Consider the following 72089-nt stretch of genomic DNA (forward strand, 5'->3'; position numbering starts at 1 on the left):
CAGGAAAAACCCAGATTATTCTCACAGATATGTAGCAACACCACAATGGTCCCAGGAGATTGGCCCCAGTAAAACACATATGCCGGAGGGTTGCATGCGTTCCCAAAACACCATAAAGTTAGATGCCACATAAAGTTAGGAACACTCAGCCAATCATTGCACAGCACGCACAGTATACACAGGGATTACACGCTCCTCGTGCCAGTCATCTGGACAATTCACCCACTGTCCCTCATTGTGTCCACACAAAGTCAAGACCCACCTGCATTCATTATTAGGTGACCTGATTTACTGCTCCATGATTAGACCCACATTCCTTTTTCTAAGTTAAGATCCAAATAGTTTTATGGTGCTCCAAATACTGCATATAATGGCACTCAGCACGAATGTGTATAAAACAGTCCTCAGATCTGTTTCGGTAACTGTTTCCCGGCTGCAGCGTTTAATTAAACCTACTCTTCCTGTTTTGCAACAAGTCACTTATCTTTAGTTTTTTCAAGGTAAATTCACATTAAAGCAACACTAGCATGGAAGGTGTTCCCATAGTCTAAGTTGCTGGTGGTCAGGGCTTGAGTGACAATTTTTCTAGTATTGGTTGGGAGCCATTTGAAGATCTTTCTTAGCATATTCAGGGTATAAAAGCAGGGTTAAGTGATGGTGCTGATTTGTGCGGTCGTGTCCAGTTTGCTGTTGATTATTATTCTGAAGTCCTTGGCATGGCTTATGCATATGGGTCCGAGTTCAGCCAGTCACCAGCTGGAGTTCCATGGTGAGGTCTTATTGCTGAAGATCACTACTTCTGTCTTGTCAGCGTTGATCATCAGAGAGTTGGCTTTTATCTAGTTAGTCTGTAGTATGGTTCTCTTCACCCACTCAGTCACCTCTTAGTACCTCACTCCTTTATTTTTCACTAAGGTCTTCTTTCCCAGCCTACCGAAAACAGTTTTTGCTGGTGGCACACTTTATGGCCATGTGAAGTGATTCCAAAATATATTTCATGGTTTCCCATAACAAATTTATTTTATGCATGTTCAAATTTTTCCCATTCCACTCGTGCAAATTAGAATTTGATTGTGATTGCGCACAGAAAATTTAAACAAAACATCCTAAATATAAAAGATGAAAATAAAAGATTTTTTTTTAAACAGGTTGTCAATAAGCTTTTAACTGATTAAGTGTGTTAGTAAAAGGGAACATTGATTAGATAAACATATCTGAGATATATAAAAAGGACTGCAATATCCACATTTCAGTAATGACTTTGCAGGCACAAACGATTACTCTTCATTTTCCATATAGTTAAGAACAAAAGACTTAACCTAAAAAGAAATGGACTGAAAAGTACCACAGCAAGATAAAAATCTTGTCACTTCATTATGTACCAGAGAGGTATGTAAATTCAGCTTTGTACACTTCCACTGCTCTCAGTTTGAAAAAATAAATAGACATGATATATGAACTGTTTGGTAACAGTCCTCAGGCTAAAGTTGTTGGTATTAGGATATGTTTTCTGACAGGATAACCATACTGAGTAGACAACATCTGGCTCATGCCCATCATATTAGAAAGCTCTGTTGTCATTTGAATGAATATCGGTTGATTTTAAGGTTTTTATTAAATTTGTGGTCTGTCTCATTTACACAATTGAAACATATAGAGTGAGTGAGAGCACTCACTGTGGTTATTTTTGTGTTGCTTCACAGGATTGACAAATGAGAAATAAACTTGTATGATAGATGACTTCTCTGGGAGTATGTCTGTCAAAGATAGAAGATAGTTCAGTTCAGTTCAGTTCATTTTATTTGTTTCGAAGGTTAAAAACCATCATGAAAATACATAATAATCATAATATGTAATCACAAAAAGAACATTCTGAGCAACGTAACAATTGTTAAAAAGTAGACAGAGAAAAAGTTATCCAAATAAAAAAGTTAGGTTTTTGTAAAAGATAAAAATCTATGAGCAACAGTGATACAAGACCCCGTATTATAATAATATTTCCCGTACCTCCCTAACCCACCCTTCATCATTCCCTTGTGTTTCTCAATTTAAAAGCAATTTTGAGGAAACTTATAACAGCGAGTAAGGTTCGCGTTTCAGCGGCTCTTTGCAAGAACAATAAGGCAGGTTTAGCATGGATAATATTTGAGTCCTTTAAGACATCCACTAAAAATCTTTGGCGCGGTGTTTTATAAAAAGGACACAATAATACAAAATGAAGGGTGTCCTGCGGAGACCTATTGTCGCAGCCGCAGGCACCCTTCTGCTCAATTGTTTGAGTGAAACCTGATGGATAAGCTAAAATATGATGCAACAAATTGAGCCTAAAACGAGTCATTAAAAACCTCTCGTGCTGACTGTACAATAAAAAGAGGTATGGTTCCATGCCAGCTTGATTAGAGACAAGGGAGTGGGCAACTGCCGAGGATTTAGCTAAATCCAACTCCTTCCTCCTGCCATTAAATTTGTCCAACAATAAGCTTTGAACGTAGTGTCTGGAATATATGTCCACCCTGGAGGGGTCCAGGAATAGCATTTGTTCATCAATATCCCCCAAAGTGTCTTTAACATATTTCAGCCATGGGATTTGAAGGCATTTCTCTTTCGACAAGCAATCCTGGATGATCTGTCTGGATAGTCCTGCATTTGGATTTGTCCAAATTTTGAGCCAGGCCAGTATAGGTCTCAGTCTGATAATGTCAGCAATATATGTGATTCCCAGCTCTTCATGAGTAATTGCTGCAGTGATGCTTGGCGGAAGTTTTAACAGTTTTTTAAAAAATTTGTCTTCCTCACTTTGAATTAGTTGTGCCTCTCTGCAGCCCCACACTTCTGCTCCGTAGATGGTCTTGGAAATACTAACTGATCTATACAAAGTCATCACCTGTTCTGGTGACCAACGACCCATTCGACGTGCAAAGCTCAGTATAGCCCCATTAGCTGACACTAGTCTCCTTGCCCTCTCCTCAATCAGCGGGACAAAGTTTAACTTATCGTCAAATAAAAGGCCCAGGTATGGGAATGTTTTAACAGTGTCCAGGACCTGATCCCCCAGTTTGAATACAAATTTCTTTCGTGGTTTCTTCCCCGCTATCATAATGAATGATTTTTTCATGTTGACGGAGAGATCCAAATTCCTCATGAAATCCGCGAAACCCTTGATTAAAAGTTGCAGACCAACAGCTGTTCGGGCTAGGAGCACCGCGTCATCGGCGTACAAAAGTACTGGCAGATGACGCGTGCCCACCTTAGGGCAGTCAGTTCCCAGTGCAACGAGGTCATTCTCCAGGCCATTTATGTAGAGGGAGAACAAGAATGGCGCCAGGATACACCCCTGCCTCACCCCGCCCGAGCACGGGAAGGGATCAGTGCTCACCCCCCCCGCACTGTAGCGGACCTTGGCAGTGGTGTTCCAATGTAGCTCCCTTAAGATGTTAATGAGATCCGGGTCAATGCCTAGGTTAGACATAAGTATCCAGAGTTTGGCTCTGTTGACATTGTCAAAAGCTGCTGCTAAGTCCATAAACCCCATATACATGGTGCCTTCAGACGTCTTGGTATACTTAGCAGTGATCAGGTATAGGTTAAGGCATTGGTCGGTGGTTGACCTGCCTGTTCTGAACCCATACTGGGTGTCCACCAGGGTGTTATTGGTGTCAGTCCAATCTATTAGTCGATTGAGGAGTGCCCTTCCTAGTACCTTGGCGGAGACGTCAATGAGCGAGATTGGTCGATAACACTGCGGGCTGTCCCTACAGCCTTTTTTGTAAATAGGGACAATCACCGCAGTGGACCATGATCTCGGCAGACCCGTTTTAATTGCTGCATTCAAAACTCTTGTTACCATTGGGACCCATAGCTCAGTGTTGCTAAGAAAAAGATCCGGGGGGGTCCCGTCCGGGCCCGGGGCTTTGTTGCGTGTTAGACCTAAAATTGCTTTGCGAACTTCATCCAAAGATAGTTCAAATTTATCTGCCCTTGGACCCCTCCATATTCCATCACCAGTGTCTATCTCCTGTTGATTATACAGGGATTTGAAATGAGCAATCCAGTGTTCTGGTAAGATGTTAGAGCTGATGACTGGAGAGTTTGAGTCGTGGAAGCAAGGTCTATTTATAATTTTCCAGAACTGGGCATAGTCTTTGTTCTCACCAGCCTCCCTTAGGTCTGCCCATACTTCTTTTTGAAGGGTCCCTTTCCTGATCTTTAATTGATTTTTGTAGTTTTTTCTGCAGCGAGCAATTTCTACCTTGTCCCTTGGGGTTTTTTTCAGGCTCAGTTTTAGATCTCTTAGCGCTTTGGAACAGGTAGAATCAAACCATCTTGGCGTAGATGACTGCATTGCGGGCTTCTTGATTGTTAGGAGTCTCTCGATTATTTTAGTCAAGTTCTCAAACGCCTCTACTACTCCTTTGTCCTCTGAGGTGTGTTCTAAACAGGTCTCTATGTGGGCTTTCCCTTCATCCACTAATTTGACATAAAATTCCTGGGGGTTGATCACTGACCACCTTAAGCGTCTTCCTTGGTCTACTGGTTGAATTTCAGATTGGTGAATCAACCCTGGGTCTTTTTTAGTTAAATCATTCCCTTTGAGTTCTATTATAATGGGATTATGATCACTGAAGGGGCTCCACTCTGTCCAGGTATTTAAGATCTGATCTCTTGCGCTAGCTGAGATCGTTATGTAATCTATTATAGACCCCCCCCCTCTGCCCTTAAATGTTGGTGTTAGGGATTCGCCTACATTGAGAGCAGCTAAGTCCATGACATGACTGAGGGCAAAGTCTTCTAATAACTTCATCAAAGTTGTTCCCTCTTTGCAATGAGAAAAGTGGGGGCCCTTTTCTAATGGGCAAGCTGACCAGTCAGGGGTTGGAGGGAGTAATTTGGGGCATAAATGACAATTAAAATCACCCATTAACAGAACAGTTGGTTCTGGCCCCTTCGTCCTTTGCTCTAGTTCCTCATTTAGTCTACCTTCCAGCTCCGCTAATATTGGGAATTTCCCTTCCACTGGGCCGGAGTTATAAAAGTTTACTAACAGTAGACTCTCCCCCTTGTGGAGAAGTCTAACTGTTTGTATGTTGTCTGAGGAACAATCTGGGTAAGACCAGGTACCTTTCAGGTCTAAGTCCACATAGACTACTAGGCCTCCTTTTGCCCTACCCGAGATTGTTCCTTGTGCGGGTCTAAAAAAAAACACTTGTAGCCCTCCAATTGACATGGGCCTGAATCCTTTGCCCAAGTTTCTTGGAGTGCTATGACATGGAAGGATTTTATAAATTCTACCCATTCCTTACTTTTAAATTTGACTTCCAACCCTGCAATATTCCAAGAAAGGATGGTCAAACCCTCCATCTTGTCTTTGCCTTTTGTTGTGGGAGTCAAAGTTAAACTGTCCTCCCCAGCTATAGGTAGATCGATATTGGGTGAATTGGTTCCCCTCTGCCTCCGAGGTAAGTCCAATCTCCTAGATTGGGTACTTTCCTCAGTCCCACATGTGCCCCATAAGTCTAGGCCAGAGCAACCACTGGTAGCCAGGCTTACTACACTAGTGATTTCTGTGGGTGTGAGTCAATCAATATCTTCTACTGATTGAAATGGGGCAAATCTATTTGTCCATTGTGCGCGATCTCTGGGGGGATAGGGCTGTTCAGGGCGGCTTGCTAGTCTCGGTCTATGTGGGCGCTGCGCTCTAACCCGCGTCCACCCTCCCTCGTCACCCCCATAATTATTATTCCTGTATCTAGGGTAAAAATACCCGAGTGGGAGTGCACAAATGGTACTTGTTTGGTTCCTATTGGAGTTCTTCAGAATGTACTCAGCCAGACTAGTGTCCGTGAAGTGTGCAACTATGCAATCACCTCTAATGTCTTTATTCCTTCCCCCAATCCAGCTTGCCCTTCTTACACTTGCTATCTCTCCTCTCTCCCCCATGCTTAAGGGTCTATGGATATTCAGCCACTTGGAAATTTTGGTGAGCAGTTGATAATGGGTTTCTCTCTCATTAGGCCTAATTTCCGGGACCCCTGCAAAAATAACTACAAAAGGACACTCCTCGGGGGGGAGATCTATGTGTGGAGCGTTGTTGTTATAAAAGGGATCAGGGTCTGTATAACAGTTATTATAATTCCCTTCCCTCTGGGTACGATCGTCCTGTCTCCATTGCATTAAAGGTTGAGGGATCGGTTTCTCTCTTTGTGTATTACTTACACCTTGATTGTGTCTTCCTCTGGAGTTATCGTTAGTACCCCCTTTGGGGTTTTGGGCAATTTTGGGGGCCTCATGGACCTGGACTATTTCTTGGTGGGAGTGACTAACACAATTGTTATTTTGTGCTCTCTTTGAGTCTGCCTTATCATTTGTGGTTACCTCAGTTGATTGGGGTAGAGCAAGTGGAGTTTTAGTAAGTGTGTGCTCTAGGGCTTTAGATAGTTTGGTGAGCTCACACATTATTTTATCCACCTTACTTATAATAGGCTTTAATTGTGTCGTGATGAAAGATTCTAGCTGTATTTTCAAATCCAAAACTACCGTGTCAATCCACCCTGGTGGTGCGGGTTCTACTTGAGAGTCATTTGCTGCTATTGTGTGCTCTTGGGTACATGATAGAGAATTGTCTCTTGGTAGTTCTTTCCACTGTCTCTGATGTCCCTTATTTCTCCCCAATCGCTTCCTTTTTTTCCTAATGGTCATGTCATTAAGCTCAGAGGTTTCTAAGCCTGCGGTTTGTGCACTGGGGACATCCTCTATATCATTGGTTGTTTGGGATACACTACCCTGAGTATTTGGGCTATCTACTATTAAGACATCTCTAGAGGGTGTTTGAATGATGGCGTTAAGGTTAGGCGAGGAGGATAAACTCCTTTCCATGCGTTCAATTTCGCCAGTCACTTTCTTTAGCATTAAGTCGATTGCAGTTGGTTTCTTCCCACTTGCAAGGGCGCCCTCCTTTGTAGTTTCCCCCCGAGTTGGTTTAGGGGTGGGTTTTTTGTTTGATTTATTCCCAGCAGAGCGAGTGTTGGGGTGAGTAGACATAATTCCCCTGAGGTCAAGGGTAAAACTGCTGTTTTTCAAAGGGATTCAGTACACTGTCCAACTTCCCTGCGCAAACAGGTAATGCAATACCTGGGTCTCTTCTCCGATGCAAGCGCTGGGGCCAAGGGGGGTTGCCCGTCCCGTCCCTCGTCGTCCCCGGATGGCCACAGACGGCCCGCCCTCTGCCCGGGCTCCGCCCGGCGCCGTCCGCGCGCGTCCGCGACGCGGAGGGATCTGTCTATTTTTAAGCGCCTCCGTTCGCGCCAAGCAGGAAGTGGGCGGCGATCTCCCAGGGCAGGCTGGGAGCTGTAGTCTCGACCCCGCTCCGCGGCCGAGCGATGTCAGCTGCTCGCCGTCGGGGGAGACCACAGCGTCAGGAGCCCAGCCGCGCCCGAATGCCCAGTGAAGTCGGTGGAGCAAGGAGAGGCAAGAAGATCAGGTAGACTGCGAGCCCCCTCGCAGCGCGTCCCCACCGGTCTGGTCTTTCAGTGCCAGTCAGAGAGAAGAAAAACACTCACAACTGAATAGCGATGCGTAAGTAAGGTTTTTATTAAATTTGTGGTCTGTCTCATTTACACAATTGAAACATATAGAGTGAGTGAGAGCACTCACTGTGGTTATTTTTGTGTTGCTTCACAGGATTGACAAATGAGAAATAAACTTGTATGATAGATGACTTCTCTGGGAGTATGTCTGTCAAAGATAGAAGATAGTCACACATTGGTTAGATGGTAAGTGAATGGAAATTATCAGCTAGGCTGTACATTTTATAGGAAATACACTTTTGGGTGTGAGTCTCTTTGGTCTGTGGCATATCTGGGTCTGGATGAGAAAATGTCCTATTTCCCTAATCGGAGTCTTGGACAAGACTGGTTGACACCTCAATTCAATTCAATTCAATTCAATTTATTTATTTTGTTTTGGAAATCCAACAGAGGTCCACAAAAACATATCAACAGATTGAAAAAGACAAATTTTACATACAATACAAAATTCTTCCTTCATACATCGCTGCCTCCTAAGGGGAATTTTTATATCAAGCGTGCTGTATAATGTTCAAATACTGCAATAAATACATACAACAATCAAATATCCAACCAACACACATATTATGACAAAGGATAGAAATTACTATTTAAAATGTCCTAATAACTAGACAGAAATGTTTTAAAAAATGTATGTATCTTATGACAAACAATTTCATTGAACCCGAGATCGGGCCTCCTGGGCAGAGTTAATATTAAATTTGATAAAAAATGGTTGACACCTCGTGTACAGTGATGTGGGGGTGACGATATTTGTATCTGTTCTAAAAAGAACACAACATCATGTTGGGAACAAAATGGCCATTTTTGGAATCTTGTAATAAATCCTGTAACAATTGGAGGATAAAAATTCTGACCATTTTTGATGTTGAAATTATTGTATTAACATGTTACAAGATGATGGTTTGGATGATGATTATGCATTTTATTTCTGCTGATGTTTCATATATACCCTCCTCTTTTTAAAGATTAGTGAAGTATAAATGTTTTTATATCAAATCAACAAAAAAGAAAAATGCAAAGAAAAGTGAAATTAATGGACTAAAAATTAGGGGTGGGCGGAATTTGCGAAATGAACTTTCGCAAATTATCGCGAAAATGCTGAAAATCTCCGCAAACACACCGGAAATATCGCGAAGACGCGGACGTTTTTTTCCCGCCTGTTCGCGGTATTTTTTGCGTGATCGCGGGTCGCCAACTTACCTATGCGGTTGCTCACGGGCGCGGCCATCTTGTTTTCACTTGTCCCGCCCTCTCGCGATGCTTACTTCCTGTTCCGGGTCACGCAATGCATGTTCGCGCCCGTTCGCGGTCGATATTTCCTGTTCGCGACCGCTTTCACTTGATCGCGTTGCTTTTTGCTTGCTCGGGGAGAAAATATCGCGCGAACTTGCACACGTGGTCGCAATGGGCGCGGCCATCTTGTTTTTCACTCTATTGCATGGTTCTGGGGCCTGATTTTTGAATCCTCCCAAAATCTTTTCAATCCTTTGTTTATAGCCACTTTTTTTGGGTCTTTATTACTTATTATTTCTCTAACTATTTTCCTGCTTCTATATTTTTTGTTTTTGTCTACTTTTTTTTTTGTTTTTTAGCTACTTTTTCTCTTTCTATTGCCTGCTATGTATTTCCTTTACTCCTTTATTTATTTACCTTTTCTTTCCTGCCCCGTCCCCAGAACCATGTCCAAAGGTAAGGCTGTTCACCGGTGCAGCCAGAGCCCGCAAGGGGTGCAGGCACGGGCCTTATTTGGGGAGGTGGAGTTGGCTGCACTAATTTTCTTTGTGCAGCGCCACCTCCCCTCAACCCTGGCAGCAGGTGGCAGGCATGGGTCCGGGTACGGCCTCCGGGAGCGTCGGCAGTGGTGGGGGAAGGTGCGCCGGGCAGTGTCACGCATCTCTGGTGTCCGGCGCACCCAGGCGCAGCTGACGCACCGGTGGTCCGACATCTTGGACCGTGAGCAGGACCTGCTGGACCTGCTGGGAGTGGAGGTCCCGGGGCTTGGTGAGTACCTATTTAATTATTGCTACTTTGTGTCTGTTCTTCTGCTCTGTGTTATATATTGCGAATATCTTTTTTTTCTTCCAACCAGCTAAAATGTTGCTGCTTACATTCCAGGTTAATTACATTTAAAAGGCTGTGATTTTTTTTGACACAGCTGGTCTTCTGCGCTACTACTAATCTTACTTGTTTGCAGCTTTGCGTTTGCTTAGCGTGGTTCTTTACGAGTTTATTTTAGAGAAATTAAGTTACGTAATGCTACAGTGACTCTAGTCCACTCCTTACTTTGTCCTGTCACTAATAGATAGGGGCAGATTGATACTTAGGTTTAGGTACTTTGTATGAGCTTCTAATTTGTTAGTGGTATGCGTGATGCCCCCTCACTCAGTTACGTGACGTGCTGCTAGTACGGCAGTCTTTATTAGAACCTTTTCTAGTTTGTTCAATGAGTGGTGGTAGGCTTAGCAGTTACTTAGCACTAGCAGATCAGCATCAATCAATCAAACCCAAATTTGGTGTATACAAAAAATGTAGTCGTGTTCATGTGTCCTCCATGATTTGACCATATGCATTATTGAGGAATACAGTGGAAATGCATACTTAATGTACAATTGTCATGCCTGGAATAGGTGGGCTACGTTGGGTGGTACGTTGTACTTAGGCTTAGTTGTAACTTAGTATTCTGGAATCAGAATGGAAGACTGGATTACTGTTGATAAATAGGAACTTAAGTAGTCGAACCGCGAATCCCCCGATATTACTTGTTGACCAGATGAGATCGGTCAATTTAGTTATTGCAATTGTTGTTTACATAAGTGTTTTTTGACCGTTGTTGAAAAATATTGTATTTGTTTGACACCATCCATCAATGTTTGTCTCTTTCTTATATCTTTCCTGTTCATCAGCACCCAGGGGCAGACCGACAGGGACTGGGTAGTCGGCGGGACACTCAGAACACCACTAGGAGGACACCGCTGAGGGCTCCTCTGCTGGCCCCAGTAAGTCTTCTTGTTTTTAATAATATTTCTTATTCCATAACTTTTACTGCCCCATATTTTTCCCGAACTATTGTTTGTTTCCAAATGCTATTTTTTTACCACCAATTATCCTTCGATCTGTACGGTTTCAAAAATCTTATCCCTGCCTCCGCTATGATGACTCTGAGTACTACTACTACTACATACTATCAGTCTGTCTGTACTGTAGTAGCTAGTCTTGCCCAGTTGGCCAGTGCCACTCTTTGTGAAAGGTTGTAATATAAAACTCATATTCACCTGTAGCTCGAGCCATTGAGTCCAATCCGTTGGGTCGTTGTCTTGTACTACTTTTACTCTTATTGATCTTGAGGCTTTGAAAATTCACAGCAACAACAGCCCTACCAGATTTATTACTATTTTGATATGATACCCTATAGGACATACTACTGTTGTAGGGATCTTGCACACACACAGACATTTGCACCAGAAAATAGGATGTTGGTGATGGTAGGTTGGACCTTCCTTGCACACCTCAATCAGAAATTCTGCACCCACCACAATTCCACTGCTTGACTATAGTACTGTCTTGTCATAACTATTAGGTCTCGGAACCCTCCCCCCAAGATACCCAACAAGTAGACAACCCAGAACATAGCACACCCAACCTCTCAGTCGTGGAAGCAATTCACATGCACACCCTTACTTTAATTTGCTCACTCGTGTAAGTTAGTCCACACCAAATACCACCAAGTCTATGTAAGTTCAAAATGTTTATTTCAATTTGAGAAGGTCTGTACACTGTTTTCTTATAAATGCAGCACCAACCGGAACATCAATAACATTAAAACAATATACATTGTTACACTTATACAGTTGGGAATTAAATCATGATAACTGAACAGTGGTGGAAGGCAGCACAACCATCCCCTAGGAATTTAGTTTATATAAATTTATAAATGAAGATGTGAGTGAAGGGACCCCTCACCTTAGAAGAACCTAGTACTGGTAGTTGTTGCATCATTCAGAAGCTCCGATGTCGTAAGTAAGTATGAGTTGTTGGGGACGTTTGAAGAGTGAACTAGAAGACTAGAATTCCCTTTAATTGGCATAGGAGCGGGAGTATTGAGTAACCAATGGCCTCATCTATCTGATTTCAACTCCGCTTTGAAAGTTTTATGGAGAAGAGCACCTGGTGCACTGTTCAACTAAAAAGTGAAAGACGGGTGGAAGGAAGAAGGACGGGCGACATTTAAAATGTTATGTACTACTGTGCTTTATTTTATAGTGCTACTCTACCATGCCACTATGTGTATAAATAATTAACTTGTCCTACTGTTTTTCTAAAAGTATATTTTACAATTGCCTTGTTTTTTTCTTTTTGATACACAGCTACTCCGAAACAAAATCGGAAGGAGTTGGCCGCCAAGGCACAGCGCCGGAAGCTGGAGGCAATCCAGCAAGAATACCGGCGGCTGGTGGTCTTAGCCGAGGAGGAGGAGGAGACTGCGGCTGCAATTGTTGAAGCCTCCTCCAGTGGCCCGGGCCCCAGCCACCGCCCTCCAGCAGTACGGCGCCACCGTCTGGCGGCTGCCCGCCGCCACGTGCCATCTCCGGTGCCCCCCCCACTGTGGCTGCAACTGCCGCGCCCTTAGACGCCACGTCGACCGTTTAGAGGGCGAGATGCGCCATATGCGTGTCCTCCTTGAGTCCCGCCCCACCACTTAGTCCCTGTCATCCTGTTCTGCCCCTTTTTAAATTCTTTTTTGGGTGGGTGGGTGGGAACTTGTTTGGGCGTTACGGACTTCTATGGACATTGGTTGGGGTTAGGGAGGGGGGTGGGTCAGCTTTTGTGGGTTTAGTTTATTTTTGTTAGGGTAAATTAAATATATTTTTCTATGTTACATGCAATGTTGTTAATGTTTTGTAGGTGGGGTAACTGTTTTACATCACACTGTTTCCTTGCTGGTGCATGGCCGCCCATAGCCTGTGTTTGATTTCAATAATTGGCTGACTGTATAAGACACAAACAGATAGATGCGACACACCTCACTCATTGACTGGTCCTTCTAGTACTTTCAGTCTGTCCTCTAGTCTATGCATTCTTTGTACTGGTGTGTGAAAATGAAATCATTGACAATATGTCCATTATTAATTCTGCCTCCCCCAAACTTCTCTCTTACCGGTGCTTGATGTTTATGTCCAACTGTGGCACAGCACTGGCTGCATGGTGAAGATGGTTTCCTTTTTCATACATGCCATGATTGGGGTGGTGGTGTTGGTAGCATAGTAGTAGTAGTAGTAGGCACTGGCAGGGCGGCAGCATTTGCAAAAAAAGAAAAGGAGACAGTCAATCACCTTTGAGAGACTGTTAGAGGAGTAGTTGAATGAAGTACAGTACAGAACTTACAGAGCAACAATAATATGCTCAAATATTTGACAAAAAAACAGAATGGTGGTTAGGATAGCCTACTAGACAGAGTTACAAACTATAGTTGTGTCGAGTCACTTGACTAGGCCTACAGCCTAACAGTTAGTGCTGTATATGAGGAATGACAACAAACAAATCCAATCAATGCCGGCAATTCATGCTGAGGTATATGTTCCTTTGTTAAATAAAATAACCTCTGAAATATCCTACTCATGGGTGGCCAAGCAGAAGAAGATCATCGCTCTGCCTTGAAATTGAAGTAGTGTTGCTTTCACCACATCCGCCCCAGCAAGTGTGTGATTAAGTATTGGTGTACATTTAATTTAGTTACACCTCGACAATAAGTCACACAGCCCAGGGGAAGAGGGTTAGGGTTTATTGAATGGATGGGAAGGGGTTTTTTGGGAAAGGTTTGACATAGAAAAACAGTATGCATACATAGACAAACAAACGACAATCATTGAAGACTACCATATCCATATGTTAAGGGAGAAAAAGGCAATGCATGCATGATGATGAGAGACCCGGATTACATACACTTCTAGTTCTTGTTCTGTTGTTCCGGCCTTAATACTTTTACAGATAGCAAATAGAAATTTTAAATATTGGTAGGGAAGAATCGTAAACACAGAGCAAACCTATTGATGATAATAACAACTCCAAGAACACACTGTTGTAAAGATTATATACAAAATATTAATCAAATTATTTAAAAGAAGATTAAAGTGGATACTGTTACTCTGTTATCCTGATAAAAAATGTGGACTGGATTTGCATCTCGGCATTCCTCTTGCTCCTCTCATCCATCAATCTTGGGTGTGTCGCCTCACCACTCGCCACTGCCCGGCTGGAAAATAAATGTTGATTTATTGGTAAGGTAAGTATGCATTGTAATGTTTTCCAAAGTATAGGGCAAGGCCCGGCCTGTAATTGTAGATGGGAAAACCAAAGGGGATATTGAGAAACAAAGTTGAAACAAATGCACAAGTTATGGTGTAGTGCAACAAGAACACTTTCCGAGGTGGCATGTATGCATCATCTCTACTCTAGTCTGTTTCCAGCATTGACCTTCAACAGTAACAGGAGAGAGCAGGCCCACAGTGCTTAGCAGTAGCACATCCTACGTTAACACTTTAGAGTCCTTTTTTTTTCTCTCAAAGAGTTGGACAAACGCAAAGCACGTTATCCATTTCAAACATAGCATTTTACAGTTTAAGTTAGTAAAATCAATGCACTGCAGTCATCCCACCGCTACACTCTATTCAACTTCTACACAGACATTTGGGTTAACGTGTTTACCTTTAGGCTTTTCCGTAACATTTTTATGACACAACAAGAGTAGAAATATAAATATTACTGACTTGAGTCATTCTTTATTGTGTACAGAAAGATAGATTACTAGTACACTTTGACATCACTTTGTGCACAACAAACAAACAACGGAAACACAAAGACCAATCGATCAGAGTCAGGTGTCCAATGCATGCCATTAATTGTCATCATTACCTGTTACTTCTCATCTTAAGTTAATGGGCCGTCTATTTCGCCATAATCATGATGGACGGTGCTGTTGTGTCAATCATACTCATTGCGCAGATTGAGTGAGTCCCCTTCCTGTATTGAATTAAAAGCAATGTATCACCAAGCTGCAGGAGAAGTACACATTTCTTATTTGCAAGAAAGGGAAAATTGAATTCACCTTGAGTTAAGTTTAGTGTGTTCTGTAGAAAGTTGATTAGTGGCAGTGCACAATTACATAAATTCATGCACAACAAACACAACAACATCTAAATCATTCAGTCTGCGACTCTGCGTCCAATGCATGGCATCAATCATTACCTGTTCCATCTTATTTTCAGTTAATGGCCAGTCTCTCTCGGCTCTGAAAGGAGGATAGCTATAGTAGTCATCTGATTCATGCTCCACTTCTTTTGGAAGGACTAGGAAAGTTTGAATTTGTTGTTACCATCATCCAATCATCATTCATGAGGGAAATGGAATTGAGCAGGAGATTCAGTATGATGGAGCGGAGGAGCTGGATTCGGAGGACTGTACTGTCAAATAGCAGACACCTGAAACTTGTATATTAAATTAGAAGAGTAGAAGACGGTGGTAATGGATTTGTTGTGATTCACAAGTTTATAACCGGAACGACAGACACATAAACAAAGGGGGAAAAAATGGAGGAAGACAGTAAGTGCGAGCCTAATTGTCAGGGAAGTATAGCTCGTCCTCAAACTCTGGGGGTTCAGCCAGTAGTAGGTAATCATCTGACACAATACTTCCATCACCTGAGCCGCTGTCCTCATCTTCCTCCGTTGATTCATGTATTATGTAATTCGGTGGAATGAAGTGCTGATTCATTTTGATCATTGTTAACCTCTCCACGTTTTTTGGAGATAGACTGGTCCTTCTCAATGTTACAATGGAGCCAGCAGCACTGAAAACATGTTCGGAAGAGACACTTGCGACAGGGCAAGCCAGATAGCTTATCGCCAGCCTGCTGAGCTGTGGCCATTCAGACCTTTTCCTATACCAATACTGCAATGGGTTTTGATCAACGTACACCTCTGTTGGGTCGTCCAGATAGACCTGGACCATCCGCTCAATGTTCAGGGTTGCTGCAGTTCTTTCCTATCTCAATATGCGGAACTAAGTACCAATTAACGAAAAATGCGAATAAAAACATTAAAAAAAACCATACCATTTTCCAATTAAGTAAAAAATCAATGCACCGCTGTCAGTCACACCACACTTGCTGCCCACCTCCACTACAGAGACATGTAGGCATGTAGACATGTGGACATGTAGACATGTAGATATGTAGACATGTAGAGACATGTCTGTGTTGCTGTTGACATTTAGGTAACTTCAAAGTCATCATCAATCATCCAAATCGGTTGGATTAATTGAATTTGATTAATTCCATCTTCTTCTGGTGGCATTTCTCTAAGTAGTCACGCTCATGCCCTGAGTTATTCCATCAATCATTTCTGATCCTCCTGACCTGACTCTGACTGTGAGTATGGTCATGGTGTCCGTGTCCATACCAACAGTGTCTGACTCCCAAGTGAGTCCTCCAAACTCGTCCACTCCTGACTCAAAATTCAATGGATCAGCCTGTAGTAGTATAATTTCGTTATTGAACAACAAGAAGGGAAAGATTGACCTGTGTCACTTTGTAGAATAGACATTCACAACAAACAACAATCAATCCTCATGCAATGCATGCCATCATTTACCTGTTCTTCCGGGGGAGTACCTCTAGGTTAGGAAAGGATAGATAGATAGTCAAGGCCCAGGTTTGGAGGCAGGCTCACATTTGTTTGAATTCTCGATCCATTGTCAGGCTTAAGGGAAATGGGTTTTGGGTAAATCAGGAGTGTAACTATGATCCAGCAATAAAAAGAGTAAGACGGTGGGGATACATTTGTGAACCAGAAAGACAGTGACACACCAAATAATAAAGTAAATAACGTTCCTTTGTGATATCTTCTTTGGGGGGGGGGGGAGTATCAAAGAAAGAAAGAAAGTAACTGGAAATTGAAAGAGCCTAGTTGTCAGAGAAGTAGAGCTCGTCCTCAAACTCTGGTAGTTCACCCAGAAGTAGGTCACCTAACACACTACTTTCATGATCTGAGTCGCTGTCATCATCTTCCTGCTGTGCTACTTCAAGTATGATGTAATCCGGTGGTATAAAGTGCTGATTCATTTTGATCATGGTTAACCTCTCTACGTTTTAGGGTGAGAGACTGGTCCTTCTCACTGTCAGAACGGTCAGAGTGGAGAAGTGTGGCTCAATGGTTAGAGCGGCAGACCCTGATGCAGAGGTCTGGCCCGAGACCAGGGTTCAATTCCCCGCCCCGGCGGGTCTTGGGCTCAAAATTCCACGGACCTGATAATTCTCGCCTCGGTGCCTATTCCAATCATGGAGTCCCACTCTGCAACTCTGGGCAATAGCTTGCTTAATCTCCACAACGGCCCCCACAACGCTAAAGGATGCCTGGCCTCCACCTTGGGGGTGCCCAGGAGTGGACGCCTCACAGGGAAAGCCAGGATGGGTTCCACAGCGGTATTCGTACAAGCGCCTTGCGGGTGAGTAGTGCGCTGTACAAGTATCAATTTACATTTTACGTTTACATTTAACGGTACAAGCAGCACTGAAAACACGCTCAACAGAGACACTTGCAACAGGGCAGGCCGAATAGTTTATCGCCAGCCTGCTGAGCACTGACCAATGGCGCATTTTCCTATAATAATACAGCAATGGGTTTTGATCAAAGTAGACCTCTGTTGGGTCATCCAGATAGGCCTGGACCATCCGCTCAATGCTCATGGATGTTCCACTGTGCTCGGCCTCTTTTGCCTTTGCCTCAGCATTGTGCTTAAGCTCTGCCTGTAAAAACCATTCCCGTGCCAATTTTGGGGCTGATGCTCCTGTTCTTGATGTTTTTCTTGTTGTTGTTGGTGGTTTTGGCTGCTGTGAGCCAACTGCACTGCCCTTAGGCTCTGAATTTGAACTTAAAGGCTGACCTGCAGTACTTGTTGTGTCCTGGTTGAGCGGGCCTCTAATTCCCCGCCATTCTCTTTCTAGCAGACTGGCATGCACAGCTATCCAAGTTTTGTAGCTGGCAACAACCCGGTCTGAAAAAGAAATTAAAGTGTGCAGTAATGGTTTGTACAGTGGATCAAGAATTGTGGCACAAATGTAATGGTTGGCTGACACAATGCCTCTTTGCACCCTTGCACTTTCAGATAAGCGAAGCGTTAAGCTCTCCACCAACTCATATGCTTCTTTTTTTTCCCTCCACACCTGCATACATTGCAGACACCGCCTTCAGCTGTTTCCTAAGCCTGTGCAACAACGGAATAGCTTAGCACATAGTACAGTCCTCCTTGCTGACTTCACATGTGAAGACCTCGAAAGGAAGTAGCATCTCTGTCAAGCATTTAACTAGGCCCCATTGGTCCATCTCAATGATCATGCCTTTAACAGTAGCATCCCCTCTTTGCATGACATATTCATTGATTGGTCTGTACTACTCAAACAGACGTTCAAGCATGTAATAAGTTGAGCTCCAACGTGCTGGCACCTCCTGGATGAGTGCTGTAACTGGCATTCTATTATCATGTTGAATGATTCTCAGCTGCTTCCGGGCTTTAAAAGAATGGCTGAAATGTGTGAAGATTCTTCTGCAGGTGGTCAGTATGTTGCTGACTCTGTCTTCTTTTTTCGGAAGTCTTGAAGAATGATGTTAATGCAGTGCGTCAAATACAGGACCCTGAAATAGCATTGGCCATTGTCTTATCCATATTACTGCCATTATCCGTGGCAACAAAATCAATGTTAAGCCTCTTGGTCGCAGCCATTCAAAGACCTTCCTGTCAAAGTGTTTCAAACTGTTTGCAGCAGCCTGAGATTTCTCCATGGCGAACATGGGTACAGTTGTATGTTTCCGAGCGACATTACAAATCTCAGCTTTGTCAACACCTGCAGATATCTTTTCTCTAACCCCCACAAAAGAGATCCAGTGTGCAGTAATGTGCATGTCATCAGTGGCTTGGCAACTGGTCCACATGTCTGTTGTCAGGTGGATAGTGTGAATAGCACTCTGCTGCAAAGCTTGTCCAAGCAATTCCAGCACGTCGTGATGTAGTGCTGGAACAGCAACTCTGGCAAAATAGGACCAGATGGGAACCTTCAATTTTGGCCAGATGGCTGCCACAAATTCAAGAAAACCCATCCCTTCCACAAAAGAAAAAGGGAGGAGGTCTAGCGCAAAAATTTTAGCCAACTTCACGGTGTATAAACGTGCCATTGGGTGGTTGCGTTCGTACTGCCCCTCCGACCTAAACATGCAGAGAATGATAACCTGGATTTTTTTCTTTTCTGGTGCCACTGATGCAGGTGACTTCTTGACGCCAGATGTTAGGTTCAATGCACGTTTCTTCATTGCAGTACTCTCTTGCCTTGGAACCCGTGGTGTCTCAGCCTGACTCTGATGATGTAGGCGATACCACTGCACTGCTGGGGACAGGGCTGCTTTGTGTAACAGAGAAAATGTCTCCCTCTTGTTCACCTTCCACCATGATCGGATCTTCTTCTGCTTCATCCCCTTCACCAACAACACATGTAGTTTTATGGCCACTAAAGTGTCCCTCCCACTGGATCAAGTGGTGTTTTCTCAGATGGGTTGTTTGGCCTCCGATACAATAGTATGTACCAGGCTTACCCCAACTAACACCTTGTCCACAAATGGAGCATATAGCAATGTTCACCTCCTTCTTGCTAACCAAAAAAAGTCCCAAACTGGGGAGGTCAATTTTCTGGCTTGTCATCATCCTCCTCTTCTACATCTACCTCCATAACTCTAAGGCATTCTGGAACGTTCCTTTTCCCTAGCCTTGTTTCATGGCATGTCTCACTCTTGGGCATTTGTTGCCCACTTATCTGAGTTTTCTGCATTGATTGGGTACTACTTTACAATAACGATAAGTCACTTTCAACATCACTGCTTGACTGTGTTTGGCCAAGGTTGGTGGGCTGGGTCCCCTGATTCAGGGGGGCTGCTCCCAGCTTGCTACCCGGACACCGCTGCTGCTGGCACAATTTTTTGTTTCCCTAAAAAGGTCTTGGGAGAAATACCGGTCTTGGTAAGTTCTTCTCACTGGCAACGTTCTTGGTACTGGACCTGGTACCTTTCTTTGGGGCCATCTTGAAGATGTCAGCAGCATGCAGTGGCACAAGTTGAAGAGATGTTTGTGGTCACACGTTACGTGACGTCATGCGCAGCAGGACTTCTGTCTGGCAGTACAAAGGGTGATGTTGTCTCCTCTTCTTTTGTGCACCTAAAAGCAAAGAAGCAAGAAGAACATCAGTGAAACATGGCACTCATTGTTGTGGTTCAATTAGTACTAGTACAAACAAAAAAATATAATATATAACTTAGTGTGTGGTCACACTTGCTAATGTTATTAATATCATTAAATGTATTACCTCAGTTATTAAAAAAACATAACAATACAGTGTAGCCATTTGTAAGACTTTGACAACAACAAGGGTTTTCATGGTATACTGTACAGTACACTCAGGAAGGATTTGAAAGAAGAACAACATCAAAAATACAAATGTAACAGACCCAGTTTGGCATTGTGCATCACGTGGGATGCAGCATTCAGGGAGCTGCAGCTGACAATGGATGGAAGCAATAAGCTAAGAGTAACAAAGGAAAGACATGCAGGCCTACGGCAAAAGCAGTAAAGCACACTAACTGCCACCACAAAATGTCCATCAGCCACATGGTCACTCACAAGTCACAACAATAACAAGCAGGAGGCCTGGAAAACAATGAACTCAAGCAAGCAGGCCTATATATGGATTTGGACACAGACTTTACAAAATAAATTACCCCAGGCCACATGGGGATGCTCAGACTAGGCAAATGCTGGCCCACTATTATAAACACACTCACACACTGGCCAGACAAAGGAGGTATGCTATACACCACAACTTTAATTCAACAATGCCAAAAATGAAAATCCACAGGGCTAAAAAAGATTTGCAAGTTACAACAACCACAGTACCACACACATCCAACAAAGGGATTTATTTAATGCACATGAAAAATGTAAAATACCCCAAAAAACATTTTGTATTTCAATCCAATGCCACCCATGACCTAAATGATGTTTAAATTCAGCAGACACCACAGAAACAGTTGTTTCACGCACCCATGAGTAGCTCTGGGCCTATTGGTTGGAAAACCCATTGGCAGACTAGGCTACATAGTAAATCAATTCAAATCAATAATATTGCAAATTCATTAGAAAATGTAGTGAACTGTGCTGCATTTTTTGCTGGATAGAAAAGAAACAATTGTATGCAAATTAACAACCAGCAAGAAGGCATGGCCATCACAAAGATGGCTTGCAGGCCTAATGCAGAAGCACACTTGCTGCCCCTTCACAAAATGGTCACCAGCCACATGGCCAGGCCACAACAACAAGAAAGGAAAGACAGACAATGCAGGCCTATGGCAAATGCACACTGGTTGCCTTTCCAAAATGGCCTCCAGCCACATGGCCAGGTCACAACAACAAGAAAGGGAAGACAGACAATGCAGGCATATGGCAAAAGCACACTGGCTGCCTTCACAAACTGTCTGACAGCCACATGGCCAGGCCACAACAACAAGAAAGGGAAGACTGACAATGCAGCCCTATGGTAAAAGCACACTGGCTGCCTTCACAAAATGTCCGCCAGCCACATGGCCAGGCTACCACAACAAGGAACAATAAGTCAGGAGGAACAAAGAAAAGATATGCAGGCCTAAGGCAAAAGCATACTAACTACCACCACAAAATGGCCACCAGCCACATGGTCACTCACAACAACAAAAAGCAGGAGGCCTGGAAAACAATGAACTCAAGCAGGCCTGTATGGAGTTGGACCCAGACTTTACAAAATGGCCCCTGGCCACATGGGGAGGCTCAGCCAAGGCAAATGCTGGCCCACTGTTACAAACAGACTCTCACACTGGCCAGACAAAGGAGGCATGCTACACAAGTAAAAACAAAGATTCCCTTGGTTACTACACAACAAATTAGAGGCAGAAGTCAACTAGTGTCTCACCACTCACAACCACACTAGAGTAGAAATGTTTATAGTAGCCCCACAGTCAACAATGCAATATAAAAAACTATAAAAACAAAAACAAAAAGATTTTTTACACAATTATTATACACATTTTATGAAAAAGATTTTTTTAGGCTACAGTATAAATTCAAAAGAATATTAAAATCCAATCGCAGAAGGATTGTTGTTGCTAATTCAGAAAATAATCCAAAGACATTTTATACACTCTAAGAACCCTTACCTAGTAAGGAAAACACATATGTCAATATTAAGAGAGAGAAACAAGACAGACAATGTACTTTGTCATTCAATTATACACATTTGTTTGGACAGGGGTGTCACTGAGACCTCGTACATTTAATCGTATTCTTGTATCAACAGATTCAGTCACTTTTACGAATTATGCAAACCATGTGTCAACTCGTGTCGATGGTGTTATTGTTTATATCCCATATTTTTCAAGACAAACATTCATAACTCTCTATATTGCACTGTATAGTTGCATCAAGAATGGATCCTTATTTTATAATATAAACTGTTTTATGGTGTGTCCTACTTCATCGGATTAGCACAATTAAATCAAAACTCTCAGTCTTCCAGATCGCGGTAACTGGAGTCTTCTCTAGACTTTAAATGTCAGCATGCGACTCCGGGATAAAATACCCGACTGTTCGCAAAAGAGTTACTTGAGGTGGTGTTTATTGTTCCAAGGGTCGGGCCTATCGGTAATGTGTTCTTTTTCAGTAGAGTAGCGTCTCCTAAAATTGAATATTTTGCTCTCGGTTTAAAGATGTACACATCGTAATCCAGAGAACGGAGGCCTTACGGTTAGCGAGTACTCTCTAGTATTGTCTCATTCAGGTGTTCTGCTGGATCCTCACTGATTTTACGTGCTGACACGCATGCTAAACAACACAGCTTTATTGCAACATTGCCAAAAACGAAAATCAACAGGGCTAAAAATGCAAGTTACAACAACCACACACATTCAACAAAGGCATTTATTTAATGCACATGAAAAAAAGTAAAATACCCCAAAAAAACATTTTGCATTTCAATCCAATGCCATCCATACCCTAAATGATGTTTAAATTCAACAGACACATTGAAACAGTTGCTTCATGCACCAATGAGTAGCTCTGGGCCTACTGGCTGAAAGGCCTATTGGCAGACTACTGGGCTAGTGAATTAAATAAATATTGCAAATTGATTTAAAAAGTTGGAGAAAATGTAGTGAACTGTGCAACATGTTTCTTTTATTAAAGAAGAAACATTGCTTACAAAGAAACAACTAGACCCCTCCTGAAACTACAGGCCACCCACCACAATACATAAAAAAAAACCGATGAAAAGTACAAAGAAATCTAGGTGCATGACCCCAATCAATCAAACAACACCAATTTTCCAACTTACTTGTGAAGTTTCACATTCAAAAGTCCTAAAATCCAATAATATATGATGCAGCAGACACAGTGTGATCCTTCCAGCTCCAAATCCAAATGGAAAGTGAACAGGAGATGGACAAAGCAATGGGAGGACACTGCTGGACAGGAACAGGAAGTTGGAGAATCTGGGGCACTTCCTTCCTCTTAAGAAGAAAGTTAAAAAAACCAATAAGGACTCCTTGAACCAAAAAGTACAGCCAAATGTCAATCTGAAGAGTTTTTTTTAATCCAAATTGTCATTTCGAGAAGGTTTTGAAACTGCTCGGGAGAGAACCTTCTGCAGATTGCAGATTCTGCGTGTTCGGGATTGCGTTCTTCACAAAACACCCGCCAGAAGTCCGATGGGGCGCGCAAATTACGTGTTCGGGATTGCAAACACTTGCGAGACAGTGCGGCCAGCTAGCAAATCCTGTGGCACTCGCAAACGGATGGGAAATCTCGTTGGCGATTGCAGGCACCCTGTAAGTCGCTCCCGCATGCGCAAATACACATTTTGGGCACACAAACACAAAAAAACTTCACTCCGTTGCAGAGTGTAGAGTTTTCCGGCAACTCCGCGTTCTACGTGGAATGCGGAGTTGCCAAAAAATCCAGTGCTGCGGAATTTTACGACCAAGGTTAATTTTGATCCACAGAGACTTCTTTTGGATTATCAAGACACTCCTGGAACATCCTCTGGATGGTCATTGTTGCTGCCACTTCTTCAACCTCTTTTGCCATCGCCTGGGCAGTAGACTTAAGCTCTGCCAATTTAAACCAATACCATGCAGAGGTTGGGCCTCATACTTCTTTCGCTGTTGTTGCTGGTGTTCTGGTTGTTGGTGTTGTCTGCTTCAGTGAGACAAGACTGCCCTTTCTAGAGAGTGAAGGCAGCACCCCAGAGCTGTGGGGTGGGACTCTAAATTCCAGTTGTTCTTCTTCCAGGTCTCCAGCTTGCTCAACAATCCTCCTCTTGTATTCTGAAGTACCCTCTTCAGAAAAAGGAGTGATAGTGGAAATAATTATTTGTACCATGGATCAAGTAGTGTGACACAGATGTACTGTTTGGACAAGATGATGTTGTCTTGCAGCCTTCCATTTGAAGCCAATTGAAAGGGTAAGTTCTCAACCAAGGCATGCATTTCTGTGTTTTCGCTCATACCTTCGGGGTACAAATCTTTCAGACACCTTCTTTGGCTGGTCATGTAGCAGATGCAACAATGGGACAGTTTGACCCATCGTACTGTTCTCCTTGCTAACTTTACATGTGAAAATCTCAAAAGGGAGTAGAATCTCTGTCAGATATTTGACAAGGCCCCATTTCCCTGAATCCATGCTCATAGCTTTCTCAACTGCATCACATCCCCTTTGTATGAGATAGTCATTTATCTGTTTGTACTGCTCAAAAATGACATTGCAACACTTAATAGGTCGAGTTCTAATGTGTTGGCACCTCCTATATCAGGGCTTTGACAGGTACCCTATTAGCACATAGAATAATCAGTTTTAAAAGAATGGCTGAAATCAGTGCAGATTCTTCTGCAAGTGGTCAGTATGTTGCTCACTACGTCTTCTGTTTTGAATAAAGTCTTGCACCACCAGGTTGATGCAATGGGAAAAACAGAAGACCCTGAAATAGCCACCATCTGCCATGGCCTTGACTAATTTGATGTTTACAGCTGTATTTGATTTCTCCATGGTGAACATGGCCACTGTTGCATGCCACTGAACACTCTTAAAACCTTCTTTAGGGCTAAGACCTGTAGATATATGTTGCCCTTACCCCGACAAAAGAGATCCAGTGTGCAGTAATGCACATGTAATCAGTCACCTGACAACTGTTCCACATGTCTGTCATCAGGCAGATAGTGTGAATAACACTCTGGTGCAAAGCTTGTCCAAATAAAATGCTGCACATCATGACACAGTGCTGGAACAGCAACTATGGCAAAATAGCTCCAACTTGGATCCTTCGATCTAAGGCATATGGCTGCCACAAATTCTGAGAATCCCACTCTTTCCACAAAGCAAAAAGGATTGAGGTCCAGCGCTTATATTTTTGTCAGCTTCCCATTATACAAATGTGCTGTTGGGTGGTTGAGATCATAGAGTCCCTCTCATAAGAGTAGCCTGTATGTTTTTCTTCTTTCTGGGGAAGTAGGTGGTGGTATACTCAGTTCACGTCCTGGTAGTACAGTCACTGCATGGTGTGGTATCGCTATCTGACTCCAAATCTTGTGCCATTGTGAAGTTGCTTAGGCAGATGAATCTGCTGGCACACTCATGGGGACAGGGCTGCTTTGCATGAGGATGTCACCCTCTTCCTCATCAGCAATTTTTTAAGGTGCTCCCCCCACCGGATTGCGTGGAGCTTTTTCAAATGGGTTGATGGCCTCCAGTACCATAATTTGTACCAGGCTTACCTCGACCAACATTCATGTGGTAAATGGTGCATATTGCAATGTGCTCCCCCTCTTTGCTAACCATAAAATAGTCACAAACTGGGTAGGAGTCTGTTTTTTACTGTGCCACTGCCAAAGCCTGAAGAAGAATTGGAGGCAGGCGGGTGTGTCGTCAATTGCTTCTCTGCAGTGCACAATTCTACTGAAGTAATGCTTAGTACAGGTCTCAAATGTGGCTTTGCAAATATGGGAGCTGGTGATACTACCTGTACCGCATCTTTTGGAGCAGGTTAGTTCAGCTAACTATAACTCGCGCCCCGCAATGCACTGCTGATGACGTCACATATTACTTTACTCATGTCATGGTCAGTGACATCACTGATGACATCTCAAATGACATCACTGATGACATCATCCAGTGAGTATGCGTTTCTGTACAGTTTTAATATGTTTAATATATATAGGGAAAGGTCTGTTGAAGAATGAGTGGGTGTACAAGTGTGTGAATGGATGATTTTCTAGGTGCGTAACTGACTCTATAAGTGAGTCATTAAATGTATCTTACTGCAGACTAGGGACTAAACTGTGTGAATGTCTGTATGTGTCTGTGTGTAGGTGTATAAGTGGCTGCATAGTTTTGTGAATAGCTATATGAGTCTCTATATGGGTTATTGATTGGTTGTCTGAGTATCTCTATGGGTACCTGAGTGTTTGTGTGGGTAGGGTGTGTGTGACTCTATGCATAGATGTGTGAGTGGGTGATTCTATGGGTGCATGGGTTTAAGAGTGCATCTGTGATGGACTGTATGGTTGGATGAGTGTATGTATGGGTGTGTTAGGGATTGAATGTATATCTCAGTGGTACATGTGTGACTAACTACATATGTGAAAGGCAGTATATATGTGTGTAAGAGTATATAAGCAGGTATATGTGAGAGTGTTTGATTGTGAGAGTGGCTGTATGGATTAGTGTGTGCTTGTATCAATGATTGTATAAGAGCGTAAGAATGTGGTACTATTTTTATGATTAAGTGAACTTCAGTGTGTTTAACTGTATAGGTGAGTAAATTGGACTGTGTTTAATTACTTGCACGACTGACTAGGTGTGTCAGTACCTCAATGGATAATTGGCGGTGTGTGAGTGTCTATATAGGTGTATAAATGCATTTGATAGTCTTGTACGGAGTGACTGTAAGTATGAGTGACTGTACAGGTGAGTGAGTGGAGGTGTATGTAGACCTAAGAGTTAATGAGTGGGTATGTAGTTATTGGTATTGGAGTATCTATGGGTTTCAAAATGGCCGTCTGAAATTTTGAGTCGGTGTATCAAAGGTTATATTAGGGTGTGAGACGATGCACTATACATGGATGATGTCATCAGTGATGTCATCAGTGATGTCATTTGAGATGTCATCAGTGATGTCATCAGTGATGTCACTGGCCATGTCATGAGTGATGTAATATGTGACATCATCAGCAGTGCATTGAGGGGGCGCGAGTTATAGTTAGCTGAACTAACTATAACGGGGGAATTTCTAGGGTTTTGTACGAGGGAAATGTCCAGCTAACTATAACGCCCCTAAAACCTATGGTTTTTTCAGTGAATTTCTAAGGTTTTTTAAATGCCAAAACCTAACTATAACGCCCCTGAAACCTATGGTTTTTTCAGTGAATTTCAAAGGTTTTTTAAATGCCAATTCCTAACTATATCGTGCATGAAACCTATTTTTTTTTTCAGTGAATTTCAAAGGTTTTGTAAATACTAATTCCTATCTATAACTTATCTCTAAAGATATCATGTTTAATGATTTTCATTGGATTTCTATATTTTTCAATTTCAGTGTGTCAATTTCATTAATTATGTTTTTTGGAAATACTATTTTATCACTTATTTTTTCAATTAATTCTTTTAAAAATTTAAAATATTATTTGTTTTTATTGGGTTTTTTAAAAATATTTAAATATCCTTCTGGGACCCCCTAAGCACCTCTAGAGGGTCAGAGTATTTCCACTCTGCCCCCTTTATATGTTTTACACACTTATCCCCCTTGCTTCTTCAGCCTCGCCTCTACCGAGGCAGAAAATGGCCACCAACAGTTTCTGGTTTCGAATGTAGAAAGACACTCGACAGCCAATTAGCATTCAGCGCGCGATCGGGAGGGTGCAAGCTAGGTGCGGGGGGGGTGCGCATATGGTGCGGGTAGGGTACGCGGATCCTCCCCGGCCATAGATATATATGTACTTTGTACTTTTAACTCTAATTTTCTCAGGAACTACTGAACGGATTCACACCATTTATGCAAAAGGCACGAGTCTGAACTGAGGACTACCTCTTTGCTAGATTTGGTGTAATTCCGTTCAGCGGTTCAGGCTGTAGCTGCGACAACAGATCCTATGGGAAATTGCATGGGGAAAATGCGTATTGGGACCCCCCTTTTTTCTCATCCCCCGCTTGACGAATCACCACGAAACTTTCAGGGTAGGAGAGGAGCGGAGCTGGACAAAAGTTTGGCAAATTTTGTGAAGATTCGTCAACCGGCGCCAGACTTATTGGGAATAGAATGTTGCGGATTTCCTATGGAAAATAGGTCCTAACTATAACTATCTACTGGTGACCGCCAGTAGATAATATATATATAACAATGACATATATGTATATAAGTAAAAACTGAAGTAGGACCAATGTAATAATCTACCGTGATCAGGAACTACGGTTCGAAACGCGTAGGAAGGATTACAACTTGAAATAAAACATCATTTTTTGCCAAGAGGAGTGCCGCGTTATCATTACTTTGAGGTGAAATATATATGCAGGAATATGTACAAGGACTACCTTCCTATCTTAAAGACACTAGTGACTTCCTCCAAAAAATTAATGATTTTGTTTGGCAAGAACATTATATACTTATGACTATGGACATCACGTCATTATATACCAGCATCAGTCACCAGGATGGGCTGAGAGCCATTCAATTCTATTTAAACAAAAGACCCCCTGAACAAGATCGACACAGTAAAATGCGTGTCCAAATGATCGATTTTTGTTTGCATAACAATATTTTTCTCTTTCAGAGTTCTCTATTTCAACAGATCCGCGGAGTAGCTATGGGGGCCAGCTTCTCACCCAGGTATGCTTGCTTGCATATGGGCTGGTGGGAGGAGCTGGTCCTCAAGAGTAAACATGAATCTATTCTCCGTAACAATGTAATACTCTGGCTGAGATACATAGATGATTTGTTTGTTGTATGGGATGGGACAATAACAGAAGCTAACGATTTCATCAAGAACTTAAACACCAATGATCTGAACCTTGAATTTACTGCTGACATAAATCCTGAAAGAGTCATTTTCCTTGATGTGGAAGTCTACATCAAAGGTGGGTCACTGACAACAAGAGTACACAGAAAACCGACAGCGGGAAACTCTGTGTTGCATGCTTCTAGTGCCCACCCCCAACACCTGATTCAGAGTATCCCATATGGTGAGATGGTTAGGTTGCGGAGAATCTGCAGCAATCCAATTGATTTAGCTGCAGCACAACAAGCCAGTAAAGACAGATTCTTAGAGAGGGGCTACTCACAGAATTGCATTAAAAAGGCCATTCTGACGAGTATGAAATATACGAGGGGCCCATCTGCTCCAGACCAAACCATATCTTACTGAAATAGACCCTGTAACCCCCAACGCCATTTTCCAAAGGGGCAACTTCAGGGTGATTCTGGGCTTCAGTAACCAAGAAAAAGAGATTTACCAGATCATTAGGAGGAATTGGCCTATCCTACTTAATGATCCAGTGATAGGCCATTTGCCGCCCAAAAAAACAACTATTACGTACAGTATCAGTGAAGGACACATTAGTTCAGAACAACCCCATTGACAAACCACCACCCAACTGGCTTTCCAGTAGAAAAGGTTTTACTAAATGTAAAACTTGTAAGGCATGCCAAAATGGTGTTAATGTCACATCTTACACCACACCTTTCAGCACACGGGAAATCAAAATTGACAAAGCCCTTACATGTAAAACAGACCATGTGATTTATGTTCTTGGATGTCCCTGTGGTTTGAAATATGTGGGCAGCACGAAACTTCAGGGACACAAAAGAATACTACAGCACATTCGGGCAATCAAAAACGCTGACCCATCATATCCAGTCGCCCGTCACTTCAAGGATAAGCATCAGTCAGATTCTAAGCTTTTAACTTTTTATTTAATTGATGCCATCCCTATTTCTAAAAGAGGTGGTGATAGAGAAAAAACACTGCGCAGACTTGAAACCAGATACATTTTGGAACTAGATTCTAAACATCCGGGAGGTCTGAACATGACAGAAGACCTCCACACTTTCCTCTAGTTCCAACAATGGCTCGACTAAATTAGTCATAGGGGTATCTGTACCTACTATAACCAGATAAATGGCCAAGACATCAGATCCTCTTGGCAGCTGAACTCCATGATCACAATTTATTAAAACCACTATGGTATATATTTAATCATGACATGTTTTTTTTAAAAATCCATTTTTTAGCTAACTATTCATACAACAATGAATAGCTGCTTTGCACTTACACGTTATTATATAATTTTATTATTTTTTTAACACTTTTTACTGGGTGAAAAACAATGCCTTTTTAATTCTACATCTACCTCGACAATGTACCAGTATAACAACAGGTGGACAAATAACCCCAATACTATGTCCTCTGAGCCAATAATTCTCTCAAGTGTAATGAAGTATCTCTTTTAAAAAATTAGTTTTAAAAGTATCTGTTTTAAATTGAAAATCTTTTTAACAAATGGATAATATACTCTTGATATTTAACACTGAATTTATTGGAAACCCTATTAGGTTATTTTACGCGGCATTTAAGCCATGATTTTAAGTGAAATAACTATTTAAGGTTAACCTGTTTTATTTGCATCTTTGCACAGCTCATTCGAATGCTATTTGCACTATGTTTTCTTTCTGCTTGCACTGATCTAATAATATAAATCTTGTTGGCATAAATGGACGTGATTGTCCCTGGAAAGGTAATTGACAGCTACCTCACGAACATTTGTGTTATCCAAATACTGTTTTCTTGGCTAGTCTCTGTTAAAAAGGAAGCACATTGTTGTTAATGTAACAATTTGGTTTAAAGCACTGGCACTTTGAAAGACACTTGCACTTTAAAAACAAAAAAAAGCAAGTAAAAAAATGGTTTAAAAGTCATGTGATTCGAGCGCGTCATGTGATCAAGGCCCTCCGGGGCTGAAACGCGTAATGGCTGCTACATCGCTGTACTGAGGGGGAAATAAACAAAACTTTACCGATGATTCTTTGTGGTCTACGCTCCTTTTGTCAAAGGGATTGAAGGAACTTAAAAGGAGTTTGGGTGATATATATATATATATAGATATATATATATATATATTCACTGAAAAAACCATAGGTTTCACACACGTTATAGTTACGAATTAGCATTTAAAAAATCTTGCAAATTCCCCCGTTATAGTTAGTGCAGGCAACTATAACTCACGCGACCGCAATCCTCTGCTGATGACGTCAGATATTACATCACTGTATTTAGACACTTATTTACCCATGTCTTCTTCCATTAATCTTTAGCTATACATATATTACAAATATTTATTTTTCATAAAGACACATATGTCATCAGTGATGTAATATCTGACGTCATCAGCGGAGGATTGCGGTCGCGTGAGTTATAGTTGCTTGCACTAACTATAACTGGGGAATTTCATTGGTTTTTTACGAGTGAAATGTCCAGCTAACTATAACATGTGTGAAACCTATGGTTTTTTAAGTGAATTTGCAAGGTTTTTTAAATGCTAATTTGTAACTATAACGTGTGTGAAACCTATGGTTTTTTCAGTGAATTTGTACGGTTTTTTAAATGCTAAGTTATTTATTTATTATTTTTTTTTTAAAAATCGCGAGGTGTGCGCTGTGGGGGCACCGAGACCCCACAATCCGCAGTGCGTGCCGTGCGCGTGCCGTGCACGTGCCGTGCGCGCACCTTGCGATTTAAAAAAAATAATATATTTTTTTTTCTTCCCTTGGGGGTCCTTCTGTGACCCCTTGACCAAGGCTACGGGGTCAGGAACTGTCCACTCTGCCCCCTTTTCACGTTCTCCACCTTTTTTTTTCACCCCCTCAGCCTGCGCGAGACAAAATGGCGGCCGACACTTCCTGGTTTCGACCGATTCGAATGTTTACCGACATCTAACAACCAATCAGAATTCCCCCCAGCATGGCAGGGTGCGCGCACAGTGCGAGCACGGTTCGCGTGTATAGATATTGATATGCTTTTAAATGCTATTTTCTCAGGAAATACTGAGCAGATTTACACCAGACCTGCAAAAGGCACTTACTTGACCTTATGGCTACCTCTCTGCCAAATTTTACGTAATTCTGTTCAGCCGTTCGGGCTGTAGCTGCGACTAAAGGTCCTATGGAAAAATGCATTGGGAAAACGCGTTTTGGGACCCCCCCTTTTTCTCGGCCCCCGCTTGACGAATCACCCCGAGACTTTCAGGGTAGGAGCTGAGCCCCATTAGTTTTGAAAATTTCACGAGGATTCGTCCACCGGCAACAACGTTATTCAAAATAGAATTTTGAGATTTCCTATGGAAACTAGGTTGTAACTATAACTATCTACTGGTGACCGCCAGTAGATAATATATATATATTTTTTTTCTACTTTTCAATATGCACCACAGAGAACAAAATGGACCAGCAGGAATCCAGGTCACCTCCCCCCCCCCCTCACCCGGTCAAAATGATCCAACGATAAAAGCGTACAATCCATTTTACATAATACTAGATAAATCATATTAAGCCATCATACGCATAAGATGCAATACGTGCATAAAGGGCAGGATTGAAGTTAATCAGTTTTTAAATATACATAAACAAATATAAGATAAACGGCCCTGTCCAAAATTACAAGGTGCATGGAGAGAGTGCAAAGGAAGCATAATAACTAGCATGGCGGGCAAAGCCCTTCCTCTGGTCTATGATGAAGTAGACTACCGCTCATCTAATAGTACGCCAGGGAAGCTCAGGAAATGGACAGCATTACCCCCTTTCCTAAATTTATTAAGGGTTTGTCTGACAGAGCCAGCTAGACAAGGGTTCCCAGATTACCAAACCTTTCATTTTGGCCCGGATTCCTTTCTTAGCGTAGATAGCGTTCTCAAGATTATGGTATTGACTATAGCCAGGCCAACCACTGTGCAAACGAGGCGGGGTTGGGGTCTACTCAAGCAGATGTTATACACAGCCTATAAATTGCCATTGTGATAAAGAGTAGTGCCCCGCCACTCCGCCACTATTCCGCCACTATTCCTGTCTAGCGAGTCTTCTACAACCAGTAGAACCGTCATGGGAGTGAGTAGGATATCTCGGGATATAACAGTCCCAAGGAAGCCGTGAATCTCAGTTAACAAGTGACCAAGTTTCTTGCATGTGGCAAACATATTAACAGAGTCTGCACTATATTCAGAACACCGGGGGCAGTTGGTGCCTCTGCCAGTTCCCCATTTAGCAAATCTTCTTGGTGTATAATAAATAAAAAAACAAGTTTTGTAGAACTGGGCTTGTAAATGAGCTGATAGTAAGTCACTTTGAACAAGTTGAAAGGCTAAATGGAAGGAGTTATTGGTGATATCTAATTTCCATTAGATCAAAAAGAAAATATGCTGTTCCTTATGGTTCGGAATTTAAACAGTCACAGGAGACACAGATCCCATAATTCCAATGATGTGGAAATATACTGGGAATCCAAGATTTTGGATAATAATGCCCTCACACACCCTTGCAGGTGTCATGCTTCATCATCTGGGCTGCTCCTCGTCGGGTCAGCGGTGCAATACCCGACGGGCTCCCTAAAATTAGGGGCTCTTTGGCGGAGATCTTTTTATCCAATAGCCGTATGATGATGTGCAGGTATGGGGCCAATACTGTGTAGATGAAGTGAGATAAAATAGGGTTGGGAGTGCCGCGGTAAGCAGTTTTATTCTGGGGGTCTCCTATCCTAATTAAAAATATAAGAGCAAGGCACTAGTCTGAGTGTGATGTCTCATATAGTGTGTACCCTTGTTCTAACAAGTGTGGGTCGACATGTTTCTCGCTGGTGGAAAAGTATCCGAGCGATTCTTCAGGACCAGATAATAGATGATTGTCTACACATGATTTACGTGGTAATGTTATTTACTCACTGTTAAAATGCTTATAGGCTAATGTGTCTGGATCTACCTATATGGGGAGAATTTTTTTCTTTGATGAAATTCCTTTTCTTTAAGACAACAGTATATAATCAACCTAGGTACGATCTCAGAGTGACTCCAATTCCTCATTAATAGCACACGTGTCGTGATAATTATGGTGCTAGAATCGACATTAAAAGTGAACAGGTGGTAAAATTCCACGGTGAGCTAAAGTGACTCTAAGCCCCTGTGTGGCAGCAGGAATAATAAAGGGTACTCACCCTAATCAGTAAAATCCCCAGGCATCATCAGTACCCGGTGGTTTATGCATAATGCAATGCTCCTAAAGCAATGAGGCTAAAAAAGCAGATAGAACCACTGACTAACGTTTAAAACACCGATGTAGTCAACACAATTAGTCTTTGGAGATGTGAAGGAAATTTAAAGTTATAATATTCTCACTTGTCATGTCAGTTGTCTCTCGTGAATACCAGCAGAAAAGGTATAATGTATAGGCTATCTGAAAGAAGTATAGCGTGGAGGAGCAGCAATGGTTGGTGGTACCTTATGTCACGACGTCAGCAGCTCATGAAATATTGTAGCCACTAACCTCGGTAGAACATCAGCAGGAACGATGGTAGGCTGAAAGATCCCCCAATTCCCCCAGGGCGCAGCCCCACACAGGGCTAAGATAACACCGCTATGCAGTACTGCACTCAAGGGAAGAAAAGGAAAGGGACAAAGTAAACACCACTGCTGCACTCTGGTACTTCGATCTCCAAATCAGTCAGGCCAGGCTAGTCGGGGTAACTGTACAACAAGGGAGACAAGATGTCCAAGGTCAGCAAAGAACAATGACTCTCCCTTATATGACTCCCACCCCGATAGGTCCACAATGGCTCTCTAACTGAGAATGCACGACTGAAAGGGGGAAGCTGGAATGTGAAGATCGTGTGCAAGGTCTGTGGTTTGTCAAACAAGGGTGTCTTCCTGGCTTGTGTTACGAATCCAAAGGCATGTGTTCAATAATAGAATTGTCCAGGATAGAACCAAAATCAGCAAAGGGTCGGTAGGAAGTACCACACGTAGCGATTAGCACGTGCGTACCATTAAAACAAAAACAAACAAACAAAACTAATAAAACAAAATCAGCAAGGAGGAACGCGCACAGCTTCCAAGACAATCCCCTTGTCTTGGCTCTATGCGAGAGCCGACAGTTATACAAGCCTAAATACCTGACTGAAGTCCTTGCTGCTCCGAGTATAATCGCGTTGCTCTCTACCTTCGGTTACATCACCGGAGTTTAGCGATCTTCTGTCTCGGTGGAAAAGCGCTCCGTTTGCGCTCGCCAGGAAGCTGAGGTATCGGAAGTTCCGAGACTCGGTCGTCCTGCGGGGAAACACCTTCCGCCAGCCGAGTCTCGACAAAGAGGAGAGGTGTGGCTTGGGAGCGAAAGATACCAGGGCTCGGGGGAAATGCCGCACAGAGGATTTGCCGCCCGGCTGGATTCGGGACACCCTGATAGGAATCCTGCGAAATAGGCTTCTCATTCTCTGGACGCGATGAAATTGTCAAGCCCCACGCAATGGGAGTGGCGAGGCTTTGTAGGTCTTCCGGAGGTCATGGGGTCGCATCCTGCTTCCGGGCTGTCTCCACGTGGGACTCCTGGGTAATGTAGTCCAGGTGTCTTCTGTTGCCCCCTAGTGGCCACCCGCCGGTGATTCAGGCATTGGACACCTTGTTATGTCGGCGGACGGTTCTAGGGAGACTGCTCACTGCCCTATTCCTGGGCCTATGGCCCGTGATTGCGACAGAACCTCCCCTTAAGGACCGCCGTCTCGGCGGTTGTCCTGGTTTACCGGGATATCTAGCATGGAAACGTTCCAACAAACGGGGGCAGTGTAGGTTGTTGGACGTTTCCCATGTCCTATCCTCAACCCCATATCCTTCCCAGTCTACTAGATACTGCACCCTGCCTCGAATTAACCGGGAATCCAGTATTTCTCTGACTTCGTACTCTTCCTGTCCGTCTATGTCTAACGGAGCTGGTTTGGCGGGCAACTTCATGTTAACCGGGCACGGTCGAAGCAAGGATACATGGAATACCGGATGGATACGCCATTCAATGGGTAAAGTGAGCCGCACAGCCACGGGGTTAATGATTTCCTCTATCCCATAGGGCCCGATGTATTTAGGTGCCAATTTTCCCACCCCTCTTAAGTGTAGGTATTTCGTTGACAGCCATACTTTGTCACCCACCTGATATGCAGGTTCTGGATCCCTTTTCGTATCTGCTGCCTTTTTCTGTGTGGCCTGAGCTAGGGCTAAATGATGTTTGGCGTCTGTGAGTAATGCTCTCAAGTGAGCGTGATGTTCCTGTATAGAAGGGTGTTTGGACTCTACGGGCCAGTCAAAAGGTAGTGTGTTTGGATGGAACCCATGTAAACAAAAGAAGGGTGAGCACCCTAGTGTGGAGTGCCCTGCGTTGTTATACGCGAATTCAGCCGTCCATATCAAAGAATACCAATCAGAGTTGTTTTGGAGGGTGAAACACCGTAGGTACTGCTCTAACGTTTGGTTGAGCCGCTCGGTTTTCCCATCAGTTTGGGGATGGTAGCTTGTAGATAACCGGGCGTCGAGGTTCATGGCGGTGCACAGCTCCCTCCAAAACCGTGAAGTGAACTGTGAGCCTCGGTCTGTGATGAGGATCCGGGGAATCCCATGAGCTCGTACTACATGTTGGAGGAATACCAATGCCAACTCGGCTGAGGTAGGCAGTCTCTTTAGTGGAATGAAATGCCCCATTTTTGTTAGATGGTCTATGACAACGAGAATTGTAGTGTACCCTTCACAGGGGGGCATTTCGACTATAAAATCCATGGATACCGTGTGCCAGGGAACTGGAGGTATAGGTATGGGCCGTAGCAATCCCACGGGTTTGGAATTGCTGGTTTTTCGCTGAGCACACACAGCACAGTTCTTTAGATACTCCCTAGTATCCTTACGCAGCGTAGGCCACCAGAACGACCTTTCGATGTTAGCTATGGTTTGATATTCCCCTAAATGTCCTCCCAATTTGGAGTCATGAGCCCAGGTTAACACTTGTTGCTGTAGCGCTGCGTGAGGTATATACAGGGCATGTTGGTGGTACAATAGGTCCCCTGTGGTTTTTCTGTGTTCCGGTGATTCTTGTAGCCATGCTTGGCTATCCACGTTGGCGAGAGCCACTTTGACATCCTCGATGAAGTCCTGTGAGATCACGAAGGCGAGAGTTTTGTCCTGGAACACTGAAGCCGGAAGTATGGGAGGAGGGTCTTGGTTTTCGGTCACGGGAGGAAATGCATCGTCTTCCTGTCAGGACAAGGCATCTGCCTTTGCGTTCTGGGGTCCAGGTTTATACTTAATCAAAAAATCATAAGCTGAGAAGAATAAGGACCATCATAGCTGGCGTGGGGTCAGGGCTCGAGCTGTTTTCAGGAATAGGAGGTTTCGGTGGTCCGTGTAAATTTCAACCGTATGGCTTGCACCAAGCAGGTAATGCCTCCACTTCTCACAGGCTCGTTTGATGGCAAGCAGTTCCTTATCCGACACAGAATAATTGATTTCACTTGGGGTAAGCTTTTTGGAGAAATATGCGACAAGATGGAGCTGTCCTGTATCAGGGTGCCGCTGGGATAACACTCCCCCTAGTGCGTATTGCGACGCATCCGTTTCCACCACAAACGGCAAGGTCGTATCAGGATGTCGCAGGATGGGGGCCTGGGTGAAACGACCTTTCACTGTCTCAAAGGCCTGGTTGGCTTCAGCACTCCAATTGAACAGAGTATTTTTTCTCAGGAGGCTGGAGATGGGGTGTATCATTTTTGAGAAGTCCTTGATGAAACGCCTATAATAATTAGCAAACCCCAAAAAACTCTGTACTGCCTTCACGTTTTGAGGTGGCTTCCATCCTGTTATGGCCTCTACTTTTCCCGTATCCATCTGAAAGCCACGAGTGTAAATTACGTACCCCAGAAAGGCAACCTCCTCAACATGGAACAAACACTTTTCCAGCTTGGCATACAATGAATGTGCTCGGAGTCTGTCTAGTACAGCTTTGACGTGGCGTATGTGTTCTGGAAGGGTGTCCGAATATACCAAGATGTCGTCGATATAGACGATACAGTGAGTGTCCAACAATCCGCGTAATACCTCATCCATGAAGTATTGGAAGGCTGCGGGGGCGTTACACAACCCGAAGGGCATCACCTGGTACTCGTAAAGTCCGTATTTGGTTCGGAAAGCGGTTTTCCATTCATCACCGGACTTTACTCGTACCAGATGATAGGCCCCTTGCAGATCCAGCTTGGTAAAGATACGTGCTCCTCGCAGTTGATCCAGCAAAACAGGAATCAGAGGTAACGGGTATCTATTTTTTATCGTTACCTTGTTGATCGCCCGGTAGTCAAAACACGTCCTGAGCTCATCACAGTCCTTCTTCGAAATGAAAAAGAGGGGGGAAGACGCAGGAGACGTGGAATGTCTGATAAATCCGGAAGCAAGGTTTTCTTCCAGGTAAGTCTTTAGGTACTGTGTCTCTGGTTCGGTAAGAGCATACACTCTGCTGCAGGGGATGTCCGCTCCGGGAACAAGCTCTATTCGACAATCGTAGGGTCGATGGGGTGGCAACTGAGTGGCTTTTTGTTTGTCGAAGATCTCTTTGTACTCTTCGTAGTCCTCGGGTAAGAAAGTAGAGCAGCAGTATCCCACGTTGCTGCAGCCCATGGCCAACAACTCCGCTTGAGTACTGGTAATTTTTTCTGGAAGAAAAGGCCGCTGGGTGCAATGCTCTTGGCAAACTGCGGACGTCAAAGATACGGTACGTTCTGTCCATCTGATGACCGGGTCATGTACTGTAAGCCAGGGCATCCCAAGGATAAGGCGGAAATGGGGAGCATCGATAAGATCGAATTGGATGGTTTCGTAATGATCCACCCCAATTCGCATGGTGAGTGGTATGGTATGATGTGTGACAGGTCCAGACGTTAACGCCTTCCCGTCGACTGCCTTCACAGCTTCTGGAGCTTTCTTTCGTTCGCAAGGAACTCCAATATTCGTAGCGTACTGCTGGTCCATGTAATTTCCTGTGGCTCCGGAATCCAGTAGTGCCGAGACACTAAGAGGAGAGGCCACGGAGACCCATAACTCGACACTCATGGAGATATGTGCCACCACAGGTTGGATGGTGTTTGCTAGAAGCGCTGGGACCGTATGTGAACCCAAACCCAAGGCGGTGGTCCCGTCTGTCCTTGGGTTTCTTAGTTTTCCGTCTACTGTTGGATGGTGGCCTGTGTTCTTGGAGTGACACCTCTGTCAGAACCTCTCTCCCGGGCCCGGCATTCTCTGATAAAATACCCGCCCTTCCCGCAATATAAACACAGCTTTTGTTGTCTCCTCTTTTCCCTCTCGTCCGCTGTCAAGGGCCCCCTGATTCCGCCGATCTGCATGGGCTCGGGTCTGTCTGAAGTCTTGAGCGAGTCTCCCTGGGTAATTCGTGGTCTGAAATTGATGGGGCGTGTTTCTCCTCGGTTTCTATCCCCTTTTCGTTCTTGCACCCGATGGTCCAATTGCACGGTAAGCTCGATTAACTCCTCACAGGAATGAGGCAGTTGCACCAATTGAGAGAGGACGTCCTTAAGTTCGCTTTGGAGTCCTTGATAAAAAAGGGTGGTCCTTTTCTCCGGTGGCCAGTCGGTTTCCACTGTGATCCTTGTCGAAGGGTGAGGAGTTCCTTATCCAGGGTCAACATGTGCGTTTTTCTGTTGAAGAGTTTCCTCATTTCCAGACAGAAAGCCTTAAAATCATGCAGCACGGGATCATTCCTCTCCATCAATGGGATGGTCCAGTGAGCAGCATACCCCCCATATGGGACATCATGAATGAAGTCTTTGCAGCATCTTCTTGAAAGATGGCCGGTTTGCATAGAAAATGGAGGCGACTTTGATTAAGGAAGGTCTCGAATTTCTTCGGATCACCATAGAAACTTTCTGGTGGGGCCAAGGGTATTCCCGTGTTATGTATCACCTGCACTGTGGGAGTAGCCCCTGGGGAAGGAGGACTGGCTGTGTGTACGGAAACGAACCCTGTGTTTTGAGAACCCACCCCCATAGAGGTGGTAGGTGGGGGTAGTGTCCAGTCCTTGCTGTACGGACTCTTCCCTGCTACGGGGTTCTTGCCACTCCTGGAGATGCCTGCTACCTCCCTGCGTAGGGTCCCGATCTCGGCTCTTAACTCTTGGGATTCTTGTCGCGAGGTGTGAACCTCCTGCTGCAGAGCCGCCAGGCTCTCCACCAGCGAGGTCAACACCGCGTTAGTGTCCATCGCTCAGGCTGATGGTATACGTGGGCTTGACAATCTGTCACGACGTCAGCAGCTCGTGAAATATTGTAGCCACTAACCTCGGTAGAACATCAGCAGGAACGATGGTAGGCTGAAAGATATACAACAAACAAATGATGGACGGAATGCTGACAATGCATACATTCTCCCCCAGGGAAGACATGGCTTGGCAGTTCGGGCTGGACTGTTCCCATGAGGCACAGGGTCAGACTGATTTGCATATGGCCATGTCTGAACTGGGGTGGCAGAGTGGGTTAAAGAACAGTGATGGATTAAACCCAGATCAGTTGACTGGGGGTGAGTGTTTGCAATGTTCAACACTCCGTCCATCATTTCCTTTGGTTTTTGCTTTGTTCGCCATAAGTTGGCAGGGTATGCTCAGACGTGAGTCCCTTGCTCACTTTGCCACTGGATTCAAGCAAGCCTGGCTGAAGACGGCTGAAATGCCAGAAACCGGTCCTAGGAAGCTTGTTTCCGGTCCAGGGAAGACATGGCTTGGCAGTTCGGGCTGGACTGTTCCCATGAGGCACAGGGTCAGACTGATTTGCATATGGCCATGTCTGAACTGGGGTGGCAGAGTGGGCTAAAGAACAGTGATGGATTAAACCCAGATCAGTTGACTGGGGGTGAGTGTTTGCAATGTTCAACACTCCGTCCATCATTTCCTTTGGTTTTTGCTTTGTTCGCCATAAGTTGGCAGGGTATGCTCAGACGTGAGTCCCTTGCTCACTTTGCCACTGGATTCAAGCAAGCCTGGCTGAAGACGGCTGAAATGGCAGAAACCGGTCCTAGGAAGCTTGTTTCCGGTCCAGGGAAGACATGGCTTGGCAGTTCGGGCTGGACTGTTCCCATGAGGCACAGGGTCAGACTGATTTGCATATGGCCATGTCTGAACTGGGGTGGCAGAGTGGGCTAAAGAACAGTGATGGATTAAACCCAGATCAGTTGACTGGGGGTGAGTGTTTGCAATGTTCAACACTCCGTCCATCATTTCCTTTGGTTTTTGCTTTGTTCGCCATAAGTTGGCAGGGTATGCTCAGACGTGAGTCCCTTGCTCACTTTGCCACTGGATTCAAGCAAGCCTGGCTGAAGACGGCTGAAATGCCAGAAACCGGTCCTAGGAAGCTTGTTTCCGGTCCAGGGAAGACATGGCTTGGCAGTTCGGGCTGGACTGTTCCCATGAGGCACAGGGTCAGACTGATTTGCATATGGCCATGTCTGAACTGGGGTGGCAGAGTGGGCTAAAGAACAGTGATGGATTAAACCCAGATCAGTTGACTGGGGGTGAGTGTTTGCAATGTTCAACACTCCGTCCATCATTTCCTTTGGTTTTTGCTTTAGGCTGAAAGATACCCCAATTCCTCCAGGGCGCAGCCCCACACAGGGCTAAGATAACACCGCTATGCAGTACTGCACTCAAGGGAAGAAAAGGAAAGGGACAAAGTAAACACCACTGCTGCACTCTGGTACTTCGATCTCCAAATCAGTCAGGCCAGGCCAGTCGGGGTAACTGTACAACAAGGGAGACAAGATGTCCAAGGTCAGCAAAGAACAATGACTCTCCCTTATATGACTCCCACCCCGATAGGTCCACAATGGCTCTCTACCTGAGAATACACGACTGAAAGGGGAAGCTGGAACGTGAAGATCGTGTGCAAGGTCTGTGGTTTGTCAAACAAGGGTGTCTTCCTGGCTTGTGTTACGAATCCAAAGGCATGTGTTCAATAATAGAATTGTCCAGGATAGAACCAAAATCAGCAAAGGGTCGGTAGGAAGTACCACACGTAGCGATTAGCACGTGCGTACCATTAAAACAAAAACAAACAAACAAAACTAATAAAACAAAATCAGCAAGGAGGAACGCGCACAGCTTCCAAGACAATCCCCTTGACTTGGCTCTATGCGAGAGCAGACAGTTATACACGCCTAAATACCTGACTGAAGTCCTTGCTGCTCCGAGTATAATCGCGTTGCTCTCTACCTTCGGTTACATCACCGGAGTTTAGCGATCTTCTGTCTCGGTGGAAAAGCGCTCCGTTTGCGCTCGCCAGGAAGCTGAGGTATCGGAAGTTCCGAGACTCGGTCGTCCTGCGGGGAAACACCTTCCACCGGCCGAGTCTCGACAAAGAGGAGAGGTGTGGCTTGGGAGCGGAAGATACCAGGGCTCGGGGGAAATGCCACACAGAGGATTTGCCGCCCGGCTGGATTCGGGACACGCTGATAGGAATCCTGCGAAATAGGCTTCTCGTTCTCTGGATGCGATGAAATTGTCAAGCCCCACGCAATGGGAGTGGCGAGGCTTTGTAGGTCTTCCGGAGGTCATGGAGTCGCTTCCTGCTTCCGGGCTGTCTCCACGTGGGACTCCTGGGTAATGTAGTCCAGGTGTCTTCTGTTGCCCCCTAGTGGCCTCCCGCCGGTGATACAGGCATTGGACACCTTGTTATGTCGGCGGACGGTTCTAGGGAGACTGCTCACTGCCCTATTCCTGGGCCTATGGCCCGTGATTGCGACACCTTATTTACTCAAAATAGTCGAGGAAAAATCATTGAAAAACGCCATTCACGCTGATGTAAACAACCCAAAATGTTATTGGAGACATAAAGAGACTTGAAAGATAACAGTAATCTCACTCGAAATTTCAGTTGTCTTACTCGTAAGCTCAAGGGGACGATATGTAATATTATAGCTATCTAATGGAAGTATAGCATTGTCGAGGAATAGCGAGGGGAGAGGGGTTAGGTTTCCTTGCGTGTTGTTTATGTTAGGGTGCTCAATCTGGAAAGTCGGGGGTGTTTTAGGACTATAAATGCACACTCTAATCAGGTAAGGAAGCATCGACTAAATGAATTCAAAGGAACGCCGACTACGGCAAACAAAACTAATAGTCAGTAATTCGGGAAGTAGAGATTCATAAATGGCCGTGGGTTACTCACAGAGGTTTCTCGTTACGCTGGCTTGACGACCTTCCCTGTCCACCGGGTCCGGGAGGTGTATGAGTCAGTCCCTCCTTAGTTTTTCAATGCTCACAGTGTCACGTGTCGCTGGGTGTGGTTTTGCATGCATGAGTTGTTATAAGGCTCAAGTGAAGTTATTGCAGCGGCCATCTTGTAATGGCGAGAAATTACGTGGAAAACAAGGGATGGCATTGATAGTTGAGGTTGGCACTACTATTTTAATGGTATTGGTGATGTCATACATCAATACAAAGCGGTTTATTTTGCCAAAGGAATAGCGCCGGTAATCCCAAAGAGGATGTTAGATAACAGGGATAAAAACAATAGTTATTCTACGAAAATGTTCATCGTGCTTGTTGATGTAATGAACTAAGTTAGTTGATAAGGGTATGTAAAAAATCAAAATTGGAGTACATACCGCTATTCAGAATCGCAAAATTAGCGTAATGGTGGATTAGTAGCAGAGACCAAGCCCTGAGGTTCAATGGAGTAATTTGAACCCAGGCGGAGGGGAAGATTAAAGCAAATGCAACTTTTTTTAGGTTTTGATGGAGCTCCAAGGGATATCATAATTCAACCCACTAACAACTGAGGATAGATGGTGTATCCATCTTTGCTCCTTAGTAAATAATTGTGATTTAGATGAGTTCTGTGATGCTTCCAAAACTACCCATTTAAGGGAGTCAGGAGAGTGAGCTTTTTCCAAAAAATGGAGGCACATTTTAGTATTGTTTTTGCGGCAGCGGAAATTGCTGCGGTGTTCTGAAATACGGACTTTAATTGGGCGGGTGGTCATGCCCACATAGTGAAGACCACAGGGACAAGTCAGTAAGTAAATACAATTCGAGGTATTACAGTTTGTGTGTGTTCTCATTTCCCAAGTGAACGTCTCGTTCAAGGTGATCGTTTTGTGTATAGAGGTGAAGGCACAGGCCGTGCAAGTACCACAGGGATAGTGGCCAACAACAGTTGGTAATTGCCAAAGTGTCCCCTGTCTGTTGATGACTTTTTGTTTAGGTCTGGTGTTGATCAGTATGTCTTTGAGGTTCCTCGAGCGTTTAAACGCAAACCGTGGTGGTTCTAGTTGTAAAGTCCCCGTGTTCAGTATGCTCCAGTGTTTCCTTAACATCTTGGTGAGTTTGCTCGAAATGGGTGTGAAGGTTGTGACGCAAGTGAGAGTTTCTTGCTCAATCACCCCTTTGTCCCTAGGTTCCAAAATAGCCTCTCTGTTGTTGTTGCGTGCTCGTTTGCGGGCAAGTGAAATACTCCTTGGTGGATAGTCTCTTAATGTTAAGTTCCTAGTCAGTGTTTCGGATTCAGTTTTATATTCATTAACTGTGCTACAGTTCCTTCTTATTCTTAAAAATTGGTCAAAGGGCAGATTTTCTTTAAGAGCTTTTGGGTGGTAACTGTTGTAATGAAGTAAACTGTTCCGATCAGTACCTTTTTCTGTACATGGTGGTGGCTAAATGTCCTCCCTCAATTTTAATTTTGAGGTCTAAGAAATCTATTTCTGTAGGTGAAGAAGTAATCGTGAACTTCAGAAAGGGATTGAGACTATTGATCCAAGCAAAAAAATCTCTGTAGGTCTCTGAACTACCTTTCCAAAAAATCAAGATATCATCAATGAAACGTTTCCATATCAAAATATTCTCATTGTATGGATTAGAATCATGATGAATGTGTTGTTTCTCAAAGGCTGCCATGTAAAGGCAGGCCAGACTCGGAGCAAAGGTACTCCCCATGGAAGTACCTTGGGTCTGGTGGTAGATTTGGCCCTTAAATTCAAAGAAATGTTCAGTTAGCGCCAATGTGGCACACTCCATGATAAAGGAGGGTGGTGTCAAAGATTCCCAGGAGGCAGCATGTAAGACCTCCTCAATCACCTCAAGGGTGGCCCTCTGTGGGATGTTAGTGTAGAGGGCCTCCACATCGAGGGTCATGAGGAAGTCAATCTCCTGTGCTCTGGGGAACTGTTCAAGTAAACGTAGAACATCTGTGGTGTCCTGTAAGTAAGAGGGTATCAGTTTGACCAGGGGTTGTAAGAAGTGGTCACAAAACTGTGATATTGGTTCTAAAACCGAGTCAATTCCAGAGACAATTGGTCTCCCTGGCACTGGGGATGTCCCCTTATGAATCTTTGGAAGGATGTAAAAGTAAGGGGTCTTAGGGTCCTTTTCAATCAGGAACACGGCCTCTTTTTTGCTCAACCTTCCTTGATTTTCAGCTGAGTCTACCATGCCTGTGATGTTTTGTGACCACTTCTTACAACCCCTGATCAAACTGATACCCTCTTGCTTACAGGACACCACTGATGTTCTACGTTTACTTGAACAGTTCCCCAGACAACAGGAGATTGACTTCCTCGTGACCCTCAATGTGGAGGCCCTCTACACTAACATCCCACAGAGGGCCACCCTTGAGGTCATTGAGGAGGTCTTACATGCTGCCTCCTGGGAATCTTTGACACCTCCCTCCTTTATCATGGAGTGTGCCACATTGGCGCTAACTTAAATTTTTTTTGAATTTAAGGGCCAAATCTACCACCAGACCCAAGGTACTTCCATGGGGTGTACCTTTGCTCCGAGTCTGGCCTGCCTTTACATGGCAGCCTTTGAGAAACAACACATTCATCATGATTCTAATCCATACAATGAGAATATTTTGATATGGAAACGTTTCATTGATGATATCTTGATTTTTTGGAAAGGTAGTTCAGAGACCTACAGAGATTTTTTTGCTTGGATCAATAGTCTCAATCCCTTTCTGAAGTTCACCATTACTTCTTCACCTACAGAAATAGCTTTCTTAGACCTCACAATTAAAATTGAGGGAGGACATTTAGCCACCACCATGTACAGAAAAAGTACTGATCGGAATAGTTTACTTCATTACAACAGTTACCATCCAAAAGCTCTTAAAGAAAATCTGCCCTTTGGCCAATTTTTAAGAATAAGAAGGAACTGAAGCACAGTTAATGAATATAAAACTGAATCCGAAACACTGACTAGGAACTTAACATTAAGAGACTATCCACCAAGGAGTATTTCACTTGCCCGCAAACGAGCACGCAACAACAACAGAGAGGCTCTTTTGGAACCTAGGGACAAAGGGGTGATTGAGCAAGAAACTCTCACTTGCGTCACAACCTTCACACCCATTTCGAACAAACTCACCAAGGTGTTAAGGAAACACTGGAGCATACCGAACACGGGGACTTTACAACTAGAACCACCACGGTTCGCATTTAAACGCTTGAGGAACCTCAAAGACATACTGATCAACACCAGACCTAAACAAAAAGTCATCAACAGACAGGGGACACTTTGGCAATTACCAACTGTTGTCGGCCACTATCCCTGTGGTACTTGCACGGCCTGTGCCTTCACCTCTATACACAAAACGATCACCTTGAACGAGACGTTCACTTGGGAAATGAGAACACACACAAACTGTAATACCTTGAATTATATTCACTTACTGACTTGTCCCTGTGGTCTTCACTATGTGGGCATGACCACCCGCCCAATTAAAGTCCGTATTTCAGAACACCGCAGCAATTTCTGCTGCCGCAAAAACAATACTAAAATGTGCCTCCATTTTTTGGAAAAAGCTCACTCTCCTGACTCCCTTAAATGGGTAGTTTTGGAAGCATCACAGAACTCATCTAAATCGCAGTTATTTACTAAGGAGCAAAGATGGATACACCGTCTATCCTCAGATGTTAGAGGGTTGAATGATGATATCCCTTGGAGCTCCATCAAAATCTAAAAAAATGTGCATTTGCTTTAATCTTCCCCTCCGCCTGGGTTCAAATTACTCCATTGAACCTCAGGGCTTGGTCTCTGCTACTAATCCACCATTACGCTAATTTTGCGATTCTGAATAGCGGTATGTACTCCAATTTAGATTTTTTACATACCCTTATCAACTAACTTAGTTCATTACATCAACAAGCACGATGAACATTTTCGTAGAATAACTCTTGTTTTTATCCCTGTTATCTAACATCCGCTTTGGGATTACCGGCGCTATTCCTTTGGCAAAATAAACCGCTTTGTATTGACGTATGACATCACCAATACCATTAAAATAGTAGTGCCAACCTCAACTATCAATGCCATCCCTTGTTTTCCACGTAATTTTTCGCCATTACAAGATGGCCGCTGCAATAACTTCACTTGAGCCTTATAACAACTCATGCATGGTAAACCACTCCCAGCGACACGTGACACTGTGAGCATTGAAAAACTAAGGAGGGACTGACTCATACACCTCCCGGACCCGGTGGACAGGGAAGGTCGTCAAGCCAGCATAACGAGAAACCTCTGTGAGTAACCCACGGCGATTTATGAATCTCTGCTTCCCAAATTACTGACCCTTAGTTTTGTTTGCCGTAGTCGGCGTTCCTTTGAATTCATTTAGTCGATGCTTCCTTACCTGATTAGAGTGTGCCTTTATAGTCCTAAGACACCCCCAACTTTCCAGATTGAGCACCCTAACGTAAACAACACGCAAGGAAACCTAACCCCTCTCCCCTCGCTATTCCTCGACAATGCTATACTTCCATTAGATAGCTATAATATTACATTTCGTCCCCTTGAGCTTACGAGTCAGACAACTGAAATTTCGAGTGAGATTACTGTTATCTTTCAAGTCTCTTTATATCTCCAATAACATTTTGGGTTGTTTACATCAGCGTGAATGGCGTTTTTCAATGTTTTTTCCTCAACTATTTTGAGTAAATAAGGTACCACCAACCATTGCTGCTCCTCCACGCTATACTTCTTTCAGATAGCCTATACATTATACCTTTTCTGCTGGTATTCACGAGTGAGACAACTGACATGACAAGTGAGAATATTATAACTTTAAATTTCCTTCACATCTCCAAAGACTAATTGTGTTGACTACATCGGTGTTTTAAACGTTAGTCAGTGGTTCTATCTGCTTTTTTAGCCTCATTGCTTTAGGAGCATTGCGTTATGCATAAACCACCGGGTACTGATGATGACTGGGGATTTTACTGATTAGGGTGAGTACCCTTTATTATTCCTGCTGCCACACAGGGGCTTAGAGTCACTTTAGCTCACTGTGGAGTTTTACCACCTGTTCACTTTTAATGTCAATTCTAGCACCATAATTATCACGACACGTGTGCTATTAATGAGGAATTGGACTCACTCTGAGATCGTACCTAGGTTGATTATATACTGTTGTCTTAATGAAAAGGAATTTCATCCAAAAAAAAAATTCTCCCTATATAGGTAGATCCAGACACATTAGCCTAGAAGCATTTTAACAGTGAGTAAATATCATTACCACGTAAATCATGTGTAGACAATCATCTATTATCTGGTCCTGAAGAATCGCTCGGATACTTTTCCACCAGTGAGAAACATGTCGACCCACACTTGTTAAAACAAGGGTACACACTATATGAGTCATCACACTCAGACTAGTGCCTTGCTCTTATATTTTTAATTAGGGTAGGAGGCCCCCAGAATAAAACTGCTTACCTCGGCACTCCCAACCCTTTTTTATCTCACTTCATCTACACAGTATTGGTCCCATACCTGCACATCATCATACGGCTATTGGATAAAAAGATCTCCGCCAAAGAGCCCCTAATTTTAGGGAGCCCGTCGGGTATTGCACCGCCGACCCGACGAGGAGCAGCCCAGATGATGAAGCATGACACCTGCAAGGGTGTGTAAGGGCATTATTATCCAAAATCTTGGATTCCCAGTATATTTCCCCATCATTGGAATTAAGGGATCCGTGTCTCCTGTGACTGTTTAAATTCCGACCCATAAGGAACAGCATAATTTCCTTTTGATCTAACGTTTATAAGGGCACTCCTTTATGCTGGACCTTCTGCTCCTCTTTGAGCAGTAAAAGCCCCCTTTTGTCCCCTTCTATTGATCTTATCTAATTTCCATTGCCATTTACCAGAAATCTTGGCCAAATAGTCAGGCATTAGGCTGTTAAGAGTGCCATAAATAGACCCGATTCAAGGAATTGTAGAATATAGCAATCTCTCAATAAGTTTGCATTTTATAAACCCCGAGGGCGCACACGCCTTGCGTGATAAAAAGTTCCTGATGGCTAGATATTTAAAAGCCTACTTATGACTCAGACCAACTTGGGTTTTAAGAACATCAAAAGCCAGGACACCCTCGATCGAATACAGAGTCCCCAATTTGTTGATGCCGGAGTTGAGCCAATTTTGAAAATAGGATCCCCCAAATATATCTGGCAGGTTCTCATTGTTAGTAGTAAGAGTGTAGTAATTCAGTCTGCCGATCCCCAGTACCTTACGCACGGCTGTGAAAACTTTATTGGTTCCCATAAGGGTCTTAAACCCGAATTCAAGCTGGCGCCAAAAGCACCCCCAAGCTTCTGACCCAAGTAATAATTTGAACGTAGAGAGGAGTTCCGTTGTAGATACTGAAGGCCGGTCCTGTAGCAATACTGGGCATATCTGCAGGACAGTGGCCCAGTAGTAAATATTCAGATTTGGGAGTGCCCAGCCACCTCTCTCGTGAGGAAGAGTTAAATGTTTAAGGGATCTCCTTGGCTGTGAATAGGCCCATATAAATCATGAAAAAAGGCCATCCAACTTTTTTAACATTGTGTTAGTGAATTTTAGGGGGATAGCTCTAAAAAAATATAACATTTTAGGGAAAAAAAATAATTTGAGGACATTGCACCGGCCAACCATTGACAGATTAAATTATTAAGCCGATTCAATGCCGTCTTTGTCTCTGAGGCTAACAGGACTAGATTTTCCTAAACTATCAAATCTGTTTCGACCAGGATGTTCACCCCAAGATACCTTGCTTTAGTGACAACTCTATTATCAATCCAATTGATTTTATTATTCGCAATTATCTTGGTCTTTCCTTTATTCAGAGCATACCCAGAGACCTCCCCAAATCTCTGTGCCTCTCGTTCTATAGCTATTATAGCTTTACCTGGGTCCAAGGTCACAAAAGCTAGGTCATCCGCATAGGCCATGATTTTTGTTTCAAAGCCGTATCTATATATGGCCGGAATTTCTTTGTTGTTTTTAAGTCTTTTAATGAAAGGGTCAATATACATTACAAAGAGCAACGGGGAGCAGGGACATGCCTGGCGAGTCCATCGTGTTATTATAAATTGCTCTGTCAGTTGCCCGTTGATTGAAACCCTAGCCGTAGGATTTATATATAGAGCTTTGACTGCCTGGATAGCCCCGGGCCCGAAACCCATTCTCTGCATGACGCTCCTCAGAAACAACCAAGAGACCCGATCTAAAGCTTTTTCAGCATCAAGAAGTATTTACGCCATTGGGTCTCCTGTGGTCTGTATCACATCAAACAGGGGAATTGTCCTTCGGATATGGTCGGTAGTACCTCATTTGGGAATAAACCTGTGTTGCCATTTGGAAACAAGATTTTCAATTCTAATAGATAGCGGGGAAGCAAGGATCTTGGCGTAAATTTTCGAATCTCCATTGATAAGCGTTATAGTGCGATAAGAGCCCATTTCCAATGGAGATTTAACCTTCTTAAGAAATGAAAAAAATTTGGCTGTTGACCAAGATGAAGGTGGATTTGCGCCGTTAAAAATTTGGACCAAAAGAACTTCATAAATTTCTTTAATCTGAGTAGAAAAAACTTTATAAAATTCAACCGGTATACAATCCGTGCCGGCCGCCTTGCCATCCGTTAAGCTTGACATTGCCATGGAAATCTCTTCCCATGATGGAGGATCCTCTAGTTGTTCATGTCCCTTGGGCTAAGGCAAGATATCAAAACCGGGTCTAGAAAATTATCAATAGCTTTTTGTCTAACAGCTTGCGAGCCAGCATCTTCCTGAGTATATAAATCTTGATAAAATTGGCGGAAGGCTGTTTGAATTTTGTTCGGCTCACTAGTAGTCTTCCCTGATGGGACCCGGAAGGAGTGTATGCAGTTGCTCGTGAGGTCTTGCTTAGTTCTCTGGGCTAACTGGTGGCCAATTTGCTCGCTAAATTCATAAATCTTTTTGCGTGCCGCGACCCACTTGGTGGCAGCTTTCTCGGCCAATATTACGCCAATTTCTGCTCTTACTGCCGCAGCTTCTAATAGTACTGGCTCAATTTCATCCCCCTTCTGACAGTACCGATACGTTTTTCCTCTGCCTTTGCTAGTTTTGTTTGAAGTTCCAAGATCTGCAGTTTCTCTTCTCTTGTTTGCTCTTTATAAGAGAAAACTGTAGGGTCTTCCCTCGAATACATGCCTTCAGGGCATCCCGGACAACCTCGACTGAAGCAGAGCCAATATTCCCCTTGAGGAAGTCCTGAATCCAACTTTTCATGTGATTTTGATTGTCGTTATCAAACAACAGAGCCCTCTCAGAGCTCCAAGTAGGGGCTTCATTACATAAAGATATTCCTTAACATCTCAAATTAAAGGGTTATGGTCTGACATAAACTGTGGAATAATATCAATAATAGCATCTTGTATCAAAGAAGGAGAAACCAAAAAATAATCAAGCCTGGCAAGCTATTGATGGGGCACAGAGTAATAGGTGTACCCTGTGTGGTTCGGTTTTAGGCAGGACCAGATATCAACCAGCCCATGTGTGAGCAATAGGTTCTTCAAGGCCTGTAAAACCTTTGGGTTTCGACCTGTATAACGCGATTGGGTATTCATATCCCAGTTGCGGAGTAAATTGATGGCCCCCACATATTATAACTGGGAGAAGCCAGTGAGCTAGCTCCCTGGAAAGCCAGTTAATTACTCCGGGATCATCAGCTATACTCCCATAGATTGAACATAGGGTGAAAGAGAACTTGGATGATACCCTACATTCTGCCAAAACACATCTCCCATGAGGATCAGATTTAGTTTGCATGGTCTCAAACAGACGATTACACAGTGTCAAGATATGTCCGCCACTCGTACGTACACCCTGTGATGTTCCTCCAATCAGGGTATATCCCATAGTATTTAAAAGGTTTTTATGTGTGTCCTGGAGGCATACTAAATCAGCCCCCAGCAGGCAAAAGCCCTTTGAGACAATCTGCCTCTTTCGTACATCATTTAGGCCACAGACATTTAGAGAAGTGATTCTAAAATGCATTACGCTTGCCATGTTAACGGCAATTGATTTCAGCAATAAAACAGCATACATAGAGAACATACATCCCAAAAATACCCCCCAAAATAGGAGCCCCCTTGCAATAAGAAACCATCAATCTGTAGATGTGACAATACCAAATTCTTACACTTTCTAAATCCTCAAGATAAAAATACGTTCTCCTAATAGCACCTAGACAAAAAACAAGAAGGACCGAACAGAACCCAACCCACTCTACCCCCCTACAACCCCCTGCCCCGAAACCCCCCTCCCACCCCCACACAATAGAGCAATCATGATTAACCCGAATGATGAACGCCTATGGTAAAGCTGCGCCAACCTACCCCGTTGTGTATTCAATCAAAGTTTTTTTCCCTTTTGGCCAATAAAAAAGAGCAACAAGAGGAAGGAAAGAGGACAAAAACAAAGAAAAAAGGAACACAAACAAAAAATAGACCCGAAACCTAATCCAAATCTAGAACCCATTGATAGCGGGACCTACTCTCCTTCCTCCTCTGAGCCCTCTAAGAACATTCTCTAGCTCCGCCCTTTCCTAGCCTTGATTTTGTTGAGGTATTCTTGGGCCTTGATTTCCGAAATAAAGGTACGGGAAGAGCCATTCACATTAACTTTCAGTTTAGCAGGGTTAATAAGAAACATGTGCGCTCCCAGTTGCTGAAAAGGGGTAAATAGCTGATGAAGGCGCCATCTACGCTCAACCGTGGCATGGCAGAACTCAGGCTTAGTGAAAAAAGACACCCCATCAAACCCTTTCTGTGAGTTCATTTGCGCATGTTTGTAGACCAATTGTCTGAGTAAAAAATTGCCAAAAAACACCAAAAAGGCTCTTGGTTTCTCTCCGCCATTAGCGTGTTGTTTCTTCAGGTTGAAGGTTAAGCGGTGAGCCCTCTGTATCTCATGGTCCCAATTCAAGTCTGAATGATTGGGGAAGGCTCCCTTCAGAAGTTACACAATGTAGCAAAAAGCTTCTTCTCTCTCTACTCCTTCGCGATCCCCATCAGACAGAGGTTGTTTCAGCACTGTCTGTTCTCCTGGTCGTCCATTTTCCACATAACATCTGTCATGCAAGCGCCTTGGGAGGAGCTCAGTTCTTTCAAGGTGGTACGGCTTTCCATCATAGTGACCCTCTCTCCAATTTCTGAACTGCTTTTGTTCAACTTTCTAAGACCCCCTTGCAACTTTTTTGCTGCCTCTTTTGCTTGTCTATTGTCCGTCCGCACTACCTCTTGAAATTGTTTGATCAACAATAAAATAGCCGTCAAGGAGGGTTCTTCAGCGAGTTTGGTTGTAACGCTAGTACTTTCACTTTCAGAGCAGTCTGCAAGCGCCATGAGACTTGTAAGAGTGATTTATGCGTGATATAAGTACTCTTGACTTGACTTGACTTGACTTTCTGATCCCAAGGTTTTGCTGGGGTGTTTGTCATAGGGAAAGGTGAGTTGTAAACCAGAATAATCCCATTTCAGCTGGCTATCTTTATCATGTTGCCTCCCCTTTCGCTTACTGGAGGTGGTTTTCTGGCGTTGTACAGTGCTGGTTTCCTTAGAAAAATGACCACAGTTGGAGTCCGATTGATCCCCGTCACTTGAAGTTAGTGAACTCCTCCCAGCTGTAGAGTCTGAACCATCTGAGACCGAGAAGTCGTGGAATTCAAGCCCTCTGCAGAGCTCATGGTACCAGCGGGAGGTACCTCTTGTCTACTAGACTCCACTGTACAGGCCAGTTTTTGACATCCAATATGATGAGGGTCAGACTGTTCCTCCAAGCTGGCTAACCCCGTGTTATCAATGGCCAATTCAGAGGGTTCTGCATCTGCCTTAGCTCCATCAGGGCTTGTCGTTCTTCTCCCTTTTGGGCCCAAGGGAAACAGATTCGCAAAAGAGGGTTGGGAACCTATACCCTCTCTTACCGTTCCCCCCCAAGCAGATTTCCCTATGGCCTTCTTGCTGACCCCAGCCTACCGTTTACCTTTCAGAGCGGAGTCCGGGTCCAAAGTCGACATTCTCGTGCTGATGATTCCTGTATTAGCTAGGGCAGACTTAGCTTTATTCCCCCTCGCACCATGGGCCACCATACTTTGCCCTGGGTCGCAGCCTCTTTTTAATTGCAGAGCCCGTAAAATGTACGTGGGGGCCATAGAACAGAACAAAAGCAGAGCGGCAGCAGGCCAGAAACAGTCAGATGAATCTGAAGCTGCAGGAAGGAAAGTGCTTGCAGCAGCACCAATACAGATCCAGTGAATGAAACAATGGTGGCTTCTTCCAGGGAGAAGCAGGAGTTTGTGGGGCGGCATTCCCGCTCCAGGAGGCCTAGCCTATGGCCGAGAAGTTACTTGTGGCTCGAGAGGTGGTGAAGCAGAGTGCTACACAGGCCCCATCTTTAGGTAATAACCACTTGAAAGTCAAACCACACCACCGTACCATAAAATGTAATTCCTCAACAGGATAACACACAATATACAGATAGAGCTCTTTCTGTTATGCCCATATACTCTAAAGGAGACACCTGTGGCACTCGGAACTGCATGATAAATGTGATCAAAATCTATTAAGAAATGGTGGTTAGTGTAAGCCTATGGCAGACCATATGGTCCAGGAGGATATAGAACAATCATTACTCAAAGAATGATGCGGATGTCTCTGGAGTGCACCGCAGCCTAGGTGTCCGGGGGGGGAAATGGATTTATATTTAAAAAACTGAATGCTGTGCGCGGCTATGTGTCTATGATGGATGGATGGATTGACCGAGGCCAAATGAAAAAAAAAAAACATAAAATTCAAAAACATTTAAAATGTAACAAAAAACAAACAAATTGTTTAAAAAAAAGTAAAATTACTTTTTATAAACTAAAATAAAAATAAAATAAAAAATAAAAATAAAAAATTGAAAAACAATAAAATTATATCTTTTTTAAATCAATAGTTGCTGATTTTGAGTGGGAGGATAAGAAGAAACCTATTGTGAGGCAAGGAGGTGCAAAATGGAAAAAAGCAAAAACTGCATCTAATATATAAGGACTGCTCATCAAAAGCATATTCTTAAAATACATGGAACAATGATCCTCATGCATATTATTAAACTGATATCTCACATCTATCACAAAATGGCTATGAGCCAGCACCACATGGTCAAACAACAGCAACAAGCAAGGAGGAAGGGGTAACAAAGAGATCATGTTCAGGCCTATGGACACAGACTCCACAAACTGGCACCCGACCACATAGCATGAAGAACAAAGACAAAATAATGTAATCCAATGCCATCCCAGCCCTAAATGAGGTTTCAAAACAACACATACCACGTAAACAGAAATACGTGTGACATGCACTCATGACTAGCACTGGCATAGCTCTACCGGATGCTAAGCCACATAGTAAAATAAATAAATATTGCAAATTTAACAAACATGGAGAAAATGTACTGGACTGTGAAACATTGTTCCCTTACAAAAGAAGAAAAATGAAATGAAAAAAATATATCTTGGCCCCTACTGAAAAAATGCAGGCCACCCATCACAATAAGTATGAAAAATCGATAAAAATACAGACAAATACTGGTGCTTGACCTCTATCAAACAAACTACAGACTTATACAAGAGTTTTTTAAATTACTTGTGAAATCTCAAATACAAAGTCCTTAAACCAATGGTGCTTATGCAGCTGACAAGGCAAGTGATCCTTCCAGCTCCAAATCCAAATGAAAAGTGACCAGGAGATGGAGACAGCGCTGGAAGGAGCCTGCTGGACGGGAACAGAAAGTTGGAGTCTCTGGGATACTTCTTCCTGTTGCACAGAAAAACAACTCCAATGATCTGTTGGAGAAGAAAATCCACTCGAAAAGCCTCTTTAACTACTTCTCGAGCACAAAAGTTACTCAAGTGGAATGTTCACGAGCGGCACGATATTGGCGCTGTCGCAGACAGAAGTCATCCGAGTGAGCGTGAGGTCTTGTGCGTGCTCACTAGTGACCTGAGAGTATTGTGGCACAAGTGAGTGCCAAAACAAATCTTGAGTGCGAATGGAAAAAAAAAACTCTGCTTCAAACCCAGAAGGTGGAATTTAGAGATCCTGCGCTCCTCCGTTGAGACCCCAAATTCTGCACACTCCGTGAGCGGAGTAGAGTTTATCACCAGGGCCTAATGTCATAAGGTATTACAATAAAATAGGGCTTTGGTAGACCATCATATGTGTACCTCACACATTAGAAAATAAATGTGGCCTTCAATTTATTAGAGACATCTTCAGTCCTAATATCTAAACCATCTCACTCAGTAGTCAAATTCCCAGTAGTCCTGGTGTCTCATAAATCTCTTTTCCATCACCTATAAAAGCCAACTAATTATCACATTTAAAGACCAAATTAATACGGAGGGCATATGATTCATTTTTTTCTTTTTGAAATGAGTATTTTCTCCACCACATTGTATTAGGCAGTCGCTTACCATTCTTAAAAGAAAATAGAGTTCCCCAAAACGCTTGTAGGGGCACAATACAATTTGAAAGTCGCAAGGCCTGTGAACAGCTCAAATGTTTGAGAAAAGATTTTTATAAACATTGAAAATTTGACTTCACAAACTTAGGGCCTAATTACGATGCAGTCAGAAACGACCATCAGTAATGCCAAGGGCGGCTCTTTCCGCCCGAGGGATTACGATGTCGGGTTTACACAGCCTTTCTGTGCCCGCCTTTCCGACATGGAAAGGCTGTCAGAACTCGACTTTGGGGACCCCCAGCAGGGCCCCCTTTGGTGCGCGGCCTCCAATTGAAGGCTGATCACTGCACCTTACGGTGCCTGCCACGGGTTGAAGGAATGAACTGCACCTCGCATTTTTCAAAGGGAGCATGTATTCCGGTTGGAATGCATGCTTCCATTGTAAAGTATAGGAGTGCGACTAAACAGGGTTCGGCCGCATCCTAATTAGCCGATCGGGACCGAGACGATGTCTTTCGGAGTATCCTACGCCAGACATCGTAATGAGGCCCTTAATTGTGTAGCAACCATATTAGTGTGTTGCAATCTTGCCTAAGTGTCACCTTATGGCATTTAATTTTGGTTTACAAGACTCTAATACTGATAAAGACTTGACATTAACAACAGTTGTTAAAGGAAAATGTCAGTATTAACTAACTAACAATAAATTAACTAAGAACAAATATTTCACAGATAGATATTCATTGACAGTCTAGATATGAGCCACTTAAATAATGCATGCTGAACCAGGCAGATAAAGGAGCTCTACAATAGGATCATTGATGCATACAATATCAAAACACAAAAATATGGAAAATAAATATTGTTAACAAAAATATCACCTTTCTAAATTAATAAAAACACTAATCTGGAAAACACAAATATTGCTGTTAAAAATATTGATTTTTAATTATATCAAAAACACAAATATTGGAAACAAAAATATCATCATCTTTAAATAAACATATAATTTTTCAAAGATATTGATTCACACAATAGCGACTACAGTAATATTGCAACAATAATTACAGTATCATAAATAAATATTATAAAAATTCTTTTAACGTAAAACAATTAATTAAAATTAACATAGAACAGTTTATACACATGTTTAAATTAAAAATACACATATTAAATAACCAAAATATTTACAAAAATCCCGAAAATATATAACTAACTTCATAACAATGGGGTTCATTACGATAGCAGTGGGACCGCCACTGACAGAACATTGGTGGTGGTCCCACTGCCGACAGATCATCGGTCCGACTGCTGCATTATGATGGATGGGTTCAAACCATCAGCTGTCAAGGGACAGACCAGCGCCGAAGACAGGATCTAAGATCCCGTCAGGGCGGCGGTCGTAATCGTATCCAATGAATGGCGGCAGTGCCTGCGCAGGCAGCGCTGTCTGGATTACGATATCCCTTTACCACAGCCTTTTCATGGCAGTCCGACTGCATTGAAAAGGCGGTCAGAAACAGACTTTGGGGGTCCAAAATAGGGCCCCAGTTCCCCGTGGGCCACTGTATAGTGGCTCTAGGGGAACATGTAATGCCCCCAATCACTTCCATGCATCAACAATATAAAATGCACTACTTTTACCAACCGAATACTTCTAAAATAACAAACACTGCAAGATGAGGAAACTCTGTCAGATTCAAATTCTTCAAACAGACCTTCAAAGAAGAAATATACACATCTTAACAGCTATCTAACCAAGTAAGTAAAACATATTTAAACTAGAACTAACTTGTAAATAAATTGAGAAATGCAAAGTAGGAAATAATCACCAAAACACACTCCTACTTCTTTTTTTAAAATGTGATTCCTAAAAGAAAACACTACAACTTCAATAAGGGATAACTTTCAGGAGAAAAACACCTACCACAAACCAGCAAAAAGATAAAACAGAGTAAGTATGAACAAAATATTAAAAAATATAAACTCCCCTCAATAGAGGGTAAAAATAAACCTAGCAAACTCAACCTCTACAAACTACCAACAAATAAACATTTAAAATGAAACTGACACTTTTTTCCTTCCAACAAAATAGGAAACACCTACTCCACATTACAACACTCCCAACGGAAATGCTGCAAAATGTGTGAAATATCTAAAAAGATCGTACATGCAGTTATAAAAAATAGAAGTAGTTGCATAATTTTATATGTAAATAACAAACATTTATACATTAAAAATTATTTATTTATACTTTTACACTACTTTCAGATACAATAACTCAGCAAGCCAAATATATACATTCTTAGAAAGGAAAGCAATTAAGTAGGGCTTCATTACGATGGCATTGTATCAGGCAGGTGTCTGACTGACTACCTGTCGGTGGTTCCAACTGCCCGAATACAATGCGACCACCATGCAGGCGGTTGAAAAACTGCTAATTTCCACTGCAGCTTGAGTTGCAGCCCTAAAAAAGGGCTGCAGCCCAAGCTGCAGTGGAAGAGGACAGTTTTCAAACATCCAAGCACTGCGGCCAGGCACCAAGTGATGCCAGGCACATGGTGCATGGATGTTTGTGGGGACACCACAGGTGCCCCAGGTTCACATAGCAGAGGCCCACGGGGCAGACCGCCCTGGAAAGGCTGTTAGAATAGGATATCATAATCCTTACGGCGGTGCCTCCGCAGGCACTGCCCCCATCATAGGGAGTTTCGCTTCAACCAATTCTCTGACGGAAGGGCTCGGTCAGTCGGTCCCACCAACAACTGCGCTCAGACTGGCTGCATCATTATGCAGGGGTCGGACCGCAGTCACAGATGTTGGACAATCGGTTGGACTGTCGGTGGCAATCCGCCTGACATCATAATCAGGCCCTAAGTCATGTGGGTTACACTTAAAACCAAGAAAATGTATCAATAGAAAACGTGAATTGGAAATGTACCAAATATTTCTCTAATACATGGTATCTGATAGCCACTACAAAAGATGATCTTGTAATTCATGTAAGACAACAAAAACTCCCCACAAATGTGGCAGAAATAGAAGTAAGGGAGGTATTGCAGGACATAAGAGAGGCAAGCATTAGCTCCCAGGAACCAAAATCCTCAAACATATACTTCCTAAAGTCCCCGAGCACATCACAACAACTCCCACCTTTACCCATTTTAAAATGTTTTATTTGACTAACTAAATAAGCCACTAGCAATGCTCCTTATGCCCCTAGAAGGTTACAAGACATAGAAATAACTGACCATTTAACAATGACTCGTAGTGAGGAAACTTTACTTCTTTTTGACAATCTATACAATGAGAAACAAATCCTAATATTCTCTAAAGCAAATAACTTACTAAAACTAAGGGCCTCATTACGAGTTTGGCGGTGCTGGAGTGGGACTGCCCTGTTCCCACAACAGCAAAACCATCGTTGAACCACCCGCCAGATTAGGAGTTTTCTCTAGAAATAGGCAGCACAAAGGGAAAGTCAAAATCAGTACTTGCATGGCATGGACTGCTGCAGATTCAACTCAAAATCCGGTGGGCGGGCAGGCACACCACAGGCTTGGTGGTCCTCCTGCCAGCACAGCTGTGGCTACGTTGCAGGAGGACCTCCAAACTCGTAATAAGTGTAGAATATGCTACAAATAGGGAATTTGCCTTTGAAATAAAAAACAGTGATAGCAATAGCCTTTGTCCCTGCCATAAAGATAGCTAACCACTACACTTTACTATTAAAACAAAACAAGGACAAACTATGGGCCCCATTAGTATTGCGGGCGGACTTTGTTTGCCCGCCATACCCTCGTGAAACGGGACCGCCCGCTGAGTGTGCGGCAGTCCAGCACTCCCGATTAGTATGCGCCTCCCACACTGGCGGGCGCATGGTGCATCTGCAACATAGCGGCAGGCGGTGCAGAGAGCACCGCCTGCCGCAATGCCACAAAGGGAGCCTGTGCCTTTCAATGCACAACGTGACAGGCCTGCCACGTTGTACATTGAAATGTATGTGCACCCCCCACCCTACAGAATCCATGGGGGCCCGCAACGGAAAGGGGGAAAGGCAGGTCCCCGCCTGCATAGTAATATGGATGGTAGTGTCTACCAGACACCGCCACCATATAAACTGCTTTTCCGCCCGGTAGGCAATTGGGCGGATTGCCTACCGGCGGAAAACCGGCAGACGGTCTTCCCATTTGCCGGGGTCCCCCCTGCCATGGTAATGTAGTGGGGGGAAATTTGCAGCGGGCGGAGGTTTTTAGCGGGCAGATCGCCACCGCCATACTGGCTGTGGCGATCCGCCCGCTATACTAATGACCCCCTAAGTGCCTGAATGGATTAGACACTTGGGTTGGCAGACTTCATCGCTCTGCAAACAGACGCCAACCCAAATTCCAAATACCATGTTGGAACGTCTATGATATCACCTTGACATAGGAAGCCAAAACAAACAACAAAGTGGAAGGATGGCACAATGCCTTCCAATCCACACTAGGCAGAACCCAACCTAAAATGTATACATTTATTGAAAGTTAACCGAAAGAGAAAAGCTACCAACATCTATAAATGGAGCAATCTGTTAGCCACATTGCCCCTAAGCCTAGAAAACAAACCAAAAGAATGTACAACATGCTACAATGTAAAGTCAAAATCTTCATTAACAAAAAAGGAGTTGATCACTTAGAATTAATAGCCAAAAACGTATAAAATAAATAATTACCTCCAAAGGCCCCAAATCCTGACACAAAATCTTAACCAAGATAAATAATTGTTGATATAAATAATAAACTAAATATATTTTATTACATCAGTCTAAACATTAAATATTATTAATAATAATAATAATAAGCTTACTTGTAGTGCACATAGTGACTTTAGCTGAAGTGTCCCAGCGATAAGGTTTCTCTCACAGAGTAATAAAAATAATCCACATTTGTAAAGCGTGACAATCACCCGTAAGGGTCTCTAGGCGCTGGGGGCCGTCAGGAAGATTAAGCAAGCTATTGCCCAGGGTCACATGGTGCTGGGCTAATCTGCTGCTGGTGCTGGGGATCGAACTGTGATCCCCAGATTCCGGAGACAGTTGCCCTGGCCGCGGCGCCACACCTCTTCCCTCCAGAACATAGGAACCACTAAAGTGGAACAATTAAGTTGAGTAAAAAGCCAGGTCTTTAGTTGTTTCTAGAAGGATAGCTTGTTTTTTTCCTGCCGAAGCAAAAGGGGAGGAGAGTTCCACATTTAAGTGGCCAAAAGGTGAAAGGAGCATCCTCCAATGGGAACCCTTTTAATGAAAGGGATACAGGCCAGAGAGGCCCTAGGGCGTGACTAGAGGGTGCAGATACCCTGGGCCTTTATTGTGAAAGATTCTGTAACAATAGACAATGGCCTTAAAGGAAACCCTTCACTTTAGCGGTAGCCAGTGCAATTTCACAAGAGCAGAAGCTGTAGGGGAACGTCTTGGCAGAGTTAACAACAGTTTAGCTGGTGAGTTCTGCACATCTTAGCATTCATGGCTTAGAGACCCTCAGATACAAAACATTGCAGCAGTACAGTCTGGACATAACCAAAGACTAGACCACTGTCTGCCTGGCTGCTTCTGGTAGGAATCTGAGGATCATTTTTAAAGTTTTTAACATCTCAATAAAATTCAAATATTAAATAAGACTGGGATAATAAAATAATGTATACATTATTTAAATGAAAAATGCAAACGTGAGCACCAAAAAGCTAAAAGAACATATTCAATCCATTACGTAAAATAAATTTAAAACATACATTTCCCAAAAACGAATCACATAATATATAATTTACAAAAAAATATATAACAATTCCCGCCCCAAAAAATACAAAATTAATATACCTTCCTGTGCAGTAGCTGCTGATCTTCTTCTGTATCCAAGTAGTCATAAATAATAATCCACCAAAAAGGAGAAAATATTTTCCAAAAAGCACCCCAAAAAAGCACAAATTAACCGAATCCAATAGACATCCCTCCAAAAAATTCCAATTATGTTCAAACCATTAAAAAACAAAACAGTATTAAAAAAAAAAATGCTTTTGGAAACCTGAAAAAAGAACTCAAATCTAAAAATATTAGTTTAATATAAACCAAAAGAGATTTACTAGTAGCTTCCAATGCCTATAGGACTCGATGATTGACAAAAACCCTGTAAAGTAAACAAGAAGACCCACCCGCAAAACCCATAACATTCCCATAAATGTTAATGTTAATGGGAATTTGTAGAGCGCACGTATGCCGATTGGCTTAATGGCGCTAGGGTGCAAGGAAGACAGAAAAGGCAGAAGCTAACCCTGTGTAAACAGCCAGGTTTTCAGGGATTTCCTAAATTGGAAAAGGTCAGTACAAGATCGAATTTCAAGCGGAAAGGAATTCCACAGTTTGGGGGCGAGAGCAGCGAATCTGCGGCCTCCTTGACATACCCGTTTGAAGTCCGGGATAATGAGAAGTGATAGATGAGCGGACCTTAGATTGCGTGTAGGAAAGTACCTGAGTAACAAGTTATTAACGAACTCAGGGCTGGTGCCATGCAAAGATTTAAAGATAAGGCAACCAGTCTTAAAAACGCAGCGCTGTAATATTGGAAGCCAATGTAGTTTCCTCAATAGTGGGGAGGCAGTGCGCCATTTGGGTTGGTGATAGATCAGTCGCGCTGCCTGGTTCTGAACCATTTGTAGGCGCTTGAACAAGTAGTGGGGCATACCCTGGTAGACAGAGTTGGAATAATCTAGGTGAGATAAGACCGTAGAGATCATAGCTTGATTCAAAGCGTTGTGAGTGAGGAAACGGTGGATTTTCCTGATTTTGCGCATTTGAAAGAAGCACTTGGACACCACAGCTCCGACTTGGGTTTTCAAGGTGAGATCACTATCCAAAAGTACTCCTAGCATTTTAGCTGACAAGGAAGGGGTGGGAGGAGAGCCAAGCTCTGAGGGCCAATAATGAGGGCCCCAGTGATTACGGCTATCACCAGTAAGAACTATCTCTGTTTTACCAGGATTCAATTTAAGATGATTGAGATCCATCCAACTTTGGATATATAACATAGTATCCTGGAATTCCGTGATAGAGTTGTTGGAACTATCAACCCTAAGAAGGAGCTGAAGGTCATCAGCATAGTTGAGGACCAGCACGTTTCTGTCTTTGAGTGACTGGATCAGGGGGACCATATAAATATTAAATAAATGGGGAGAAAGAGCCGAACCCTGGGGTACCCCACAGGTGGTAATATGAGGATGAGATAGAAACGGACCCAGGCGAATAGCTTGTGAGCGGTCCTCCAAAAAGGAAGTGAGCCAACGGGCCGCGGTCCCCTGAACACCCGCCCTCCTCACAAAATGCTATGGTCGACCGTGTCGAAGGCCGCAGAAAGATCCAGCAAGACCAGGGCTTGGGGACAGCCTCTGTCAGCATTATCCCGCAAGATGTCCACAACTGTCAGGATCACAGCTTTGGTAGAGTGGGCGGGTCAAAAGCCAGCCTGGTGAGGGTCCAAGTATTTCGACGACTCTAAAAAGTTAGAGAGACATTTTGCTATGTAGCCCTCTAAGATCTTAGCCAAAAAGGGCAGCAGGGAGATTGGGCGGTAGTTGGAAAGGAGAGCAGGGTCAGCTCCCAGCTTTTTCATAAGAGGGACCACTACTGCTCTTTTAAAAGCCAAGGGGACTGGGCCAGATGTAATAGATTCATTCAGTAATGCGAGTGCAGGACCAGAATGAACTGCAAGGCACTCTTTCAGAATGCAAGGGGGGCAACAGTCAGAGGGAGCGCCTGATTTAATTTCCACTAATAGATCTTGAAAGATCTTATCACTGATAATAGGGAAACAGCTAAGAGTTCTGTTATTACAATGTGCCACAGGGAAATCCAAAGGAGGAAGATGAGTGGGAATACTAGCTTTTATTGAAGCAATCTTATCTTTAAAATAGTCATTTAATGAGTTGCATAAGCCTTGAGAGGGGACAGCCTTCAACAGGGTACGCTTAGGATTGGATAGTTCATCTATTATGGAGAATATTACTTTAGAGTTTTTATTAGATTTCAAGATGCGATCAGAGAAGTAGGCTGCTTTGGCAGTCAGAATACTCTTCTTGTACTCTCTCTGAGCAGAGATGTACCGTGATCTTTTTTCTGAAGAGTATTGCAGACGCCATTGTCTCTCCGATTGGCGCAGCGCCAATTTCTGGGCCTTGAGATCGTCTGAAAACCATCTATTTGCCTCTGCACGGCGAACTAACTTGACTTTTTTAAATGGGGCGTGTTTATTAGTGGCATCAAGAAGCCATTTGGATACCCTTTTTTCCGAGGTATTAACATCGTGGTCAGGGAGTGGAGCAGTATCAGCAAGTGTGTTGAGAAAGTCTTCTAGCAAGACATCCTTCCGTCGCATTGATTTTCTGAAAGGATGAACGTATCAGTGAGAATTTTAACAGATAGTGATTGGACCAGATACAGGGTAAGGCAGTAGGGATAGAAGTAGTCACGCCAATTGCCCATATTTGATGCAGGATTCAACCCTTTGAATGGGTCGGGGATGAAATTAACTGGGAGAGGTTTAAATTTCTGAGCAGGTCAGACATTTCAGCTGGTTGGGGCCCTTCATTAGGTTCACCATACCAGTAATTAAAGTCACCCACAAGGAGGACCTTAGCATGCTCCGTCACCAGTTTGGGTATCTGTTCACTGAGAGCTAACGGGAAGAGAGGCATCTGCTTAGGTGGTCTATATAGTAAGACACAAACCAGAGAATCATTAGCTGATTCTAGTTTTATTACTATGTTCTCGGTGTCAGTGAGAAGGAGGCATGTCAAGGAGCAGAACCTAAAGTCAGTACGAATAACGGCGGCCACTCCCCTTCCTGACTTGCCTGAACACCTATTGGGAGACATGATGTAATAGTCAGGGGGAAGTGCCGCAAGTATATCTGGGGCAGAATCAGCAGTAAGCCATGTCTCGGTCAATAACAGAACGTCCGGTGTATCAGTAGTCAGGAGTAGAAAAATCTCCAGCTGATGTTTGACCAGGGAGCGGGTGTTAAGATAATAGATTGACATAGGTTCAGCTCTGTGTGTAACCTGAATCGAGGGTCTCTGATTATGAACAGCTGTAATCTGTAGTTCCGGAAAGCTACTCCGTATAAGAAGTAGATTGTGTAAAGCTATAGAGGACAAGGTCTCTTTTGAAGGTTGCCAATTTAAAGTGTGCATCTCTTTCAAAAAGGCAGATGAATATATAACAGATTGGCCATAGTGACTGGCCCCTGGACCAGGAAGGGCGCGGACGGGCGCAGACGGACTTGCCTTTAGCGCGCCACCAGCGCGCTGCCAGCGCGCCCGCGCCATCATCGATTATTATCCCCACAGCTGGGAACGTCTAGAGCTCTTCCCGGGCCCCCTCCCAATATGTCTGCCAGTTCCTCCCTGCACCGTGCACGAATAGAGGCGATGCAGGTTCCGGACGGCAGCGGCGGACTGAGCGAGGTGAGCTCTGGGTAGTGCTGAGGTAGGGGAGAAGAACGCTACTAAATGATAACAAACATAAAAATAATAATGGCAATAGTTTTAAAAACTCCCGGCTTCTGCCTCAGGAGTCTACCTTGATAATGCACGCCCGCGAGATCATCATCGGTTTTTATCCCCACAGCTGGGAACGTCTAGAGCGCTGCCCGTGCCCCCTCCAAATATGTCTGCCAGTTCCTCCCTGCACCGCGCACGAATAGAGGCGATGCAGGTTCCGGGTGTGAGTGTTTGATTGGTTCTGATGCTCCGTCCATTACCACCCCCTTTTGTACCGCTTTGTTCGCCATAAGTCAGACGTGAGTCCCTTGCTCACTTTGCCACTGGATTCAAGCAAGCATGGCTGAAGACGGCTGAAATGCCAGAAACCGGTCCTAGGAAGCTTGTTTCCGGTCCAGGGAAGGCATGGCTTGGCAGTTCGGACTGGACTGTTCCCATGAGGCACAGGGTCAGACTGATTTGCATATGGCCATGTCTGAACTGGGGTGGCAGGGTGGGCTAAAGAACGGTGATGGATCAAGCCCAGATCTGTTGACTGGGTGTGAGTGTTTGATTGGTTCTGATGCTCCGTCCATTACCATCCCCTTTTGTACCGCTTTGTTCGCCATAAGTTGACAGGGTATGCTCAGACGTGAGTCCCTTGCTCACTTTGCCACTGGATTCAAGCAAGCCTGGCTGAAGACGGCTGAAATGCCAGAAACCTGTCCTAGGAAGCTTGTTTCCGGTCCAGGGAAGGCCTGGCTTGGCAGTTCGGGCTGGACTGTTCCCATGAGGCACAGGGGCAGACTGATTTGCATATGGCCATGTCTGAACTGGGGTGGCAGAGTGGGCTAAAGAACGGTGATGGATCAAACCCAGATCTGTTGACTGGGTGTGTGTGTTTGATTGGTTCTGATGCTCCGTCCATAACCACCCCCTTTTGTACCGCTTTGTTCGCCATAAGTTGGCAGGGTATGCTCAGACGTGAGTCCCTTGCTAACTTTGCCACTGGATTCAAGCAAGCCTGGCTGAAGACGGCTGAAATGCCAGAAACCTGTCCTAGGAAGCTTGTTTCTGGTCCAGGGAAGGCATGGCTTGGCAGTTCGGGCTGGACTGTTCCCATGAGGCACAGGGTCAGACTGATTTGCATATGGCCATGTCTGAACTGGGGCGGCAGAGTGGGCTAAAGAACGGTGATGGATCAAACCCAGATCTGTTGACTGGGTGTGAGTGTTTGATTGGTTCTGATGCTCCGTCCATTACCACCCCCTTTTGTACCACAGGTTCCGGACGGCAGTGGCGGACTTAGCGAGGTGAGCCCTGGGTAGTGCTGAGGTAGGGGAGAAGAACGCTACTAAATGATAACAAACATAAAAATAACAATGCCAATAGTTTTAAAAACTCCCGGCTTCCGCCTCAGGAGTCAACCTTGATGCATATACATTACACTGAATCATCATTAAAAAAATAACATAACATAAGGAAATATTAGTAAAACATTGTATGAAAACACCACATTGCATACTAGTAAAAAACACTACTATTTAACAAATTTATAGGCTCATTTGGATTTCGGACGGAAAGCGCCCGACCGACATCCATGGTATAAACTCCAACTGCCTTATTACAAAGAAGATGGTCGGAGTTTAAACCGGCTGGTCAAACCAACTGGCTTCCGACAGGCTCAAAGAGTCAGTTTTATAATGCACATAATCCCAAACAGACGATGTTTCCACCGTCGGGATTATGATGTTGGTTTCAGACAAGCATGTTGCAAAGCGGCTTTTGGAGCCCCTGGCAGGGCTCCTTTCCCTCTCCAGCCTCACGTTGATGGCCTGGGGGGCACATATGCTGCCCCCTAAAAATCCGTGGGTTATGCGGCAGCACACGGGAAAGGGCTTTACACAAACTCCGCCCACACCAAAAGCTCCCACAGGAAATAGGAGTTTGCGACCACACTATGTGTGGTCACATCGTAATTGTGGTTTCAGACCTCCAATCCAAGGTCGTCGGTTTCAAAACCGCAGAGATGTAGGTCTGAGGCAACTCCGATCGACATCCTACTCGGCCCCATGCTTTCATACACAGTACTTTTTCCCATTTAAAACAAAATATATTTTGCCACATTTCTGATATTTTCTCAGTTTTTACAGAGGCAACTACAAACCCTGGGTAACCTTAGCATCTTCAATATGCAGCAAAAGTTGCAAATTAGACCTGGATATCTTATGTGGAATAGCCTCAATTTGACTTAAAGCCCAACATGGAAAGCCTGTCAGAAACCGACTTCATAATCCCAAACATTGTCTGTTAGGGATTAGGATCGGTTTCTGACTGTCTGACAGTTCCATGAGCCTGACGGAAGCCAGTCAGATTGACCCGCTGGTTTAAACTCTGACCGCCTTCTTTGTAATAAGGTGGTCTGAATTTAAACCAAAGTTGTCGGACTGTAAGCCTCTGACAAGCAGGTCGGAGGCTTACCCACAGACATCCTAATCGGCCTCTAAGTGTTTTTTTCTAAAAAATGGTGTCTAATAAAGTACTGCTGTGTTAACAGTGCCCTGTACCCATTTTTCAGAAAGGGCCAAAGTAGAAAAGAAATATTTTTGTCACCATATTTTCCTATTTTGGTCAATGTTTTCTAGTTTTCCTATTTCTACCTACTTGTAGTTTGTGTAGTAACAAGCCCTGAACTCCTAAGGTGTGCCAGTAAAAAAAATTATTCCTGAAAATAGACAAAACTCTGAATTCAAGAAAGTGCAATTTTGAATTGTGCACTAATAAAATAGCACTAAATACAGCAGGACATAAACAGTAGTGTGAGCAGTCACGAGTGAGGTTAATCGCGTTATTATCAATACCTCCTCATCAAAGAGTAACACAGAATTATCAAATGTACTCCAATAAGTCCAGCATAATTAAAATGACTCCCAGGCCTAGTTTTATTGTGCACACAATGGCCTTTAGAAACACTATTTTGCTAGTTGGTGGCTCACAAAATAGTGTTTCTGAGTCGCTATGAGGAAGGGGAGTGCCAAGGGCGTCCCTTCCTAATAGCAAGTCAGAATGTTAGGTATCATTGTTTTGCGACCCTATCTGCGGTTGCAAAACACTTGCATATTACCAAGTAGGTGGTAAGCCACTTGCAGACGGGAAGGGGTCGTCAGGGAAATACTTTTTAAGTGCAGGCAATGGTCCCACTGACCTCTGCCTACTCTTAAAAAACTAAACAGAAACGTTTCATTTAACTTTTTTAAATGCATTCCATTTTCTTTTAAGGAAAATGGACTACATTGAAAAAAATAAAACTGCTTTATTTAAAAAGCAGTCACAGATATTGTGGTCTGCTGACCTCAGCAGGCCACCATCCCTGCGTCTGGTGGCCATTCCTAATGGGTCGCAAATTGCGACCTGTCTCATTAATATTGATGAGGCAGGTCATTTGCGACCCCAGGTATCACAAACAGTGTCTGAGACACTGTTGTACATTCCCTTTTGCGAGTCGCAAATTGTGAGTCCCAAAACGTTGCAATTTGGGACTCACAAATATCAATGGTTGTAGATCTGGCCCTTTGAGATGTTAAGTAGATAGTAAAAGATGTTCTTCTTTTCTGCAGCCCCAGACATCTCCTGATACAAACAATTCCCCAAATGTGGGTAGGCCTATAATGTGTGTTGGCCTAATGCCCAAGATTAAAGAGGCTCCAAAATGTAACATGGAAACACAAAAAACCCTACTTTTAACCACAGTCAGAATGGTGAATTTGAGCCTGAGATCCTCCAGCACTAAGGAAAACCCTACCAATCCCAGACATTTCTCAAAATAGACACTGAAGGGGTGGGGGTTCAGAGTGGTGTAGCTTGCATAGATCTCAATAAAGTTTCTTGCAAAGAATTCACTGCAAACATAAAAGTCTGGACAAATCCAAATTCACATTTCCGTTAGAAACCTGTGGGGACTGACAGAAGTCATATCAGCCAGCGTTCTCACACTTTTGCCAATAAAAATTGATCCCCACTCGTAAATGTGTCAGGAGCTATTACCCGGGAGGGACAGCAAAAACCCCAAAATTCAAGGCGGAAATGTCAGGATTTTCTCTTTGAATTTCAATGCATCTGGATGTGAGGGTGGCTGTGGACTTGGTCAGCTGGTACCCCTAGAAGCGTATAAACCCAAGATGTCTCTGAGACCTAAACAACTTGGGGAGTCCGCGGTGGTGTGGCCTTTGTGGATTCCACTATGTTTTCTAACAAGGAATGCTCTGCAAATGACAAAGTCTGGCTAAAACCACAAATGTCCCTCACATTTGTGTGATAGAGAGGTCTGGAATCTGTAGGGATTGACAACCGTCCGCCAAACCACCATTCTCATACTTCTAATTAAAATGGTACTCCACATGTGTTGAGTGGGGCTATTGCCTGTGATTGGAAATGCAATGTGGAAAAAATCCCGATTATTCAAGAGCCCTCTAGTTAACATACACCTTAGTGTGCTGATAGCCCAAAGCAAACCGTCTGACTCCTAGGGACCCTATCCAAGGTTCCCTGCATGAGAATGACCTTTTGTTAGATATTAGCTGGGCCAAAGCTATAATATAGGTATACACGGATATGTAACACACAAACTTGGGGAGGGATCTTTCCAGAGAGGGGAGCGTGACAGCACCTGTGATGTAGATCTTCCATCTATAGTCTGAGGTACAGAGTCTGCTGCGGACACCCAGAGATCTTCTAATATACAATCATTTTGCTTCTATAGAAGGGGAGGGAGGTCAGGCTTCAAAGTTTTATATGATGACAGCTCTTTTTATGATTTAAGGACTACTTGCTTTGCTAACCATATTTGTGTCAGGCATTTGATCTACGTGTTGTGGCACTTATACTGCATACTAGAACACGATAGTTAAAATAAGCATTTTAAACTTTTATTCTGTCTTTGTCAGATCTTATTGTGGATGAGTACAAGAGTGCGAGTGAAAGGGTGTGTCCTACATTTGCGATTCCTGAGAGGGTTGGGAGTGTTGTGTTCTGGGGTGTCTAATCCCTTGGTCCTGTGTGAGTGAGCAGGAGGGCAAGTGAGACACTATTGCTAGTTGGTCCCCGGGCTCACGAGTTTTCAGAAGACAGGATAACTCAGTCCCTGCCGACTAAGATTCCATGACCCAAACATTGTTCTGTGACTTTGCAGAACCCCCGAAAAAGTTCCCCCCTCTGTTTCTAAAATACTTTCACCCTCTAGGGTAGTTGACACCATGTCTGAAGGAGCTGCACCCAAAAACAATCCCTGGTGCCTTGTGGAAGAATTCTTGGTGGGGGATAGTGGGCCTCTCTGTGATACCTATGCAGGTATCCTTTTAGGAAAAACACCAATTGAAAGGGGAGAATCTTCTCTGTCAGCAGAGTCTATCTTAGGAACAATTATGCCGGGGGCGTAGGCACCTGGACACAGACTGACGATGACATTGTGACTGTTGTTCATGGGGCTGAAGCCTGATTAGGCCGCCTGAGTATCGAAGAGGTTCCTAAATATTTTCACCCTTAAGGGCAGTCAGTACCTTTGGCAGGGGGTCTGCGACCCAAACAAAGCAATGCCTGGTGCATAGTGGTGGGTTCCTGCTAATGGATTGTTGCCTAGTCTCAATTTGTGAGCATAAATCTTTTGGGCAGGGACCACATTGGAAAGGTGCTCGTCCCCCAAAGATTGTACCTAGGCATGTGATCGATAGTTAAGACAATGCACTATTCTATAACTGTATCCTTTCATTTTTTATATTTAAAAATATATGTTATTTCATAAGTGGAGTTTTGTAAATCACATCAAACCAGTGGTGTAGTGTGCATTTTTATTATTAACCCCAAAGGAGATATATATTTTTATAGCTGATATTTAATGACAATCTGGCACCACACCTTTCTGACACTGTAAGTGCTCCTGTTTAATGCTACACATTTCCTGGCAGCTGCTCTAGATGTTTTTGGAACTGGCAGAATCGAATCTAGGGGTTTACTCAACCACCATTTACAGTGT

This window comes from Triturus cristatus, chromosome 2_2 (genome assembly GCF_964204655.1).
Source record: "Triturus cristatus chromosome 2_2, aTriCri1.1, whole genome shotgun sequence".
NCBI classification, from domain to species: domain Eukaryota; kingdom Metazoa; phylum Chordata; class Amphibia; order Caudata; family Salamandridae; genus Triturus; species Triturus cristatus.